The sequence below is a fragment of the Cydia amplana genome, chromosome 13 (assembly GCF_948474715.1).
Source record: "Cydia amplana chromosome 13, ilCydAmpl1.1, whole genome shotgun sequence".
Lineage (NCBI taxonomy): Eukaryota > Metazoa > Arthropoda > Insecta > Lepidoptera > Tortricidae > Cydia > Cydia amplana.
Window position 1 is genome coordinate 17,553,333 of NC_086081.1, and position 70,743 is coordinate 17,624,075.

Below are 70,743 nucleotides of genomic sequence, written 5' to 3' on the forward strand. Positions count from 1 at the left end.
AATAAGGGCGACAATCCGTGGCGTGGCGTCAACTATCCGGAGACGTTCGTGCAGTATCATTCAAGTGCTAACATTAAAAACTACAAGCGGATAAAACTGTTGGGCCTTTAACTCTTTGAACGCTTTACGTCATCAATTAAAAACGTTGGCGTTAAACTTCACGGTTACTCAACAGCGTACGCCATAACACTTAAATGTATTAATGGCGCCGGGCGCGACTAGTTACGACGCCTCTAGCGTGTTCTAGGCGGTCAAAAGGTTAAACATGTATAATAGCAGGTAACTGCAGCAGTAATGGGACAGGCGACGCCACGCACGGATGGAACATGAACAGAGCGCCTACCGCGAACGACGTTCGACGTGTTTCCTCTCTGTCGCACTTGTAAATTCGTACGTAAGTGTGACAGGGAGGTAACAGTCGAACGTGGTTCGCGGTAGGCCCTCAGGGCCACGGTGGTGGAGGCCGGGCCTGCGTGTGGGTGGTCTAGTCCGCCAGGTGGAGGCCGGGCCCGCGCGTGGGTGGTCTAGTCCGCCAGGTGGAGGCCGTGCCCGCGCGTGGGTGGTCTAGTCCGCCAGGTGGAGGCCGGGCCCGCGCGTGGGTGGTCTAGTCCGCCAGGTGGAGGCCGGGCCCGCGCGTGGGTGGTCTAGTCCGCCAGGTGGAGGCCGGGCCCGCGCGTGGGTGGTCTAGTCCGCCAGGTGGAGGCCGGGCCCGCGCGTGGGTGGTCTAGTCCGCCAGGTGGAGGCCGGGCCCGCGCGTGGGTGGTCTAGTCCGCCAGGTGGAGGCCGGGCCCGCGCGTGGGTGGTCTAGTCCTCCAGGTTGCGGAAGGCGGCGGCCATGTCCTCGAGCAGCTGGTCGAAGTCCGCCTTGATCTTAGCCTCGCCTTCTTTCACGGGGTCCTGCCACCGAAACGTTGCATTCATATTATTTATTCCATGAGACTTGGATGTTGCCTTACGATACAAATACTCTTTATTGCACACCTCAATAAAAGAAGACGATACAAATAAAACAGAAATACAAACAGAGGTAAACAACGGGCGGTCTTATCGCTAAAAAGCGATCTCTTCCAGACGACCTTTGGGTAGCGGAAATTAATAAATTTACATTATGCCTTAATAAGTATAGTGTGGCTATTTTGTACATATCTAGATATAAATAAAAGGGATGATCGTCGGCAACTCCACCGACAAGAGCTGGGGCCGTCTAGTTGCTGAACTTGAGCTTGGCCAGCATCAGCAACTATCCAAACTGTCAAAAGCTAATATTTTTTTTATTCTGGTCGTGAATAAAACTATTTATATGACAACAATTTTGCCTATCAGATTATTAGTGTGACTTGTTCGCTGTGATTAGTTCGTTTTGGCGGGTTCAATTTAGAAGACACCACAGAAAGGACTCTCTGCACTGAAACGTAGGCACATAATGGCAGGTTTAAGAAAACTCACTAATCCAAAAATCATTATCAGCCCTTGTTGGAGAAATCCTACATTTAGTAGGTCTTTAAACTCTTTATCATAATGACTAGCAAGGTTCGTGTCTAGAAGCATTTTTCTTTTAGACTACTGGTGGGTGTCGCGAAGCATATTATGGTAAGTAAAGTGACCTTGAACTTCATGGAGGAGAGCTGGTAGAGGATGGGCCCCATGGCGTCGCGGATGGTGTTCCACGTGACCTTGTTGTCGGACTGCGCGGTGGCCTCCACGGCGTGTCGCGACATGTCGTACACCGCGATCATGTTCTCATGTATGACTGACCTTGAACTTCATGGAGGAGAGCTGGTAGAGGATGGGCCCCATGGCGTCGCGGATGGTGTTCCACGTGACCTTGTTGTCGGACTGCGCGGTGGCCTCCACGGCGTGTCGCGACATGTCGTACACCGCGATCATGTTCTCATGTATGACTGACCTTGAACTTCATGGAGGAGAGCTGGTAGAGGATGGGCCCCATGGCGTCGCGGATGGTGTTCCACGTGACCTTGTTGTCGGACTGCGCGGTGGCCTCCACGGCGTGTCGCGACATGTCGTACACCGCGATCATGTTCTCATGTATGACTGACCTTGAACTTCATGGAGGAGAGCTGGTAGAGGATGGGCCCCATGGCGTCGCGGATGGTGTTCCACGTGACCTTGTTGTCGGACTGCGCGGTGGCCTCCACGGCGTGTCGCGACATGTCGTACACCGCGATCATGTTCTCATGTATGACTGACCTTGAACTTCATGGAGGAGAGCTGGTAGAGGATGGGCCCCATGGCGTCGCGGATGGTGTTCCACGTGACCTTGTTGTCGGACTGCGCGGTGGCCTCCACGGCGTGTCGCGACATGTCGTACACCGCGATCATGTTCTCATGTATGACTGACCTTGAACTTCATGGAGGAGAGCTGGTAGAGGATGGGCCCCATGGCGTCGCGGATGGTGTTCCACGTGACCTTGTTGTCGGACTGCGCGGTGGCCTCCACGGCGTGTCGCGACATGTCGTACACCGCGATCATGTTCTCATGTATGACTGACCTTGAACTTCATGGAGGAGAGCTGGTAGAGGATGGGCCCCATGGCGTCGCGGATGGTGTTCCACGTGACCTTGTTGTCGGACTGCGCGGTGGCCTCCACGGCGTGTCGCGACATGTCGTACACCGCGATCATGTTCTCATGTATGACTGACCTTGAACTTCATGGAGGAGAGCTGGTAGAGGATGGGCCCCATGGCGTCGCGGATGGTGTTCCACGTGACCTTGTTGTCGGACTGCGCGGTGGCCTCCACGGCGTGTCGCGACATGTCGTACACCGCGATCATGTTCTCATGTATGACTGACCTTGAACTTCATGGAGGAGAGCTGGTAGAGGATGGGCCCCATGGCGTCGCGGATGGTGTTCCACGTGACCTTGTTGTCGGACTGCGCGGTGGCCTCCACGGCGTGTCGCGACATGTCGTACACCGCGATCATGTTCTCATGTATGACTGACCTTGAACTTCATGGAGGAGAGCTGGTAGAGGATGGGCCCCATGGCGTCGCGGATGGTGTTCCACGTGACCTTGTTGTCGGACTGCGCGGTGGCCTCCACGGCGTGTCGCGACATGTCGTACACCGCGATCATGTTCTCATGTATGACTGACCTTGAACTTCATGGAGGAGAGCTGGTAGAGGATGGGCCCCATGGCGTCGCGGATGGTGTTCCACGTGACCTTGTTGTCGGACTGCGCGGTGGCCTCCACGGCGTGTCGCGACATGTCGTACACCGCGATCATGTTCTCATGTATGACTGACCTTGAACTTCATGGAGGAGAGCTGGTAGAGGATGGGCCCCATGGCGTCGCGGATGGTGTTCCACGTGACCTTGTTGTCGGACTGCGCGGTGGCCTCCACGGCGTGTCGCGACATGTCGTACACCGCGATCATGTTCTCATGTATGACTGACCTTGAACTTCATGGAGGAGAGCTGGTAGAGGATGGGCCCCATGGCGTCGCGGATGGTGTTCCACGTGACCTTGTTGTCGGACTGCGCGGTGGCCTCCACGGCGTGTCGCGACATGTCGTAGAACGCGATCATGTTCTTCAGCATGCCCACCGTCTTGTAGAACGGGCAGAAGCGATCGTAGGCCGAGTAACTGTCGAGTAGATTAAACGTACCCTCATTAATAATAATCAAGGACCTATATAAAAAAATATTTGATATGTAGACAAAGTTAACCTTAAATGGTAGTAAATTCTGTTTCATTTATGATATAAGTAAATGTGATCGTAAAATCGTATTACGCCAAATATGATGAAACAAAATCTGAGACGTACTCCGTCTCAGATTTTTCGACACAATTTTTCTTGTAATTTTATACTGCTTAAGAACGGTAAAAATAAATTATTTTCTCCGTGACCACTTTCACGTAAAATGTGGTGAGATTAGAGTGTACAGACAGACACACTTGGCGCACTAGGGCCTGTGTACCTGTTCTGCTGCAGGAAGTCGTCCTTGAGCAGCTTGGCGACCTCGAGCGTGATCTTGTCGGTCTCGGCCAGCGACGCCTTGCCCACCAGCTGCACGATCTCCGACAGATCTTCTTCCTCCTGGAGGATCTCCTTCACCTGTCATGTTTCAAATGGTCACTTATTAAGTTCAAAAATAAAATACGACATTGTCAGTGTCCGACAATCCGACCTCTAGACTGAGCTTAGGCCGATTCTTTCGTGAAACCGATGCTGCCAAAAATACGGGGGTGCGGGGGGACGAGGTGAGCGAATCCCGTGCCGTGATTGGTCCGTTCGGAGACACGGACCGATCGCGGCACGGGATCGACTCGAAGATGGAGTAACGCTACCGTATGTGTGGCAGAGGGGGTAGCGCGACTATGCTATGTCTAGAGGTTGGATTGTCTGTGGTGGTAGATTATCGACACAAAATGTTTTTCCAACCCTCGGTCAGTGTGGGAGGTGAATATGTACGTCATACTGGACGACTTGTATTTTATTTTTTAACAAGCAGAAACGTCTGCGAACGATGCTATTAAGCTTAGAATAAATTTAAAAGTGGAAAAATTACTGTCTTGGGTGAGACTTGAACTCACGGCCTCTGGATCGATACTCCAGCGCTCTGCCATCTGAGCCACCAAGACCTCATCCATAGCCAGCAAATCTTTCCACCATATTATGGGTCAAGGGGACCGTAGCGACATCTACTTGTATTTTGAATTAAATCGCGACAAAATGAAAGATTTCGGCAACTTTCAGAGGCAGAATATTATTTAAAGTTAATATTTGTAAAGTTTAAAAACGGCCTGGCTACTTTTTATATGAGTGGTCACCTTGGTCCTGAGCGGCACGAAGTCGGCGTAGTTCTTGTCGTAGAAGTCGTCGAGAGCGCGCATGTACTTGCTGCGAACAAAACGTCAATTGATATTGTTGACGATATTTTGTTTTATAAAACTTGCATGATTTTAATAAACTAGATAACATCTAGGAACCTTTTGAATAGTCGTTAGTGAGAATAACGTCGCAGTCATTAAAACGACATGTACAAATGTAGTGCATAATTATTTAATTATTTTCCATCGTATTTTCACGATAACGTACAAACGTGTCTTAATTGCTATTTCAGTCAGTCTCGGTACAAAAAGTACTGAGGTTGACTGAAGTAGGATGACCTTTCCGAGAAAACACGATGGAAAATAATTATGCACTACATCTGTATCACAATTTATTTGAGATAGACTGAGCGCAAGCATATAGGCTTCTATCTATGTACTGTATATTTCATTGGCAATGATCATTTCTAATAACCAGATGAGCGAAGCGATGTCTTAGCTTAGAGCATATTTCATAACTTTCATAAGGTAGCGAACTAATATAACCTGTAGTAAGAGATGAGCCAGTTGATGGAGGGGAAGTGCTTCCTCTGGGCGAGCTTCTTGTCGAGACCCCAGAACACCTGGACAATGCCCAGGGTGGCGGCGGTCACAGGGTCCGAGAAGTCAACTAATACGGTACCTGTAGGAGATGAGCCAGTTGATGGAGGGGAAGTGCTTCCTCTGGGCGAGCTTCTTGTCGAGACCCCAGAACACCTGGACAATGCCCAGGGTGGCGGCGGTCACAGGGTCCGAGAAGTCAACTAATACGGTACCTGTAGGAGATGAGCCAGTTGATGGAGGGGAAGTGCTTCCTCTGGGCGAGCTTCTTGTCGAGACCCCAGAACACCTGGACAATGCCCAGGGTGGCGGCGGTCACAGGGTCCGAGAAGTCAACTAATACGGTACCTGTAGGAGATGAGCCAGTTGATGGAGGGGAAGTGCTTCCTCTGGGCGAGCTTCTTGTCGAGACCCCAGAACACCTGGACAATGCCCAGGGTGGCGGCGGTCACGGGGTCCGAGAAGTCAACTAATACGGTACCTGTAGGAGATGAGCCAGTTGATGGAGGGGAAGTGCTTCCTCTGGGCGAGCTTCTTGTCGAGACCCCAGAACACCTGGACAATGCCCAGGGTGGCGGCGGTCACAGGGTCCGAGAAGTCAACTAATACGGTACCTGTAGGAGATGAGCCAGTTGATGGAGGGGAAGTGCTTCCTCTGGGCGAGCTTCTTGTCGAGACCCCAGAACACCTGGACAATGCCCAGGGTGGCGGCGGTCACAGGGTCCGAGAAGTCAACTAATACGGTACCTGTAGGAGATGAGCCAGTTGATGGAGGGGAAGTGCTTCCTCTGGGCGAGCTTCTTGTCGAGACCCCAGAACACCTGGACAATGCCCAGGGTGGCGGCGGTCACAGGGTCCGAGAAGTCAACTAATACGGTACCTGTAGGAGATGAGCCAGTTGATGGAGGGGAAGTGCTTCCTCTGGGCGAGCTTCTTGTCGAGACCCCAGAACACCTGGACAATGCCCAGGGTGGCGGCGGTCACAGGGTCCGAGAAGTCAACTAATACGGTACCTGTAGGAGATGAGCCAGTTGATGGAGGGGAAGTGCTTCCTCTGGGCGAGCTTCTTGTCGAGACCCCAGAACACCTGGACAATGCCCAGGGTGGCGGCGGTCACAGGGTCCGAGAAGTCAACTAATACGGTACCTGTAGGAGATGAGCCAGTTGATGGAGGGGAAGTGCTTCCTCTGGGCGAGCTTCTTGTCGAGACCCCAGAACACCTGGACAATGCCCAGGGTGGCGGCGGTCACAGGGTCCGAGAAGTCAACTAATACGGTACCTGTAGGAGATGAGCCAGTTGATGGAGGGGAAGTGCTTCCTCTGGGCGAGCTTCTTGTCGAGACCCCAGAACACCTGGACAATGCCCAGGGTGGCGGCGGTCACAGGGTCCGAGAAGTCAACTAATACGGTACCTGTAGGAGATGAGCCAGTTGATGGAGGGGAAGTGCTTCCTCTGGGCGAGCTTCTTGTCGAGACCCCAGAACACCTGGACAATGCCCAGGGTGGCGGCGGTCACAGGGTCCGAGAAGTCAACTAATACGGTACCTGTAGGAGATGAGCCAGTTGATGGAGGGGAAGTGCTTCCTCTGGGCGAGCTTCTTGTCGAGACCCCAGAACACCTGGACAATGCCCAGGGTGGCGGCGGTCACAGGGTCCGAGAAGTCAACTAATACGGTACCTGTAGGAGATGAGCCAGTTGATGGAGGGGAAGTGCTTCCTCTGGGCGAGCTTCTTGTCGAGACCCCAGAACACCTGGACAATGCCCAGGGTGGCGGCGGTCACAGGGTCCGAGAAGTCAACTAATACGGTACCTGTAGGAGATGAGCCAGTTGATGGAGGGGAAGTGCTTCCTCTGGGCGAGCTTCTTGTCGAGACCCCAGAACACCTGGACAATGCCCAGGGTGGCGGCGGTCACAGGGTCCGAGAAGTCAACTAATACGGTACCTGTAGGAGATGAGCCAGTTGATGGAGGGGAAGTGCTTCCTCTGGGCGAGCTTCTTGTCGAGACCCCAGAACACCTGGACAATGCCCAGGGTGGCGGCGGTCACAGGGTCCGAGAAGTCAACTAATACGGTACCTGTAGGAGATGAGCCAGTTGATGGAGGGGAAGTGCTTCCTCTGGGCGAGCTTCTTGTCGAGACCCCAGAACACCTGGACAATGCCCAGGGTGGCGGCGGTCACAGGGTCCGAGAAGTCAACTAATACGGTACCTGTAGGAGATGAGCCAGTTGATGGAGGGGAAGTGCTTCCTCTGGGCGAGCTTCTTGTCGAGACCCCAGAACACCTGGACAATGCCCAGGGTGGCGGCGGTCACAGGGTCCGAGAAGTCAACTAATACGGTACCTGTAGGAGATGAGCCAGTTGATGGAGGGGAAGTGCTTCCTCTGGGCGAGCTTCTTGTCGAGACCCCAGAACACCTGGACAATGCCCAGGGTGGCGGCGGTCACAGGGTCCGAGAAGTCAACTAATACGGTACCTGTAGGAGATGAGCCAGTTGATGGAGGGGAAGTGCTTCCTCTGGGCGAGCTTCTTGTCGAGACCCCAGAACACCTGGACAATGCCCAGGGTGGCGGCGGTCACAGGGTCCGAGAAGTCAACTAATACGGTACCTGTAGGAGATGAGCCAGTTGATGGAGGGGAAGTGCTTCCTCTGGGCGAGCTTCTTGTCGAGACCCCAGAACACCTGGACAATGCCCAGGGTGGCGGCGGTCACGGGGTCCGAGAAGTCACCGCCGGGCGGCGACACGGCGCCGACGATGGACACGGAACCTGGAAGGGGGTAAAGGTGATCGATCTGCATCTGCTAAGGAAACCGCTAACGTACTTCATTCGATTTGATATACTTTCTGATCAGACATTTTTACATGTTAGATAATAATTCAGTAGCATTAAAATATACAGAAAGTAGGAAGACTTATACAAAGTGCGATCGATTATCATACGCGCCACGCCATGAGGTATCACCGACATAGTGCAGCGTCCATCAAAGACTAGTCGTAGAACAGGACAACGTGCTTACGGATCGCCTATAGCATGGTGTGGAATATGACATATGACGCAACGGCTTACCCTCCCCATCGGGGTCGCCCGAGCACTTGACGCGACCGTCGCGTTCATAGAAGGCCAGACGGCCAGGTCGCCAGACTACCGAAGACCTGACGCGGAGCCTGGGTCCAACGGGACAAAGTGTCGAGCATCGAAGACAAGTCGTATAACAGGGCAAAGCGTTTCCGGATTAGGGTTTGCTCCCGGGAAATACCGGTACCGAAATGACCGGGAATTCCCGGGATTTAGAGCCAAGCAAAGAACCGGGATTTCAAAATTAAAATCCCGGTACTCCCGGGATTTTCGGGACTATAATTTCCGGTACAATATTTGACTGCTTTCTGTTACTTAGCATGAAATATCATGTTTTATAAAGAAAATAAATATATTTTATCAATCTAAGGCTGATGGTAATACTTTTACGGCTGACCACTACATTAAAATAAATTAAAAAAAAAGTCAATGGGTTTGACAATGCCGACAATATAAAATTGCATAATTTGATACTTTAAGGCAGCGGTCGGCAACCTTTTACCAGCCAAGGGCCACATAGTAGTTAACGAAGTTGACGCGGGCCGCACTTTGTTAATATTTATGACGTTATCTGACATTGTCGTTTGTCAATATTACATACAAAATAGCCAGGGAGGCTCGCGGGCCGCAAGTGGCAGGTTCACGGGACGCGGGTTGCCGACCGCTGCTTTAAGGGCATAAATGTTTGTACGATAAATAATTTTATACGAACAATTAGTTATTTCATATTTGTATAGGTACTAACTAGACGCAAAAATAGAGACAATTTTGTAATTAATAAAATACTACTTTTAATTCAATTTCAAACACTTATAAGAAACTCACTTATGATAATGATATTTTAAATGAATTAATAATTCTGGCTGAATAATTTCTTGATTTGTCGTATTGATAGTTCTGTTATTATATGTTCGAAGGTCCACAGCCCATTTTGAACGCATGCGAAAATTATAATTTTTTTTATCCTTTTTCACAAAACGTCTTACATATTTTAAAAAAGTAATGATATTACTGAGCCACAATTCAGTTTTTGCCAATCAACAAAGATAGTAAAAATATCATGTAGTTTAGGAAAAAAAAAACAAATTATATTAATGATTGTGTGACTTAAAGACACATATTATGGTACAAAAGAAGTGTGTACCTTCACTGTGCTACTTTTTTATTGTTTTAAGAAAGATTCGTGGTCGTTTTACGCTTTTTTTACTGAAAATTGATGTGAAAACTGATTTTTGAAGGCAGTCCCGAAAGTACCGAAAATACCGGGAAATCCCGGTTCCATTTTTGCCCGGTACCGAAAATCCCGGTTCTTTTAAACAGTACCGGTTCTGCAATCCCTATTCCGGATCACCCATACAATGGTGTGAAATAGAATATGACTCACCCTCTCTGTCGGGGTTGCCCAAGCACTTGACGCGACCGGCGCGTTCGTAGAAGGAGGCCAGCCGGGCGCCCAGGTAGGCGGGGTAGCCGGAGTCGGCCGGCATCTCGGCCAGGCGGCCCGAGATCTCGCGCAGCGCCTCCGCCCAGCGGGACGTGGAGTCCGCCATCATGGACACGTTGTAGCCCATGTCGCGGAAGTACTCGGACAGGGTGATACCTGGCCAAAACCAGATCATCAAATATAGGGATGCCGTTTAGCAAAAATGTGTTACCCCCACATTCATTCTGCAATAAAATGTCAACTCTGAACGTAATTTTTTTGAGTTGACATCTTATTGTTAAATTAGTGTAAGTTAACACATTATTGTTAATCAGCGTCACTACATAGTATAAAACAAAGTCGCTTCCCGCCGCCTGTCTGTATGTATGCTTAGATCTTTAACTACGCAACGGATTTTGATGCGATTTTTTTAATCGATAGTGATTCAAGAGGAAGGTTTATGTATAATTTGTTAACCCGGGGCAGGTCGCTAGTTCTTTATAATTTGACGCACAGAAAATAACCCGTTTTAGGAAAGTTCCCAATAACGGCAACATAAAGTTTAGATAATATCGACATTAAATGTAAAAGGACACTACAGAAACTTCAGTAACGCACTGTACAAATATGTTAACATCTTATACTCAGATTTACAGATTTACACATCAAAGTAACTTAAAAAAAAACATACGATCTAAAGTAACTAATGATACAAGAAACCTTAAAAACTACCTTATACTTAGATAAATAGATACATTCTTTTTCTACTCCCGTACTTTTATTTGTCATTTAAAGAGTCGTGCACACACACACACCTTTAAAACCCTACCTTATAGCTGTCAAGACAAGTCTTTAGTCTATTCCCAAAAAAAGCATTTGTGCATACACGCAGTATCTTTTTGGCACTTTTTCGATACTTCGTGTAATGACCACTTAAAATAGTATTTTATGCAACCGTTGTTTAAGATAGGTCAAAAAAGGCGAATGGCGTGAGTAACAATTTGAGGCGAAGCCGAAAATTGTTAATAAAGACGCCACAAGTATTTTTGGACTCAGTTAAAAAACGTTGCATACAATACTTTTTCTACGTTCAAGCACTTTGAAATAAAATTGTAAATTTAACAAATATTTTTAATTCAAGAAGTAGCATAAATGTAGAGTACGGGCGGGAAAAGAATGAATGAATGAATGCAATTTAAAAAAAAACATGTCTATGGTTCACTTATTTGTCAGATTATCATGGTTATTACACGAAGTATCGTAAAATCGCCAAAAAGATACTGCGTGTATGCACAAATTCTTTTTTGGGGAATAGACTAAAGACTTGTCTTGACAACTATAAGGTAGGGTTTTAAAGGTGTGTGCACGACCCTTTAAATGACAAATAAAAGTACGGGAGTAGAAAAAGTATTGAATGAAATACATTGTTGACAACCTTAAATTAAATGTCATCTCTGACAAATAAGTGAACCATAGACATGTTTTTTAATTTCATTCATTCTTTTTCCGCCCGTACCCTCCATTTTTGCTACTTCTTGAATGAAAAATATTTGTTAAATTTACAATTCTATTTCAAAGTAAGTGCTTGGTCGTAGAAAAAGTATTGTATGCAACGTTGTTTAACTGAGTCAAAAATACTCGTGGCGTCTTTTTTAACAATTTTCGGCTTCGCTTCAAATTGTTACTCACGCCACTCGCCTTTTTTGACCTCTCTTAAACAACGGTTGCATAAAATACTATTATTCATACCCACAGCATAAATGGCATAGACCTTAATTTCCTACTTATAGGAACATGAAGCGAAAGAGTAGAGTTCATGTTCAACATTGTTTGTTGCTTCTGTTAATTAAGAAGTTAAAACCGATATTTTATTTTGAAAATCGCTTTGCTCTTTAATTGACGAATCGGTGGTGGTATATTATTCCCACCTTTAGTTGCGCGGTACCGAAAACTCCCTTTAAGAGCGGCAGAGCGGTGCTGGGAAACCCGCAACACTATCGCTCGCGAGGCTCTCATTTGGTGATTGATGACTGATGAATTCTACTTTTTGAAAACCAAAGGAGTTTCTTATAGGGATAAGATGGCTGCTTGGATTGAACACTATTGAATAGTATCGAAGAGTAGGCTAGCGATAATGATCTCTTACCAGTGTAGATGGACGCCTCACGGGCAGCCACGGGCATGTTGGAGGTGTTGGCGACGAGCGCGGTACGCTTCATGATGGACTCGGTCACACCGTCGATCTCAACGGTCAGCTCGGGGAAGTCACGAAGCACCTCAGACATCTCGTTACCTGGGAACAACGGGAAATAGTGTAAGGTTCTACGAGTCGCGGTAGAAGAAACGGTGCGAGTATGAACTTGGTAACAATAAGAGTTTTATGAATCTAAATTAGAAGAACGAGACTAAGATTAAGGATTTACTAGACTAGTATTTTTGAGTCTAGCATTTTTCGAGCTTTTCTCGTGATATTTCTTATTTTCTAGTCCTATTTATTTATTTTTTAGACTCCATAATCATTTATAAACGTTTTATCTAATAGGTAATTGTAATTGTCGGTATTGAAATAATTTCCATCCGAAACATTGTGAAGACATCACAGCTTCACGGGAAATAATAACGTCGTAAAGCAGGCAGGGGAGATATATTATGGGGCTCCGGGAAGGTCAGCCGCCTGTACGTCGGCGGAGGGACTAAATCACCCAAGAACGTAGAACAAAAAGCACTTTCGGTTATTTTCTCCCGGCAAAGATATCGGTTAGCCGGCTCACAGTCCACTATTATTTATTAGTCCGGAGGATGTTTCAGAATACGCACCACGCTCCCCGCAGCCCACGTAGACGATGACGTCGGAGTTGGAGTACTTGGACAGCGCCTGCGAGATGACTGTCTTGCCGCAGCCGAAGGCCCCGGGGATGGCGGTGGTGCCGCCCTGCACGCACCTACGCACAGAACGGGTTTATGTCTGACTCGCGGTCGGTTGGGTGTCACTAATCAACCATATTTACAATAATTACAGTATATTCACACTTGAATTACAATTTATCAGATTTTTTTCTATAGATGCTAGCGACTTTAAGATGTACTAGAATACGAATTACATAATCCTAACCGGAATTAATGCTTACGCTTTAAATGTTGACTTACAGCTCGATACTTTCGGATAAAAACTTATTCGATTGGTATATGATACTCCGCCTATACTCTATGATAGACCGCCTGTTGTTACCTGGTTCTATTTTCCGTTAAAATTTCTTTGTAGTTTTACATGCAATACTTACTTACTTCAGCCTTTTACGTTATCGAACCCGACTGGGAATACCTACTTAAAATCGAAAGGGATATAAATACTGCGAAACTTGTTCTATCTAACGACGGACGCTAGGGTAACTGGTGTAGGCGCCGATTTACACCAGACTTGACGTATTCGTACGGGTGACCCGTTGCAACACACTGAACTTGTTCTATACGACGACGGACGCTAGTGACACTAGAGTAGGCCCTGTCCTGTCCCAGACTACGTACGGGAACAGAGAGTCGAGCACACGCTGTCCGGTGAGCAGCGGGTGGTTGGCGGGCTGTTTCTCTGCGCTGGGGCGGGGTTGGCGCACGGGCCACACTTGCAACATGCTGAACTTGTTCTTCTCGCCGTCGAATTCGGTCTCCAGCACGATGTCCTATAAACAAGGTTATGGGGTTGTAACGTAAGCCTTGTGTTTAATAGCTCAATATCTCAGATATCAGATATAGAAATAACAGTTCTATTGGCCTGATTTTGTACCAATTTTGTACTAAAATAACAGATTGGTTGGACAAATCGGAAAAATCGGACTGTCGTTTTAGTATCTAAGATCTAAAATAAAGTATACATATACGTAGTTACAACGTTTACAACTAGTTTTGCCCTTAAATACCAAAACCGATAATTTAATCCTTATTCAGGCTTATATGACAATCGAATGTCAGTTTTAAAATATAGAACACAAATTAATTGAATTATAGTAACGCCTTGGTAAATGTTAAATTCCGAGTTAAGTGCAAAAATGTATCCTTTCATATAAATCTATTTTTAAAAACAGCAACAAATGAATACAAGTCAGTAGTAAGTTAACAGCACGGACAATGGTAGGTACTTACAGTGACTTTGTAGTTGCCCGAGGGCGCGATGTAGGTGACGGTTCCCTTGGCCTTGGGCGGCACGATCATGCGGTGCTTCACCAGCGTGTTCTCGTGCACCACGCCGTACAGGTCTCCGCCGGTGATGTGCGAGCCAACCTGAGAATACATTACTGTATATGCGGTGGGAATAAGAGCTATGATCGAGTGAACAATGAAAGATGAGAGTTTGTGTGGAGTATATTACGAGCTATAATCGAGTCCTATATTACAAGAGTCCACTTAAAGAACCTAACTAAGGACTCGAGAACTATAATTGGGAGTACAAGTCGATGTCGGGGCCGACCTCTATGGACAGTTGATGACCTTCTCCTTAAGAGTTAGTTAGCGGTGCTAACCTCGAAGGTTGTCTCCGTTTGTTAGAAAATTTCTTGAAATATGACAGTGACAGGGCACGTTGACACCGCGGGGGATGTAGATGGATTGCGCCATCTCGTTGATGTCCTTGAGCGGGGAGCCGAGTATGACTGACCTTGACATTGAGGGGGTTGAACTCCCAGCTTATGTCGCGCGACAGACAGGGCACGTTGACACCGCGGGGGATGTAGATGGACCGCGTTGATGTCCTTGAGCGGGCGCTGGACGCCGTCGAAGACGGAGCCGAGTATGACTGACCTTGACATTGAGGGGGTTGAACTCCCAGCTTATGTCGCGCGACAGACAGGGCACGTTGACACCGCGGGGGATGTAGATGGACTGCGTCATCTCGTTGATGTCCTTGAGCGGGCGCTGGATGCCGTCGAAGATGGAGCCGAGGATGCCGGGGCCGAGCTCCACGGACAGAGGCTTGCCGGTGCGGAGCACGGGGTCGCCGACGGTGACACCCGAGGTTTCCTCGTACACCTGGGGAAATAGAAATTATTAATTAGGTTGTTATTTTAATTTCATTCGCTTGGACACTGCAGATTCATACCTTCAGCCTTTTGTTTGTTATATGTTCTTTTTTCTAAAATATATTTTTTTGGTCATAACTCATTGCGCTTATAAATTCTTCGATCTTCTGTAAAATTTTGAGTGAAAGTACACCAAGTTTTCCGGGTAAGATTTCGGTTTTCATGAATCAAGCTCATTATGTTGAACTAAGTACATTCAACGTCAAATAGGTACAAGATAGTGCCGGCAGAAGTAGGCAAATATCTCGGAACTGATCCATATTTCTATGGTAACAAAAGTGTGTTGGGTACGATATAATTGGCCACTAAAACACTACAAGGCAACCAGATAAACACTAAGATGAGTAAGGAGGTGTTTGCAGGTATATACCTGAATGGTGGCCATGTCTCCCTCCAGTCGGATGATCTCTCCCACCAGCTCGTTGTAGCCGACACGCACCAACTCGTACATAGCCGCTCCGGACATCTTCTCCGCCGTTACGACTGATCAACCACGAACATTATACAGATATTCATTATATTCATATACCTACATTCTACATTATATAGTCGGGTAAAAACTTCCTTAATATCCTACAATTTGGATTACTCGTCGTTTCATCTCATGTTCGTAAAATAAACGCTGATGTGGCCTTGAGCGACATCAGCGTTTGGCATCTTTTTCTGCAAGCAATTCTCTTGAAAGTATCTCAACAGCTGATATCAAGCAAATACAAAGCTACAACTGTTCAAGAAAATCACCCTGAGGGCCGAAAGAGATGGATGTTCCTTGGATATGCTTTACTTGTTCAAACGTTTAGCTTGAAGGCACTAGTTTTCGAGACTTAAATCTTATAAGTAAAACAGTGTTACTGAAAGATATTAATATTAATCAATAGTTGGAACTTGGATCATCGTTTACTACTTTCCTTACTTTTAAAGGCTTAGGAAAATTTGTATTAATTCTTTAATCACGTGAATACCTGCACACAAGACTCGTAATCTTTTCTTTAGAAATACAACAAAAACTAAATGTTATGTTATGAATATTTTTATTATTATCAAAACTCAAAACAGGTCTGCTAAACTAATTAAGTAGCATTCGTCGCAATATTACGTAACATGCGAGACGTGGACGACGTGGTGCACTGTTAACTGCCCATTGGTAACCTTTAATATCAAAGACACAAGTTCCAGGTCTACCCATAGCGTGTTGCTGGTAGTACAGTCTCGTCTGTCCAAACATAATTAGGGCATTGCGTCTGTTGTGATGACGTCATCCAATGTCGGTAAAGGATCCACAGAGTTTACAGCCTGAACTTATTAACTACTGAACAACGCTCTTCAACAAATAGTGTACCTTATTGCAATAAGATAAGGGTTAATATTACTGGACTTGTGTCAAGGACAACAAAAACGGGTCGCTTTATAGTAAAATTTCTATACAAAGTGACCCGGGGTGGGAGGAGGCCACCCAAACTGCCCAGGACCGGAGTAAGTGGAAGGAAAAGATTCGAGCCCTACACCCCAGCAGTGGGTAACAGGATGGAAAGAAGACAAATAGGTATTTTTAAAAGTAAAAAGCCATTTAGAAAATTAACAACAGAACAGAATATACGATCGATTAGGAATAATAAATGAATAACAAATAAATATTTTATATTACACAGACTATGTAGGTATTTAGCACTACAGCAAATACCTAGCAAAATTGTTTTCACAATTTTTATTTACAGATGATGTTAAAATTTTGTGACGAGTTGTGTGAAGAGGCCTTGGGGGTTCCTCTTATCTCTTATCACATGAGGTTTTTCAACCCCCTCCCTACCCTGAACATGTGACGTAATGAATGGCTGAACCGTAAGAGTAAGACAAGGCTACCCACCAGGCCCGGAGACGGCGAACACGTAACCGAACTGGTCCTCATTCTCTTCATTGGCAATCATCCTCAGATTGGCCCGCGCCGCCATTTTGAATTTATATTCTTATCTGCGAAAATAAAAAAATTACGTCAAGTTTGCTCCCAGAAAAACTTGCGTACAGTCTCCAGCAGTCTGGAGTGGCTGACTATCTTGATAGTTGAGGTTTTGTTGAGATTGTTAACCCCTTGATTGCTCAAATATGTATATCTAATGGCAACTGTACAGAATAGATGGTAATTTGCTGAAGTTTTTTCTCTCAATGATATTTAATATTAGTAATATAATGGTGGTTAAAACAGCGTTATTAAATGTCAATAGTCGTAACAATCCTGTTCATATTATACTAAGCCATTTCCAAGACTACCATTGTCCGTTAAGTACCCTGTCACTTTGTGTGGCAAACTCCCGAAGCGCAGATATTAATGAATTTACATAATACTACAATTCTGACAACTCTAACACTGTGACTGCAACCTGAAGGGCTGGTAGCTAGGAATACCTCAAAATATGTTCAATCAAAGTGGAGGCAGGCAACTGTCACAGATCAGATGATTCTTATCAGCTGATTACTTCACTATCCATCATTGTCAATTCTGAATATCTTTACTTGAGTCAAATTTTAACCCTTTAAACTTTAAAGGACCAGATTTTAAGATACCTATCCTTGATTCAAGCCTCATTGCTACTTCAAAATTATGCAAGAATAAATACAAAGAGTTAATTTAAAAATAATAAATTTTGCCTTACAATATTGAATGTCCCTACAAAAAGTTAAATTAATTTATGAAAAAATAATGTTTATTTATTTGTTTGTAGGAAACCAGTCATCATAGTTATTTTGCAACATTTTTGGAAAAAGTTCCTGTACATGGGCAAACAAAACCTTTCCATTACCAAAACCAGATATTTAACAAGTTTTAAATTGACGGTCAAGATCAGCGCTTGATAGATTACAGATTGGAGAGAAACAGGAATTACTCATACTGCCGATGTTAACATAAAAAAATCTTTAATTTTAAATAAATACAAAATATATACTATAAAAAGATATACTACAAAAAATTATATTTTAATATTCATAGTACTTAGTTTAGTCTCCTTCAATAGCTGAAATAAAGAGAGCCATCATGTGATCTCAATATGATAAAATACCAGAAAAATTCATTACAAGAACCACATCATTATGTAGATCTATGTGATCACATTTATGTACAGAATATTAAAGGTAGGTATATTTAACACCTACTTTGAAAGTTAAAAGGTAGTTCATTATTGCCCGCAAAATCTAAAATAGTTCAAACTACATATATTTGAACTTGATACAGGGGTAACTTAACTCTGAATTTTAGTAGGTATACAAATAATAAAGCAAATGTATTTTTTTCATTTTATTTCATTCTACAAGAATCTAATAAGACAATCAAGTGCTTTCTTATTTGAATTTATAAGACTGTATAACAATTTTGTGAATAAAAGAACGTTGCACAATTAATTGCTTGGATTAATTTGTTATCTCAAAAATTGGGGGATCAAATTATAAGAAAACTTGTCACCGCAATGTTAGTGTAGTGTAGGGTGTGCTAGGGTTGGTAATGGTGTACCACAAATTGATCACATGATGGGCGTTAATTATTAAATTGCACTTCATCCACGTACCTCAGCTCTAACCAATAAATGTGATGATCAAGGAAATTATTGATTACATTAAGAGACGAAGTAAAATTATGACGACGTACCAAAATTCAGCAATCAGTCACTTTACACAGGCCTAGCAAAATTCTGTCAATGGCAGAGTTGTAAATAGGCTTACCGATTTTCAGGACGTTACCTAAATATCCACAATGAATAACACAAGCACGACTAAAAACAAACCTTGCAAGACCACAAATTCGATGTTAAATAATTAAATGAGACTCACAAGACGATAAAGATGGAAAAGTCGGGCCGAGAATGGAGGAGAACTACAACTTATCACAAGACCAATGATAAAAGTAAAGTCAGCTGACCTATCTTCTCTATGGTTGGAAGTCTATGGTCCAGGTCGTCATTTCATTGATTTTTTTTGCGTTTAGTTCAGCTATCTACTGAAATGTTGAACTTGCAACGCATTTTAGTAAAATTTTACAATAATATTTAATGACTAAAGTACAATACATCTATTCAGATTACAAAAATCAAATTTAAATTATGTAAGATTTTTTACTATGGTAATATAACAAAGCAACGACCATGAAACACAACTTTGATTGCCAGTATGTTAAAAAATAGAATTCCCCCTAAACAGGGAATTCTAGGTTAATTAGGAAAGCCGACCAGACGACCGAAAAATGTTGTAAAAACTAAAAACCACTATATCTATCGACAATAATAGTATTTTATGCAACCGTTGTTTAAGAGAGGCCAAAAAAGGCGAGTGGCGTGAGTATCAATTTGAGACGAAGCCGAAAATTGTTAACAAAGACGCCACGAGTATTTTTTGACTCAGTTAAACAACGTTGCATACAATACTTTTTCTACGATCAAGCACTTACTTTGAAATAAATTTGTTAACAAATATTTTTCATGTCATCTAGGTGGACTTGAGCACAGAATAAATAATAGTACTAAACTAAGTACAAAAGACTCACTCTCTAACAAAACGCGTCTGTTACGATCAGCACAGAGGGCCTACCGCGAACCACGTTCGACGTATTGCCTCCTTGTCACACTTACGTACGAATTCACAAGTGCGACAGAGAGGCAACACGTCGAACGTGGTTCGCGGTAGGCCCTCAGATATGGCCGCTAGGTGGCGACAGCGCCACGCGCGGCTTATGGCTTTCCCCAAAATTGGGGCCGAACGGATGTACTTTTAGCTACCTGTAGCAAAGCGACGAAATCGCGGAGTGAGACACGCCTGACTTGAGTGAATCATGAGTGAATGAATGAATTAATGAAATTAAAAAACATGTCTATGGTTCATTTATTTGTCAGTGATGGCATTTTAAATAAGGTTGGCAACAATTTATTTCATACAATATTTTTTAAGTGGTCATTACACGAAGTATCGAAAAAGTGCCAAAAAGATACTGCGTGTATGCAGTGCACAAATGATTTTTTGGGGAATAGACTAAAGCAGTGGTTCCTAACCTGGGGGTAATTACCCCCGTGGGGGTAAAACTGGTATTTTACGGGGGTAATAAGCTAACCTAATATAACAATACAACAAACGTACACGTTTTATTTTTTATTAGTTTTATTACCATTGGGAGGAGGGATAAAATCAGGTTCCCTAGTTAGTCATAGCATAGGGGCAGGGCCGGATTAAGCATGTCGGGGCCCCTAGGCAGTGCAATGCTCGGGGCCCCCTTAGGCCCTTACAGTCAATTCTGCATACATAATGTTCATTTTTCAGTTCATGGAAGTAAGTTTGTGGTTTTAATTTCAACCTTCAGGTGTCGGTTGAGCCGATCCGAACATGCCAAGCGATGTCTTTTTCGCTCTTATTGCGTGGACATAAAGCTTTTTTCTATCAGTTTTTGCCGATTCCTTTTTGCGTCAAGTGTGGGGAGAGCCCTTTTTTTCTCAATAGGTAGTTAAATATTGTGCGAGGCTGAACAGCGATTGCCCGACCATAATACCATACGCCGAGCCACATGATTAAAATTAACGTATAGGTAAACCAGAACTTTGGTAGTATTGTCATGAGGGCGCTCGTTTTGAATTTTATATAGCAACAATTTGTATAGTGGGGACAATGGAAATTGGCAGATGATTTTTGTTTTAGTCCGACAACTTTAATAAGTGCGAAGTTTGATGTTTGGATATTTCTTCGGTTTTTACGCTTAAATGGCTGACTCGATTTAGATAAAATGAATAGCGTAAAGTCAATAAGTAACGCAAGAGTTTAAGTAAGAATTTATATAGATAATTTTACAAATAACATTATTACAAGACATCAACCAAATCGTGACGACCTGACTATAGTGACATTTGTCCATAAGTTTGAAACTTACCCGTCAATTCAGATGCTACCTTTCGTTATGTTTTTTAATGGAAGAAATTTCTCTCCCGCACGTTTTTTTTCCAATAAATAACTATATACACTATTTACAACTTTTTTCTCTGTAAAATCTAAAACTTTCGGCATGATTATTACAGTCTAATAATAATTCACACGAAACTAGACAAAGCAATGTTTACATTGTCAATATTGACAACTATCATAGAGGGTAGATGTTGTCTATTATTAAAATTGTTGCCATTGCTAGAAATTAGTACCAACAAATTTCCGTAACATGGCGCACCCTCAATAGATCCTGGTTCACCTATAATAATAAAGATATTCCATAGGTTTAAATTACTATTCATTCACCACTTTCACCAGTCAAGTTAGCATGTAGGTACAGGGTCAACCAGAAAAGCTAAATTATATTTAATTTAATAAATTTAATAAAAAAAAACTAAATTATATTTAATTTAATTTGTATAGCTGTAGTATTATATTTAATTTAAATTGTATAGCTTATAGTTGCGCTCTCTCGAAAGGGTTTCCACGGAAGACCAGCGTCGGGGACTTCAAAGGTTCCTTGACATGAAGCTGAGTGGAGACCATTTCAGGAACGCTTTATAACCAATCTATGTCAGTGTTTTTATTAGTTAAGTTTAAATGAAGCGTTTTTGAATAAAGCTTTTTCTATTCTACTACTTTACTATTCTATTCTATAAAAGCAACAAAAAACGCGAGCGCAGCGAGCGCGAAATTTTTTGATAAAAAATTGTGAAAGCGTGTTAAAAAGGCCGGGCCGGGCCTAAAAATCCGAAGTTCCACAGTCAAAGCCGTGCTTCAGGATAAGCTCAACTAGAGCACAGACGCCAACCAATGTCCATTGTATTAAAAAGCGAGACCGCAGGCCGAGCTTGGCGCAGCGAGGCCAAAGGCGCAAAGGCTAAGCTGAAGAAGAGGAGATTTGGAAGACAAACCAAAAATGGAGGTAAAAAGTGAGGCTGAAGGTCGAGCTCAGCAATCTCCACATTACTTAAGAAGCCCGAAGCGTACTTATAACCAGCGAGGTGAGCTTTCATGCAAGGCAAAAGGCCAAGCTTCTTAAATCAATGTTTATATTTGTTAAAAAACGACGCCGAAGGTCGAACTGTAAGAAAGCAGCGCTCTGACACGAACCAATCGTCAAATGTTACTCGACAATAATATGTGCAAGAGTTACTCGGAGATGAGGTATTAGGCCCTCGGGAGCCTGAAAATCGAGCTCGATATTACAGACTTTAAATCTATAAAATAACTAATAATAATAACTAACTAGTAATAATTTACATAATCCTCTAATGATTGTGTATCTGAGAAACTGATATTGGACATTAAGTAGGTATTAGGTATAAATATTTAGGTACAATAAAAACAATATTTATGAATTTTGGCCATATGAAACAAATATTGTTTTTGGCGCGCGCGGGGCCGCCGGGGCCCCCTAGCCGAGGCGGGGCCCATAGGCAGTTGCCTACTCTGACTTAGGGTTAATCCGGCCCTGCATAGGGGTGATCGGACTGAAAAGGTTAGGAACCACTGGACTAAAGACTTGTCTTGACAACTATAAGGTAGGGTTTTAAAGATGTGTGTACGACCCTTTAAATTACAAATGAAAGTACGGAAGTAGAAAAAAAACTATTATAATTATTATGTAGTACTAGTACATCCTACGTACATTCTAAAACTAGTGGCTCTGTGAGCTGTAGACCTTGCGAGTTGCGAGCATAGCTTAAAGCTGAATAAATGTATGGCTCCGCCGATTAGAATAAATTAGAAAATCTGGGGGCACGGCAGTGCCCCCTCCAAGTCGAGCAAAACAAAGAGACACGGCCGTACCATCCTTTTCTCGAAGCGATTCAGGCCATTTTCGACGTCCTGTAATTTTGTGCTGGCTTAAAATGACAAAAAGAAACATATTTTTAAGGCTAGTTAAATAAAAGCTTGTAAAAATTAAACGAACACGCTTAACCCGCGCTTGATCTATCAACAATACGAAATGTTTATTATAGCTGGTCAAGCAAGTGTCAGTAAAAAAAGGTGCGAAATTCAAATTTTCTATGGGACGATATCCCTTCGCGCCTACATTTTTTAAATTTGCCGCCTTTTTCTACTGACAAGATCTGCTTGACCAGCTATATATAGCGTGTCAAACTACTGTCTCATTTCAAATATAGACAGAGAGAATCATACTATCTTTGTCTTACACTAGTACTAGCACCCAAAAGAAAAGGATAAGTATAGTTTTTTTGTTCCTATTTACTGACAAATTGGTTTGACCAACTATAGTCTTTCAAACAACTTTGTCAGTAGAAAAATTTTCTATGGGACGATAACCCTTCGCGCCTAATTTTTTTTTATACTTGGTCAACCAGATCTTGACAGTTGAAAAAGGCGGCAAATTTGAAAAATGTAGGCGCGAAGGGATATCGTCCATGGAAAATTTGAATTTCGCGCCTTTTTTTTACTGACAAGATTTGGTTGACCAGCTATATTTACCGGTATTTTCTACTGGCGGAAATGGCTTAACCATAGATATAATAAAGCTGGTCAAGCAAATCTTGTCAGTAAAAAAAGCGCGAAATTCAAATTTTCTATGGGACGATATCCCTTCGCCCTACATTTTTCAAATTTGCCGCCTTTTTCTACTGACAAGATCTGTTTGACCAAGTATAGTAGGAAACAGGTATTCAATAAAAGATAGAGGAACTTGTAAAATTAATCTGGCAATCCTCTCCTTCACCCCTCAATCCCCTCATATTGAATCGTCCGGACAGGCCTGCAACTTTAGTATTTATTTCCATTATTTTCTAATTAATACCTAAACTTGCATGTTAATTAGTAAGTTCGAAATTAGTCAAGTTAATTACAAAGTGCTTTCACGTCTCTCGCGCAAATACTCACTGAATAAATTGCATTGCTAAATGTAAGTGCAGTGCAACTGTTCTCTTTTGTTGAAATTCTGTTGACGAAGCAGTTTCACTTGTTGTTCCCTGCCTTTAAATTGCAGCTGATTCAGTGGTGTGGTGATTTTTGTAGGAATAGTAAGGATATACAGCTGAGTAAATCCTTGTCGTGGCTTTTGCGACACGGAGCGGTAAAGCAAGGACTCGACTTGAGGTTCGTTATTTGTTGACATGATATGTGTATTATTATCATAACGGCGCTTTGAACAAGTTTCGGTTGACTTGCTCCATCCATGCTCTTGCAAACCTGACATTATTGTCAACAACCAAATAGATTTTTATTTAGTTTCGGGGGTTTATTTGTACAAAATCGCGTATGTATGCGGTCTTTGTACTTTTTGTTCCGTTTCACTTAGAAGAGCAATTGTTATTAAACTGGTTATAACCAATCATTATCCCTCTAAAATGTGAATGTTTGAAGTTGAGCAAACAGTTGTCACATTAAGCAGGGCAGTACCACAAGTTCCTGAAAAGCTTTAAACTACCAGCAACACAATTAATTGCATTATAGTAGGTAACAAAACTTCAGTTCACTGTGTTAATAATGAGTGATGACCAGACATTTGATTCTACGGGGCAGTATTTATTGGCAGGTAGGGAGTTCCTATATTGATAAACTCAATTATCAATGCTTCTCTTATGTACTATTGATCGCTCGCAAGTTTTGTCGTCTGCCCAGAATGGATGGATACCTATCTCCAGCCCTTGTCTCCCGCTCCCCAGCCGCTTGGGCCACCCCACCACAGTTTTGTTACAACCTTTTTTTTTACACATGAGAAAAACCGCAGGTGGAAAGTAGCTTTATTTTGATTTTAATAAAACTGCTTTTTGACTGGGATTAAAATGGCCAGAATCAATGGGGCACAAAATAGTGGTTGAGGTAGATAGAGGAGTGGGTTTTATTGACAGCTAGGTAGGCTAAATAGGTAGACGTCAGGTCAATAAATGGACATTGCTCATCATAATACTTTCTGTTTTAGCCCAGAAGGATACATTGATGTTGAAAAAATATTAAACCACAAATCATTCAAGCAGTACAGCAGCAGCGACATAAAGCGGGTCGTCCGAAATAATGAGAAACAGAGATTCCAACTGAGAGTGAACCCGGACACTGGGGCCACAGAGATCAAGGCTAACCAGGGACACAGCATTGATAAAGTTACTGATGTGGAGTTGACTCCTATTCTGACAGTGAGTAGACAATAATTGCCTCTTAACTCTGTAAATCACATGAGAGCATTTAACACAATTTACCTTAATTTAATTTTAGAACATATTTACAAGAATTGTTCAGAAAATCCAGAAGGGTCACCCTTTCAAATGGTGGTTAAGAAAATTATGAAACAGATCATGAAAGTAAGGCTAAACATTAAAGAGTTTAGTCCAAAGTATGAAACTCAAACTCAACTCAACTCAAAATATACTTTATTCGAATCGTTAACAAATATTATCTTAAGCTAATTATCAGAGCAATTTATTGATGTTATTATTCCATAATAATAATATTGGATTATTAAACAAATCAAATTTAACACAAATTTAAGAATTTCACAAAAGGATTGTCAAACATGATAGAGCAAGGAAATGGACAACTGAGGAGTGTCTTTTCAAAAGGGCTTATTTTTTTTATTCATACAGAAATAAGCCCTTTTGTATGAATACTCTACATATATATTTAAATATTATAATAATAACTAACTTCCTGTGCTAAATAGTTGGTTGATAATTTAAATTTATTTAGGTAGGTATACTATACAGAACATTTAGAACAATGTTTTATTGTTTCTCATTATGATAAGCTCAGTTTGTATCATGTTCAAACAGCCACATAATTGCTTCTTGTGACTACTTATCTATCATTAAGCACTAAGTAGAAATACAGATTACACCTTGCCTACAAACTTTGACTTTGAGTAAGTATTCACTGAAGGAGGGTTTATTTTGCCATTTGGACAAGTATTGCTTTACTTTAATTATTATTATTTCATAATTCTTTGGTTAATGTAGATATCTGTGAAGTTTAGATATTTCAGCTACATACCTACATGCAATATTTTTTTCCAGAAATCTGAAAGCATTAGAAATTGTCATAAGTTCTAAATCGTTTCTCAGACAGCAATACCTTAACAAAAACTTCCGTGAGACAAAGACATAGTAAATATATTAAAAACGGGTCACTCATGTATTTTAAGTCGAAAAACGCTCAAGAAATTTTTCATTCGTCACCCTAAATAACTAACTCATAACTCATGAATGAACGGAGTGATACCGAATTTTGCTCGTATAAAACCAGTGAAGTGCATTCGGGACTATGAGTCATTCTTTAGGGTGACTGAATGAAAAATTTCTTGAGCGTTTTTCGACTTAAAATACGTGAGTGACCCGTTTTTAATATATTTACTAAGCAATACCTTAGTTAAATGTTAAAAAAATAACATATATTTCTACTTACAGGCCAAATACCCTACAGTTGTCCATGGCACTTTCACCAATTGCTGGGCACAGATAAAACAGATTGGGCTCAGCCGAATGCGAAGACGCCACATCCATCTTGCCAAAGGTTTAAACACAGACCGGACCGTAATCAGTGGGCTCAGGAACAACGCACAGATACATATTTATGTTAACTTGGGCAAGGCACTGGAGGATGGAATAAAGTTCTACGAGTCGGATAATGGAGTTATATTGACTCCGGGCAATGACAACGGATTGTTAGAACCCAAGTACTTTGATAGAGTGGTTGAAGTTGCTACAGGTTGGTGTGCTAGATTTTTACTCTTTTTGAGTTTGAATGTTGTGAGCCTTACTTGTACTTATAATTTATAATAAGAAGCAACTTCAGAACAGTAAAAAAGTCACCATTTTAATGTAATTTATCAGCAGTTACATTTTGCTACACGACATTTACAAAATGTAAATGCATGGGTTACTATAAAAGTTACTGAAATAACTATAGGTACTTATAATATAATGTTTTCTTTTTTTAATTTTAAGTTCTTGTTCATTAGAATATTGCCTTTATGGATGCTCAACCTAAAAGCTCGGCCGACAAGGGCTTATTTCTTAGGAGCTCTTAATTTTTCATACATTTTGTACGATATGACGTGTGCGTTATCGCGTCCGGAAAGGCTCCAGTTTCATCGATCGCTAGGGCCCGCATTCGGGGTGCGGGACATTTCCATGACGCATGCCATTATGAGTTTCACTAAGGAGTCGATTTATTGCCTCGCCGCCTGACCGGTTTAGACTTATTTTTATTACTTAATAAAAGATAAGAAATGTAAAATAAGAAATGATAATGAAGATAACACGATACTGATTCAATACGAGAAAAAAAATTGTCAAACGAGTGCTTATAACCGCACACCACAGTGTGCAGTATGCACTATGCACCGCACCTGCCTTTGAATATCTCACTAATACACTTGTTTCTCGTCCTCGACTCCAACTCCGGCAAGGTCCCGTCTGGGTCCGGGACGTGAACGAGCTCCCGGCTGCAACTTCCAACTTCTCAGGGTTTTTTAATTATTATTATTTGTCTCTCTTATAAACTTACAGGTATATACATCCCGGTCATTTGATAGGCGTGCGTGGGGATACAGATCCAACACGTAGAGCCCCTTTGGAGAAGTTTGCTGTTATGTAATACACCTGCTAGAACCCATTCACGGGTACAAATAGATACCCGTAAATCTGTCCCAACAGGCGGGCTATTGTAAATATAGTGGGGAAAGTGCCGGTTATGGTGTTGAAGTTTGGCCGGTGAAAAGATTATTATTATTTTATTTAAGTATATTTTCAATTTTGTATTTTTGCCAATGTCGAATTTAAAAATACTCGTTTAGGAATCGTATTTTAGCATTCGTACTAGTCGTCCACGGTGAAAACTGTTACAATCAGTCTCGACCCTTCACTTTTTGTCTCGCGAGCATCGGTCTTTTTAAACGAAACGTTTCAATATTCACCAACCGCCGAGGTTACCGGCGGTACTTCCGCGGCGCGAGGCCGCACCGGCGGTACTTCCGCGGCGCGAGGCCGCACCGGCGGGGTCGTCATGCGAGGGGGGGCCGAGAGGGGAACTCGTTCGGGCCGAATATAGGTCTACTCCGTCTCAAATAACAAGGACACGCCATCATATACCGAGCTGCGCACTCGCGGGGGTGAGGCGGAGGACCCACTCTTCGGCGCGTCGTATATATGACACCGTAAGATTGTGAACCCGGTAGTTTATAATCTAACGTAGGTCAGGTTAGATTATAATCTCCCTACCGTCAGTTTATAACGTAACTAGCGAGATTATAATGTGACGAGTGTTTACAATTTTACGGTGACATATATATCGATCAACGTGTCTAGTTTGGAACATTCCAGGACGCACTCCTCAATGATGGAGACGACCGGGGCGCGCGTGCCGGCGCGGCCGACGTTCTCGCGGCCGCCCTTCGGCCTCCCGCTCCCCGTCCCGCGGCCGCCGCCCCTCCCCCTGCCCCTGCCCCTGCCCCTGCCCCTGCCCCTGCCCCGGGCGCAGCTGTCGGCGCCGGCGCGGGGCGCGGGGGGCGCCGGGGCGGGGGCGGGGCGGGGGGCGCGCTCGGCGGGGGCGGGGCCGCGCCGCCGGGGGGCGGGGGCGGGGGCGGACGAGCCGCTGCCCAACGCCGTGCTCGTTACCGGTCAGTACCTAATGTACCTATGCTGCGGTCCGTTGCTGCGGAAACGTGACCGTCGCTTTATATTTTTCACCATCCCGGCTCGGAAAGGCTCACTTTGTCCTTCAAAACCGATAGCAGAGTTGCATTCTATTCACACGCGAGGCAAAGTATGCGAATGCTTATATTGAGTTGTTTTCTTATGTTTACCGGTGGAATTGACTTTTTAATGATGATTTTGGATGATAAATATTTAATAACATTCGTTTGAATTTGATTTTGTTTGATTTTTTACATTTAATGTTTGCTTCGGGTTGGTGTGATGAAAAAATTTGTTTCACTCGGGGGCATATTTTGTTTAACCCTCGCGCTTTGAAACCCTCGCGACGCTCAAGATTCCGTTTTTCGAACCACTCGCTACGCTCGTGGTTCAATTCTTTCGCTTGCTCGGGTATCAATATTAGCACGAGCGGTTAAACAACAACTTTGCCCCCTTTCATATTCATTCATATTCATATTCATATTTTTATTGATAAACAGTAATTACACGTCAAGATTTGTTACATACAATTGGATTACATTTAAAACAAATAACTATTTCACCATCCCGTCTCGGAAAGGCTCACTTTACACTTCAAAAACGGATAAGTGGCAAAGTTGAACTTTGCTATCCGTAATTCACATGTGAGGTGAAGTGATCGATTGCAAATTGTTTTCTTATGTTTGCCGGTAGGATTATCTTTTAAATGATGATCGGGTGATAAATATTTAATAACGTTCGTTTGAATTTGATTCGGTTTGATTTTGTTTGCTATTTTACATTTAATATTTGCCTCGGGTCGGTGTGGTGAACAATTTTGTGTTTCACTCGGGGGCAATTTTTATTTAACCCTCGCGCTTTGAAACCCTCGCGACGCTCAAGATTCCATTTTTGTAATTTTGGAATCATTAATTAGCTCGCTCGGGGTATCAATATTAGCTCGAGCGGTTAAACGACAACTTTGCCCCCTTGTTAAACAAATAACTATTTAGAACGATGAGACCGATCCCCGTATCAAAAAAACGACTCCATATCCACGATAACTGACTATGGAATCTGTTTAGACGACAACGGTTTCGCTTGCTTGAATTTTTAGTCGCTATTGGCGACACGTTTCGGGCCCTTCGGGGGTCCTTCCTCAGGCTCGAGTGCTCGCGGCGGCTGCACTCGAGTGCTCGCGGCGGCTGCACTCGAGTGAGTGAAACCGTTGTCGTCTAAACGGTTTAAAATATGTCTCATAGCCGGTTTAAACTCTCGCGCGAGCCACGAGACGAGCCGCGAGCCGCGCCACGAGACGCGAGTGTAAGCGGTGGGCTCGCGGCTCGTCTCGTGGCTCGCAAGCTCGTCGAGCTAATATAATTTAAACACTAACGGCACGGCATAAGGTTTATAACCGAATGACAAGCCGAACGCGAGTGTGAACGGTGGACTCGCGTCTCGTCTCGTGGCTCGCGCGAGAGTTTAAACCGGGGGTCACGAAAGTTGAATATCGACTATGGAATCGGTTTGAATGCAGGCTACCCGCCCTACACCAAGCCCCAGGACCTCGCCCACGCCTTCTGCAAGTTCGGGTCCGTGCGCCTCAACCACGACTGGATCACCGACACGGCCGCCTGCCTGGAGTTCGCGGAGCCCGAGCACGCCCGGGCGGCCATACGGTACGTGTAACGAGTGTGACGAGTGTAACGAGTGTGACGAGTGTGACGAGTGTAACGAGTGTAACGAGTGTAACGACGCGACGGAGCGGCAGATGACGTTCACAAATATCCATTATTCGCCTCGAAAACTACGACCCGACCGCCTCCTCCACGGGTGAAAACTACAAAGATGACGGCGGTTAGTTTATTTATACTTATTTATTATTTTATTTATATTTCTAGGGAGAGTCGAGCCGTGAACGTATACGGCGCCTTCCTGACGGTCACGGCCTGCACCGTCAACACCAGACCTCAGAGGCAGCCCCGAAAGAGAGAGCCCAGGGTCGGCAAGGGACAGAACTTCAAGGGTGAGCTGTTTATTATACCGGGGTACCATCCTGACGGTGACGGCCTGCACCGTCAACACCAGACAGAGAGAGCCCAGGGTCGGCAAGGGACAGAACTTCAAGGGTGAGCTGTTTATTATACCGGGGTACCATCCTGACGGTGACGGCCTGCACCGTCAACACCAGACAGAGAGAGCCCAGGGTCGGCAAGGGACAGAACTTCAAGGGTGAGCTGTTTATTATACCGGGGTACCATCCTGACGGTGACGGCCTGCACCGTCAACACCAGACAGAGAGAGCCCAGGGTCGGCAAGGGACAGAACTTCAAGGGTGAGCTGTTTATTATACCGGGGTACCATCCTGACGGTGACGGCCTGCACCGTCAACACCAGACAGAGAGAGCCCAGGGTCGGCAAGGGACAGAACTTCAAGGGTGAGCTGTTTATTATACCGGGGTACCATCCTGACGGTGACGGCCTGCACCGTCAACACCAGACAGAGAGAGCCCAGGGTCGGCAAGGGACAGAACTTCAAGGGTGAGCTGTTTATTATACCGGGGTACCATCCTGACGGTGACGGCCTGCACCGTCAACACCAGACAGAGAGAGCCCAGGGTCGGCAAGGGACAGAACTTCAAGGGTGAGCTGTTTATTATACCGGGGTACCATCCTGACGGTGACGGCCTGCACCGTCAACACCAGACAGAGAGAGCCCAGGGTCGGCAAGGGACAGAACTTCAAGGGTGAGCTGTTTATTATACCGGGGTACCATCCTGACGGTGACGGCCTGCACCGTCAACACCAGACAGAGAGAGCCCAGGGTCGGCAAGGGACAGAACTTCAAGGGTGAGCTGTTTATTATACCGGGGTACCATCCTGACGGTGACGGCCTGCACCGTCAACACCAGACAGAGAGAGCCCAGGGTCGGCAAGGGACAGAACTTCAAGGGCGAGCTGTTTAACGCTTTGAACGACAAAGATGTCGACGTAGTCGACAAGGTTCAGGATGACGCGCCGCACGGGATAGGCGTGCCGTTCAGAGGGTGGACCACAATATTATTGTTCTCCTGGCAGTCACTATTAGGCCACAGACAGCCCTGAAAGGGACAGGACATCAAGGATGAGCCGATTAATTGACTGTACAGCGCAGCGCCATTTTTCGTCTGTCTATCTGGCTCTAAAGAAATAGTAAAAAAACCTTAGCAATCTTTCAGGTTAATGACAAAATTATTGACAATGACATTACCAGGGGCCTATTTCTCGAACGGTATTAGTCTAATATTATTAGTGTGTCTCCATGGTAACCCATACGATTTGACAGTTCGCGGACTAATATTATTAGTCTAATACCGTTCGAGAAATGGGCCCCTGTTCATCTGATGTTCCACGACATGATTAAAGCTATTGATACTGTGTAACTTAATTAAAATAACAAGGAATCTAGTCTCCCGCATCCACGCCTAATAATTGCAGTTCTCATAATCAAACAAAATAGAAAAGTAAATGTTATAAATTCATTAAATATTATACCTAAAACTTGAACTATTATGGATGGAGTACCGCTAGGTACCATTTGAGGGCTGCTACTGTTTTTCACTTATATTACTAGTGGCTCTGTGAGCTGTAGACCTTAGAAGCACAATTTAAAACTGATGTTTTAACAAACTCTACAATTTAAGTAGGTTCTTCCTTCTAGTTTCTTACTTATAATGTATTTCCAGTACCTACCAAATATATAAATATAACTAACCATTCTATGTTGCTGTTGACACCGGGAGCCCTTAAGACTAACGGTATTAGTTTGGCTCTGAATGAACATTATTCATACTAATTAGTGGTAAGCGCAGTGGGCCACGCATATTGTAGATATTATGGTAATTAGTGTAATAAGTATTACATGTAGTGGCTGTTTATTTACCTAAATAAATGGAAAAAAAAACTTTAAAAATGTATGGTTCCGCCTTTTAGAAAAGAGCTTCAAACTAAATCAATAAAAAAATCTATTCAGGTAAACATCTAACCTGCTCACAACAGTTCACGAGAATTGCGACGTGTAGATAGAGAAGAACATTCGGATATACCTACGAAAACATTTTTGCTCAAGCTGAAACGGAGACCTTCGCAGACGCTCGATCAATTAAATAGTTGCTTGTCCGAACAACTGCCTTCGCAGTTCTTTAAAAAGTAGCATATTTTTACCGATTTTGATTGTCCCTCCGTGCTCCGTTTGGATTTCCTAAAGTAAGGTTTATTCTCTGCAGGCGCAATAGTGGAGCCGACGAAGATCCCGCTCCGGGGCGCTTTCCATCAACAGCTAGACGCCTTGCTGTGCGCCGTGCGCCTCACGCGGCCCGAGGTCGAGCGCCTCGGCCAGCTCTACCGTGACGTCGAGTGCGTGCTCGGCGAGTTGTGGCCCGGTGGGTATTGTTATGTTATAGTCGAGTTTCCCTGTACATAGTGGAGCCGACGAAGATCCCGCTCCGGGGCGCTTTCCATCAACAGCTAGACGCCTTGCTGTGCGCCGTGCGCCTCACGCGGCCCGAGGTCGAGCGCCTCGGCCAGCTCTACCGTGACGTCGAGTGCGTGCTCGGCGAGTTGTGGCCCGGTGGGTATTGTTATGTTATAGTCGAGTTTCCCTGTACATAGTGGAGCCGACGAAGATCCCGCTCCGGGGCGCTTTCCATCAACAGCTAGACGCCTTGCTGTGCGCCGTGCGCCTCACGCGGCCCGAGGTCGAGCGCCTCGGCCAGCTCTACCGTGACGTCGAGTGCGTGCTCGGCGAGTTGTGGCCCGGTGGGTATTGTTATGTTATAGTCGAGTTTCCCTGTACATAGTGGAGCCGACGAAGATCCCGCTCCGGGGCGCTTTCCATCAACAGCTAGACGCCTTGCTGTGCGCCGTGCGCCTCACGCGGCCCGAGGTCGAGCGCCTCGGCCAGCTCTACCGTGACGTCGAGTGCGTGCTCGGCGAGTTGTGGCCCGGTGGGTATTGTTATGTTATAGTCGAGTTTCCCTGTACATAGTGGAGCCGACGAAGATCCCGCTCCGGGGCGCTTTCCATCAACAGCTAGACGCCTTGCTGTGCGCCGTGCGCCTCACGCGGCCCGAGGTCGAGCGCCTCGGCCAGCTCTACCGTGACGTCGAGTGCGTGCTCGGCGAGTTGTGGCCCGGTGGGTATTGTTATGTTATAGTCGAGTTTCCCTGTACATAGTGGAGCCGACGAAGATCCCGCTCCGGGGCGCTTTCCATCAACAGCTAGACGCCTTGCTGTGCGCCGTGCGCCTCACGCGGCCCGAGGTCGAGCGCCTCGGCCAGCTCTACCGTGACGTCGAGTGCGTGCTCGGCGAGTTGTGGCCCGGTGGGTATTGTTATGTTATAGTCGAGTTTCCCTGTACATAGTGGAGCCGACGAAGATCCCGCTCCGGGGCGCTTTCCATCAACAGCTAGACGCCTTGCTGTGCGCCGTGCGCCTCACGCGGCCCGAGGTCGAGCGCCTCGGCCAGCTCTACCGTGACGTCGAGTGCGTGCTCGGCGAGTTGTGGCCCGGTGGGTATTGTTATGTTATAGTCGAGTTTCCCTGTACATAGTGGAGCCGACGAAGATCCCGCTCCGGGGCGCTTTCCATCAACAGCTAGACGCCTTGCTGTGCGCCGTGCGCCTCACGCGGCCCGAGGTCGAGCGCCTCGGCCAGCTCTACCGTGACGTCGAGTGCGTGCTCGGCGAGTTGTGGCCCGGTGGGTATTGTTATGTTATAGTCGAGTTTCCCTGTACATAGTGGAGCCGACGAAGATCCCGCTCCGGGGCGCTTTCCATCAACAGCTAGACGCCTTGCTGTGCGCCGTGCGCCTCACGCGGCCCGAGGTCGAGCGCCTCGGCCAGCTCTACCGTGACGTCGAGTGCGTGCTCGGCGAGTTGTGGCCCGGTGGGTATTGTTATGTTATAGTCGAGTTTCCCTGTACATAGTGGAGCCGACGAAGATCCCGCTCCGGGGCGCTTTCCATCAACAGCTAGACGCCTTGCTGTGCGCCGTGCGCCTCACGCGGCCCGAGGTCGAGCGCCTCGGCCAGCTCTACCGTGACGTCGAGTGCGTGCTCGGCGAGTTGTGGCCCGGTGGGTATTGTTATGTTATAGTCGAGTTTCCCTGTACATAGTGGAGCCGACGAAGATCCCGCTCCGGGGCGCTTTCCATCAACAGCTAGACGCCTTGCTGTGCGCCGTGCGCCTCACGCGGCCCGAGGTCGAGCGCCTCGGCCAGCTCTACCGTGACGTCGAGTGCGTGCTCGGCGAGTTGTGGCCCGGTGGGTATTGTTATGTTATAGTCGAGTTTCCCTGTACATAGTGGAGCCGACGAAGATCCCGCTCCGGGGCGCTTTCCATCAACAGCTAGACGCCTTGCTGTGCGCCGTGCGCCTCACGCGGCCCGAGGTCGAGCGCCTCGGCCAGCTCTACCGTGACGTCGAGTGCGTGCTCGGCGAGTTGTGGCCCGGTGGGTATTGTTATGTTATAGTCGAGTTTCCCTGTACATAGTGGAGCCGACGAAGATCCCGCTCCGGGGCGCTTTCCATCAACAGCTAGACGCCTTGCTGTGCGCCGTGCGCCTCACGCGGCCCGAGGTCGAGCGCCTCGGCCAGCTCTACCGTGACGTCGAGTGCGTGCTCGGCGAGTTGTGGCCCGGTGGGTATTGTTATGTTATAGTCGAGTTTCCCTGTACATAGTGGAGCCGACGAAGATCCCGCTCCGGGGCGCTTTCCATCAACAGCTAGACGCCTTGCTGTGCGCCGTGCGCCTCACGCGGCCCGAGGTCGAGCGCCTCGGCCAGCTCTACCGTGACGTCGAGTGCGTGCTCGGCGAGTTGTGGCCCGGTGGGTATTGTTATGTTATAGTCGAGTTTCCCTGTACATAGTGGAGCCGACGAAGATCCCGCTCCGGGGCGCTTTCCATCAACAGCTAGACGCCTTGCTGTGCGCCGTGCGCCTCACGCGGCCCGAGGTCGAGCGCCTCGGCCAGCTCTACCGTGACGTCGAGTGCGTGCTCGGCGAGTTGTGGCCCGGTGGGTATTGTTATGTTATAGTCGAGTTTCCCTGTACATAGTGGAGCCGACGAAGATCCCGCTCCGGGGCGCTTTCCATCAACAGCTAGACGCCTTGCTGTGCGCCGTGCGCCTCACGCGGCCCGAGGTCGAGCGCCTCGGCCAGCTCTACCGTGACGTCGAGTGCGTGCTCGGCGAGTTGTGGCCCGGTGGGTATTGTTATGTTATAGTCGAGTTTCCCTGTACATAGTGGAGCCGACGAAGATCCCGCTCCGGGGCGCTTTCCATCAACAGCTAGACGCCTTGCTGTGCGCCGTGCGCCTCACGCGGCCCGAGGTCGAGCGCCTCGGCCAGCTCTACCGTGACGTCGAGTGCGTGCTCGGCGAGTTGTGGCCCGGTGGGTATTGTTATGTTATAGTCGAGTTTCCCTGTACATAGTGGAGCCGACGAAGATCCCGCTCCGGGGCGCTTTCCATCAACAGCTAGACGCCTTGCTGTGCGCCGTGCGCCTCACGCGGCCCGAGGTCGAGCGCCTCGGCCAGCTCTACCGTGACGTCGAGTGCGTGCTCGGCGAGTTGTGGCCCGGTGGGTATTGTTATGTTATAGTCGAGTTTCCCTGTACATAGTGGAGCCGACGAAGATCCCGCTCCGGGGCGCTTTCCATCAACAGCTAGACGCCTTGCTGTGCGCCGTGCGCCTCACGCGGCCCGAGGTCGAGCGCCTCGGCCAGCTCTACCGTGACGTCGAGTGCGTGCTCGGCGAGTTGTGGCCCGGTGGGTATTGTTATGTTATAGTCGAGTTTCCCTGTACATAGTGGAGCCGACGAAGATCCCGCTCCGGGGCGCTTTCCATCAACAGCTAGACGCCTTGCTGTGCGCCGTGCGCCTCACGCGGCCCGAGGTCGAGCGCCTCGGCCAGCTCTACCGTGACGTCGAGTGCGTGCTCGGCGAGTTGTGGCCCGGTGGGTATTGTTATGTTATAGTCGAGTTTCCCTGTACATAGTGGAGCCGACGAAGATCCCGCTCCGGGGCGCTTTCCATCAACAGCTAGACGCCTTGCTGTGCGCCGTGCGCCTCACGCGGCCCGAGGTCGAGCGCCTCGGCCAGCTCTACCGTGACGTCGAGTGCGTGCTCGGCGAGTTGTGGCCCGGTGGGTATTGTTATGTTATAGTCGAGTTTCCCTGTACATAGTGGAGCCGACGAAGATCCCGCTCCGGGGCGCTTTCCATCAACAGCTAGACGCCTTGCTGTGCGCCGTGCGCCTCACGCGGCCCGAGGTCGAGCGCCTCGGCCAGCTCTACCGTGACGTCGAGTGCGTGCTCGGCGAGTTGTGGCCCGGTGGGTATTGTTATGTTATAGTCGAGTTTCCCTGTACATAGTGGAGCCGACGAAGATCCCGCTCCGGGGCGCTTTCCATCAACAGCTAGACGCCTTGCTGTGCGCCGTGCGCCTCACGCGGCCCGAGGTCGAGCGCCTCGGCCAGCTCTACCGTGACGTCGAGTGCGTGCTCGGCGAGTTGTGGCCCGGTGGGTATTGTTATGTTATAGTCGAGTTTCCCTGTACATAGTGGAGCCGACGAAGATCCCGCTCCGGGGCGCTTTCCATCAACAGCTAGACGCCTTGCTGTGCGCCGTGCGCCTCACGCGGCCCGAGGTCGAGCGCCTCGGCCAGCTCTACCGTGACGTCGAGTGCGTGCTCGGCGAGTTGTGGCCCGGTGGGTATTGTTATGTTATAGTCGAGTTTCCCTGTACATAGTGGAGCCGACGAAGATCCCGCTCCGGGGCGCTTTCCATCAACAGCTAGACGCCTTGCTGTGCGCCGTGCGCCTCACGCGGCCCGAGGTCGAGCGCCTCGGCCAGCTCTACCGTGACGTCGAGTGCGTGCTCGGCGAGTTGTGGCCCGGTGGGTATTGTTATGTTATAGTCGAGTTTCCCTGTACATAGTGGAGCCGACGAAGATCCCGCTCCGGGGCGCTTTCCATCAACAGCTAGACGCCTTGCTGTGCGCCGTGCGCCTCACGCGGCCCGAGGTCGAGCGCCTCGGCCAGCTCTACCGTGACGTCGAGTGCGTGCTCGGCGAGTTGTGGCCCGGTGGGTATTGTTATGTTATAGTCGAGTTTCCCTGTACATAGTGGAGCCGACGAAGATCCCGCTCCGGGGCGCTTTCCATCAACAGCTAGACGCCTTGCTGTGCGCCGTGCGCCTCACGCGGCCCGAGGTCGAGCGCCTCGGCCAGCTCTACCGTGACGTCGAGTGCGTGCTCGGCGAGTTGTGGCCCGGTGGGTATTGTTATGTTATAGTCGAGTTTCCCTGTACATAGTGGAGCCGACGAAGATCCCGCTCCGGGGCGCTTTCCATCAACAGCTAGACGCCTTGCTGTGCGCCGTGCGCCTCACGCGGCCCGAGGTCGAGCGCCTCGGCCAGCTCTACCGTGACGTCGAGTGCGTGCTCGGCGAGTTGTGGCCCGGTGGGTATTGTTATGTTATAGTCGAGTTTCCCTGTACATAGTGGAGCCGACGAAGATCCCGCTCCGGGGCGCTTTCCATCAACAGCTAGACGCCTTGCTGTGCGCCGTGCGCCTCACGCGGCCCGAGGTCGAGCGCCTCGGCCAGCTCTACCGTGACGTCGAGTGCGTGCTCGGCGAGTTGTGGCCCGGTGGGTATTGTTATGTTATAGTCGAGTTTCCCTGTACATAGTGGAGCCGACGAAGATCCCGCTCCGGGGCGCTTTCCATCAACAGCTAGACGCCTTGCTGTGCGCCGTGCGCCTCACGCGGCCCGAGGTCGAGCGCCTCGGCCAGCTCTACCGTGACGTCGAGTGCGTGCTCGGCGAGTTGTGGCCCGGTGGGTATTGTTATGTTATAGTCGAGTTTCCCTGTACATAGTGGAGCCGACGAAGATCCCGCTCCGGGGCGCTTTCCATCAACAGCTAGACGCCTTGCTGTGCGCCGTGCGCCTCACGCGGCCCGAGGTCGAGCGCCTCGGCCAGCTCTACCGTGACGTCGAGTGCGTGCTCGGCGAGTTGTGGCCCGGTGGGTATTGTTATGTTATAGTCGAGTTTCCCTGTACATAGTGGAGCCGACGAAGATCCCGCTCCGGGGCGCTTTCCATCAACAGCTAGACGCCTTGCTGTGCGCCGTGCGCCTCACGCGGCCCGAGGTCGAGCGCCTCGGCCAGCTCTACCGTGACGTCGAGTGCGTGCTCGGCGAGTTGTGGCCCGGTGGGTATTGTTATGTTATAGTCGAGTTTCCCTGTACATAGTGGAGCCGACGAAGATCCCGCTCCGGGGCGCTTTCCATCAACAGCTAGACGCCTTGCTGTGCGCCGTGCGCCTCACGCGGCCCGAGGTCGAGCGCCTCGGCCAGCTCTACCGTGACGTCGAGTGCGTGCTCGGCGAGTTGTGGCCCGGTGGGTATTGTTATGTTATAGTCGAGTTTCCCTGTACATAGTGGAGCCGACGAAGATCCCGCTCCGGGGCGCTTTCCATCAACAGCTAGACGCCTTGCTGTGCGCCGTGCGCCTCACGCGGCCCGAGGTCGAGCGCCTCGGCCAGCTCTACCGTGACGTCGAGTGCGTGCTCGGCGAGTTGTGGCCCGGTGGGTATTGTTATGTTATAGTCGAGTTTCCCTGTACATAGTGGAGCCGACGAAGATCCCGCTCCGGGGCGCTTTCCATCAACAGCTAGACGCCTTGCTGTGCGCCGTGCGCCTCACGCGGCCCGAGGTCGAGCGCCTCGGCCAGCTCTACCGTGACGTCGAGTGCGTGCTCGGCGAGTTGTGGCCCGGTGGGTATTGTTATGTTATAGTCGAGTTTCCCTGTACATAGTGGAGCCGACGAAGATCCCGCTCCGGGGCGCTTTCCATCAACAGCTAGACGCCTTGCTGTGCGCCGTGCGCCTCACGCGGCCCGAGGTCGAGCGCCTCGGCCAGCTCTACCGTGACGTCGAGTGCGTGCTCGGCGAGTTGTGGCCCGGTGGGTATTGTTATGTTATAGTCGAGTTTCCCTGTACATAGTGGAGCCGACGAAGATCCCGCTCCGGGGCGCTTTCCATCAACAGCTAGACGCCTTGCTGTGCGCCGTGCGCCTCACGCGGCCCGAGGTCGAGCGCCTCGGCCAGCTCTACCGTGACGTCGAGTGCGTGCTCGGCGAGTTGTGGCCCGGTGGGTATTGTTATGTTATAGTCGAGTTTCCCTGTACATAGTGGAGCCGACGAAGATCCCGCTCCGGGGCGCTTTCCATCAACAGCTAGACGCCTTGCTGTGCGCCGTGCGCCTCACGCGGCCCGAGGTCGAGCGCCTCGGCCAGCTCTACCGTGACGTCGAGTGCGTGCTCGGCGAGTTGTGGCCCGGTGGGTATTGTTATGTTATAGTCGAGTTTCCCTGTACATAGTGGAGCCGACGAAGATCCCGCTCCGGGGCGCTTTCCATCAACAGCTAGACGCCTTGCTGTGCGCCGTGCGCCTCACGCGGCCCGAGGTCGAGCGCCTCGGCCAGCTCTACCGTGACGTCGAGTGCGTGCTCGGCGAGTTGTGGCCCGGTGGGTATTGTTATGTTATAGTCGAGTTTCCCTGTACATAGTGGAGCCGACGAAGATCCCGCTCCGGGGCGCTTTCCATCAACAGCTAGACGCCTTGCTGTGCGCCGTGCGCCTCACGCGGCCCGAGGTCGAGCGCCTCGGCCAGCTCTACCGTGACGTCGAGTGCGTGCTCGGCGAGTTGTGGCCCGGTGGGTATTGTTATGTTATAGTCGAGTTTCCCTGTACATAGTGGAGCCGACGAAGATCCCGCTCCGGGGCGCTTTCCATCAACAGCTAGACGCCTTGCTGTGCGCCGTGCGCCTCACGCGGCCCGAGGTCGAGCGCCTCGGCCAGCTCTACCGTGACGTCGAGTGCGTGCTCGGCGAGTTGTGGCCCGGTGGGTATTGTTATGTTATAGTCGAGTTTCCCTGTACATAGTGGAGCCGACGAAGATCCCGCTCCGGGGCGCTTTCCATCAACAGCTAGACGCCTTGCTGTGCGCCGTGCGCCTCACGCGGCCCGAGGTCGAGCGCCTCGGCCAGCTCTACCGTGACGTCGAGTGCGTGCTCGGCGAGTTGTGGCCCGGTGGGTATTGTTATGTTATAGTCGAGTTTCCCTGTACATAGTGGAGCCGACGAAGATCCCGCTCCGGGGCGCTTTCCATCAACAGCTAGACGCCTTGCTGTGCGCCGTGCGCCTCACGCGGCCCGAGGTCGAGCGCCTCGGCCAGCTCTACCGTGACGTCGAGTGCGTGCTCGGCGAGTTGTGGCCCGGTGGGTATTGTTATGTTATAGTCGAGTTTCCCTGTACATAGTGGAGCCGACGAAGATCCCGCTCCGGGGCGCTTTCCATCAACAGCTAGACGCCTTGCTGTGCGCCGTGCGCCTCACGCGGCCCGAGGTCGAGCGCCTCGGCCAGCTCTACCGTGACGTCGAGTGCGTGCTCGGCGAGTTGTGGCCCGGTGGGTATTGTTATGTTATAGTCGAGTTTCCCTGTACATAGTGGAGCCGACGAAGATCCCGCTCCGGGGCGCTTTCCATCAACAGCTAGACGCCTTGCTGTGCGCCGTGCGCCTCACGCGGCCCGAGGTCGAGCGCCTCGGCCAGCTCTACCGTGACGTCGAGTGCGTGCTCGGCGAGTTGTGGCCCGGTGGGTATTGTTATGTTATAGTCGAGTTTCCCTGTACATAGTGGAGCCGACGAAGATCCCGCTCCGGGGCGCTTTCCATCAACAGCTAGACGCCTTGCTGTGCGCCGTGCGCCTCACGCGGCCCGAGGTCGAGCGCCTCGGCCAGCTCTACCGTGACGTCGAGTGCGTGCTCGGCGAGTTGTGGCCCGGTGGGTATTGTTATGTTATAGTCGAGTTTCCCTCTGTACCAGGGATGTTGCAAACATCCGCATCCACAACCGCAGAACTTCCGCATTATTTTCAACATCCGCATTTGCATCCGCATCCACATAAAATTGATGCGGAGCTTATGCGGATGCGGATGTCGAATCAGTCAGTACAGGAACGTCTTAGCGGCGGCGTAAGTGCTAGGTAATTTCGTCATTACCTATAACGAAATCTTCTAGATCCAGAAAAGTCGGCCAAGTTACTGTTTATTAAATATAACGCACCTATATTCTTGCTCAAATACTAAACGTTTCGTTTTTTTAAATAAAAAAATACCAAAAAATTTAATATTTGACGTTTTCTAAGTACCTTATCTTGACATTCGCATCCGCGTCCGCGGATGTGAGCCTTTAAATATCCGTATCCGCATCCGCGGATGTCAAAAAATCTGCATCCGCAACATCCCTGCTCTGTACATAGTGGAGTCGGCGAACATCTCATAGGGCATCTTCCACTAACAATTAGATGCGTCGTTATACAAATATTAATCGAAGCCGTTTTTGGCCAATCGACTTCCCAATTTTTGTATACGCACTCAGTGAAGCGGTATCTCTGCGCAGGCTGCCGCGCGATCCCGTTCGGGTCGGTGACGACGGGCCTGGGCGTGAAGTCGTCGGACGCGGACTGCTTCGTGTCGCTGCCGCGCGCCGCCTCGGGCGCCGCCTCGGGCGCCGCCTCGGGCGCCGTCGGCCGCGCCAGGCGAGCCCTGCAGGCCCACCCCCGAGTCTTCGGCGAGCTGCTCGCCATCCCCCGCGCCAACACCCCCATCGTCAAGTTCCTCCATATCCCGACGGGCGTCTACTGCGATTTGAGCTTCAAGACTCCGCTCGGCTCCCGCAACAGCGAGCTGGTATCGTTCCTTCTCTCGTGCGACCCTCGCCTCGTCCCCGTCGCGGTCGCCGTCAAGTACTGGGCGCGAGTCCACGGGCTCACGGGCACGGGGAAGTTGACCAACTACGCGTTGACCGTGATGATCATATTCTACTTCCAGCGGCCGCCGGCCTCGATCTTGCCCGCGGTCGAGCGGCTTCAGCGGGACCGCGGCTCGGACTACTTCGTGGACTATTGGAACACGGGCTTCGTGAGCGACCCGCGCCGCGTCCCCAAATCTACCGACGCGTCGTCCGTGGCGGAGCTGCTCGGGGGGTTTTTCGAGTATTACGCTAAATTTGACTTCGAGAACCTCGTCGTCTGCCCGTTCCTCGGTCGAGCTGTCAAAAAGGACGACTTCCGAGACCCGAGGCTCCTACCCGAGGCTTTCGGTCTGTATAAGAAAAACGTCTGCGGCGGCGTGTCGCTGCCCATCCGCTTCGCGACGTCCATGTGCGTCCAGGACCCTTTCGAGCAGTGTCACAACGTCGCATCCTCGGTGTCCTCGCGGTTGGCCGCAGATATCCGCGCCTATTTCAAGTTCGCCGCCGGCGCGTACGAGAGAGAAAAACTGAAAGATTTTTCGGGGCTGCTGCCGACGATCCTCCTCGAGAGGCCGGAGCTGCCGCGGAGCGAGAGGGGCGGCTGCGAGTTCCGCGCGCGCCTCCCGCCGCGGCTGCTCGGGCACCTCGCCGCCGACTGGAAGGCCGCCGTGCGGGACGTCGTCTTCCAGGTCTTCCGGACCATTCTCAGGGTCCAACTTGACAAAATCGACGCCTCCCCCTCGGAGACCGGTAAACCGAGCGACCGAGCGAAACCTGGACGGACCGGTAAAGGAGGACGACGTTCCGAGCCGGAGGGGAGACCCGGAGCCTCCGGATCGGGCGAGACGACCGAACCGGAGGAGACGCCTAAATTAGGAAAAAAATCGGAAGTTGACACCGAACAAAGGAAAAACTCTCGATCTGAAGAAACCGTAAAATCTGAAAAGGAGGCCCCTAAACCGGAGGAGACTGTTAAATCTCGAAATGAAACCGCTAAATCGGGAGACTCCAGAGGAGAGGAAAAGCTGACTGACGAAAAACCTAATGTGGAGATAATTAAAAACGGTAAAATAGTCGGGGCCACGTCGAGGAGGGAGAGGGAGCGGTACTCGGGCGCGATCACGCGCGCCATCTGGAAGCGGAAGACGCTCTCCAAGCTGTACGGCGCGATGGGGCTCCGGCTCCTCGACCGCGAGACGATGATCACGGACGAGATCATGAGGGTGGACGGGAACGCGATCGACGTGCGGGTGACGGTGCTGCTGACGTACGCGGAGGCGCCGCGCCAGGCCGCGGTGGCCGTGCGCCGCGCCGCCGGCGACATCAACGCCTTCAAGGAGTTCGGCAAGTTCTTCAACGACACCTTCCGGCGCTGGTTCGTCGTCCTCTACCAGCCCTACTGCAGGAGATCCCTCCGAAATACGAACGCCGAGAACGGAGCGCCGGCCGCCACGGACGAGGAGGCCGCCGCGAAAGAGCTCGAGGAGCTCATGAAACAAGACAAGGATTTAGACGAGAGCGACTCCGACGGCGACTCGGCTCTCAGCTACGAGGACGAGAGGGTAGATCCGAACGCGACCAATTCGGAAGTGGGAGAAAGCGAAGCGAGTGCGAAACCGAGTGATGCGGACGAGAACATTAAAAATCAATCAAATAGTGCTGTTAAAAAACAGACTGTGAATGATAAAATATGTGATACGAAAGAAAATTATGACAAAGTCCGAGCGGATAAAATACCTGACGAGGAAGGGTTGAACGCATCCGATAAGTCGCCGCGTAGGCGCAAACATAAAAAGCGACACTCTGACAGAGATCTACCGATAAACCGCTTAAACGACGGGGTTGAAGCTTTAAACTTAACTGTCGAATCAACGCATCAGCGACATACAGTAGACGATCAAAATGAGGGGAGAGAGTCTCGGAACGCATCAACAAGGAACAAAAACGGAACGCGGCACGGTGACCATAATGACGCCGGCCAAGAAATTGTCAAGAGCGAATATACGAGACGCGGGCACAGGAAGGGCAAAGACAACACGCAGAGCGCTCCCGCGGGCCAGAGCGGCCGCACCGGGCGCGCCGGGGGAAACGCACAGATGCCTTCATGTTAGCGTGTACTCGACTACTCACTCAAATACATAGATTATAAATGTTTATTATTGCCCTTAGTGATATTGAATTGAATGTAGCTAACTTCTATGGACTAAGAGCTATAGGTAATTATGGAATAGAGCGTCTAAACTTATCAGAATCGTTTTTTAAGGAGAATTTGACATTCAAATTAATGTTAATGCTATTTTTTGTATGTATAATTACTTCATTTTCAATCAATTATTAAATTTTATTTCTCATAAGGCGTTTGTTTTAATTTTATATTATCATACGTTTTATTCTGAAACGAACTTGTTCGGTTGTCCTCTATACTAGCATTCCGGACATAGTAGGAGATTCCGTATATATGGTCGACCTTCACCGATACGTCTGACGGTTGAAACTTGGATTTTATGAAAGAAAATATGTTCCAGAACATAAATAAATAGGGTTGCCGAATGAAATATGGTCAAGGCTATTATTAAATAATTTTTGAAAAAATATTTTTTTCTCAAATTTCACCGACTTGTCTGACGAACGAAATAAGTTCCATTGGAAAGAATACAACTTGTAAAACATTAATCAACTAGGTTGCCTATCTTTTTCCGGTCACTATTATATGGTTGCCGTGTTTAAACAAGTGAGATTATAACGATAATTGCACTCATCTGTCTGATGCTTGAATTATATATCAAAATGACGGTAATTTTATTGCGAATACAGTGGTATAGGGTTGCCTGCGAAAATCCAGTCACAAATAAGGGTTGTCAGGCTTTTTAATAAAATAAGAAGAAAAGACTTAGCGATAACTCAAAAACGGCTTAACTGATCACAATTGTTTTAACTTTATTGAATGTGTTTACTAAGCATTATTTTTGGGATTTATATCATATTTTTTGGACTGATGGTTCAAAAGTTAGGAGGGTAAATACACTTTTTTACTTTCGAAGCATTTTTTTCCGAAATAATTCACTTTATCACAAAATGTTTATTGAAGATTCCTATTCATTTTAAACGACCTATCCAACGACGTTCCACACCATAGGGTTGAAACTACAAAAAAATCGTCACACACATTTTCTTTTTTTTTTCAAAGCGATTTTTCCCGAAAATATTCACTTTATTCAAAAATCTTTTTTGCAAACCCGTATTTATTTGAAAAAACCTATCCAACGACATGTCACACCATAGGGTTGAAGCGAAGAAAAATAGTCACACACATTTTTTTCTTTATTTTTTCATTTCATACCCAAGTTGTGGGATGTCGTTTAGTGATGGGTAGGACATCAATTTAAAATGAGTTTGTATGAATACCTCATTTTCTAAAATGAGGTGTTACAATGTCTTACTTCAAATGAGGTGAGGTACTAGCATATTTTCAGCGTCGACTATTCCATTAATTCCAACGGCGACAAAAATATTTAATGTATATACATATTTATGTATTCATCACTTCCTTTATAAATAAATAAATAGTAACATTTAATTGGAGTGCAATTCTGGAGGTTAAGAATAGAACTTTTAGGAGAAAGATAATTTTAGAATCAAGTAAAATGAATAGAGGAGTGAAGTAAGACATTTTTTCGGTACGAAGTACTGCGACAAATTAACAAAATGAATGGTACAAATGAGGTGCCTCACGAGTGAGCGACTCAACACTAATGTCGTTTGATAGGTCTTTTAAAATTAATAGGGGTCTCTAAAAATCAATTTTTGATAAAGTGAATATTATCGGAAATAATCGCTTCGAATGAAACAAAATGTATGTGAGGATTTTTTTCTTTTCAAACCTATAGTGCTGGACATTGTTGGATATGTCTATTAAAATGAATAGGGGTTTTCAAAAATCAATTGTTGATAAAGTGAATATTTTCGTTTCAACCCTATGGTGTGAGGTGTCCTAACTAATCTTTAAAAATGAATAGAGGTATTTAAAAAAGATTTTTGAATAAAGTGAACATATTCGGAAAAAATCGCTTTGAAAGAAAGAAAATGTGTGTAACGATTTTTTTGTAGTTTCAACCATATGATGTGGGATGTCGTTGGATAGGTCTTTTAAAATGAATAGAAGTCTTCAATAAACATTTTGTGCTAATGTGAATTATTTCGGAAATAAACGCTTCGAAAGTAAAAAAAAAAATATTTTCCCTCCTAAAAGTCCTAACTTCTGAACCATCAGTCCAAAAAATATGAAAAAAATCACAAAAATAGTGCTTAGTAAACACATTCAATAACAGTTAAAACAATTGTGATCAGTTAAGCCGTTTTTGAGTTATCGCTAAAAGTCTTTTCTTCTTATTTTATTAAAAAGCCTGGCAACCCTTATTTGTGACCGGATTTTCGCAGGCAACCCTATACCACTGTATTCACAATAAAATTACCGTCATTTTGATATATAATTCAATCGTCAGACAGATAAGTGCAATTATCGATATAAACTCACCCGGCAACCACATAATAGTGACCGGAAAAAGATAGGAAACCTAGTTGATTAATGTTGTACAAGTTGTATACTTTCCATTCGAACTCATTTCGTTCGTCAGACAAGTCGGTGCAATTTGAAGAAAAAAAATTTTTTTTTCAAAAATTAATTTAAAATAGCTTTGACCATATTTCTTTAGGCAACCCTATTTATTTATGTTCTGGAACATATTTTCTTTCATAAAATATAAGTTTTATCCGTCAGACGTATCGGTGAAGGTCGACCATATATGCGGGATCTTAGACTATTAGCTCGACGGGCTTAAGCCCCCCATTCACACTCCTACCTTGTAGTCCGCCTCGTAGTTCGCCTCGTTGGGTAGGATTGTGTATGGGGGTTGCGGACTACGAGCCGTCCTACAAACGGCTAAACGGTAGGACGGCTCGTAGTCCGCAACCCCCATACACAATCCTACCCAACGAGGCGGACTACAAGGTAGGGGTGTGAATCGAATCGCTCGAGGCGAGACACGGGACGCGCCGCGAGCCGAGCCGCGAGTCTAAACGGCCTTAACACATTATCGCACCGCACCGCGACCTTGGTGCGTGGCACCCATAAGTGAGAGCGAGAAACAGATATCTCGCTCTCACTTAAGGGTAGCCGCTTTACAGGGTGCCCTCGTCCAAGCGACACGTAGTGATTTGCAAGCGACTTAAAACCCCCTGCATACTCGTGCGCGAATTCGCTGTCTGCGAATACCGACTCCACACTCGCGTACGCAGCTTCGCGCCGCGATTCACGCGCATAGTCTGTAGAGGCCTAAGGCAGGTTCAAAGTGTACAATTCGGACCATGTTTGCTACATTTTTGACAATTTGATTTGATTTGACTTTGACAAGTTTGACATTCTATTTCCAACCGAAACGTGCCGAAACGTTAACCAATGTTGAGCTAAAGATATCATTTACTACAATAATTTACATAATTTGTTACATTGTTTAGCTGCTAGTACGAATAATAGTACTACCAAATCACAACTTTATAATGTTATGCTGATATTCACGATTTAAGGGAATCATGGACACTCAAACTCAAGGTAAACACGTTATTTCTCTATCTATAGCGTATACCATAACATCAACTTTTGTATTAAGAAGCAGATTGCTCGTTTGCTCTGTGATGATGCCCGTAATGCATATCACATAAAATAACCGTCAAAAATCATTAAACACCCCTGAACTAAAAGTTTAATATTAAATTCAATTCAATTCAAAAATAATTTATTCAAGTAGGCTTAATAATGAATTAATAAGCACTTTTGACAAGTCATACAAAGTATACGTAAATATTACAAAAATTAATTAAAACAGAAAATAATAATATTAAAAAAACAATACAATTGGTAACAATTAACAATAAATAAAAAGACCATGTCAAACACAAAAAAGGAATAAAAGTCAACAGAAACAATATAAATAATAGAAGTGCGTAAGTCAGCTCAGTCCCAGGCATTTTTGTCATTTACATAATCCTTGATATTATAATAGGCTTTACAAATTAATCTACTCTTAATATGTTTCTTGAATTTATTAAATGGAAGTTCAGTTACACTACTTGGCAGTTTATTGTAGAACCGCACACAGTTACCCTTAAAAGAGTTTTTGATCTTTTGCAGACGTGTTGCAGGCACTGCTAGTTTGTCCTTGTTTCTGGTATTAATGTTATGTATATCACAATTTCTTTTGAAGTTATCTATATGTTTATGGACATATACAATATTTTCATAAATGTATTGGGAGTATACGGTCAATATATTAATCTCCTTGAACTTATTTCTAAGCGAATCCCTAGCCCTCATTTTATAGATCGAACGTATGGCGCGCTTTTGCAGAACAAAAATGGCATTGACATTGGCAGCACTACCCCAAAGCAAGATGCCGTATGACATGATGCTATGAAAGTAGGCAAAGTATACCAATCTAGCTGTCTTTTCATCTGTTAGGTGGCGTATTTTACATACTGCAAACGCTGCAGAACTGAGCTTGTTTGCAAGAATATTATGTGGGAACCCCATTGCAGCTTGGCATCTAATGTTAAACCTAGGAATACTGTATTGCTGGTTGGTTCTAGTTCCTCATCTTTGATGGTGACAGTTGTTTGTGTAGTTTTGACATTGGTAGTTACGAACCTTATACATTTAGTTTTCGTCCCATTCAACAATAGGTTGTTGACGCTGAACCATTGTACTACATTTGATATAGCACTGTTTACATGGACGTTGGCATCTTCGTGTCGTTTGACCTTAAAGATGAGAGAAGTATCGTCAGCAAACAGTACTATATCATGGTGATCCTTCACTAAATACGGTAAATCATTTATATAAATGAGAAACAGGAAGGGACCCAATATGGAGCCCTGGGGTACGCCCATCGAAACCAGTGACCCAGGGGACCGTTTTCCATTCACGTCAACTCTTTGGATTCTCCCATCCAAATAGGATTTTAACAAATTCAGCGCTTTTCCTCTAACTCCATAGAAATATAGTTTCCTAACGAGTGTTTCGTGACTAACACAGTCGAACGCCTTAGATAAGTCATAAAAGCAATGATTGCAGGTGGCGACATCCTAGACCCAACATGGATGCGGCTAGAGGGTGATTTCGATGAGCAGGTGGCCTGCCTGTTCCGGTACGTGCGCCTGTCCCGGGAGGAGGTGGAGAGCTTCCGCTGCCTGTTCCGAGACGTGGAGAATACACTGAGGACACAGTGGCCAGGTATGAACACCTACTATGACAGTGAAAATTAATATGAAAGTACATTACTCTGCAAGATATGCACTCAATTTGATACATTTGAATGTTTACCATTTGAAGAATTAAATAAAATTTATAATCAAAGGAGACTAGAAAAAGGTTGCTACCCCTGCTTCAGTTTTTGTGTGTGTGTTGCTTGGTATTGTATTGGGTCGTCCCATTCGTTTTTCGTCAAGTTTTGAAATTCGCACAGACCAGAAATTCGACTCATTCTGCTTTCGTCACCCATTATGTACCTATTCGTAACTTTCCTTGGTCTTTAACAGTTTTGAATGATTCACTAGACTTATATTGACCGGGATATGAACTGTGATTACCTTTTGTATATTGTTTTCGAGCTCCCGATATAATCACCATTCATATCACAGTTCATATCATCTTTGCTTTGGTTATATTTGTTGTTTGTCTTTATCACTTTTTCACTGTGTGACTGTGAATATCTTATTTGAATTGGCGCTTGATTAAAACGTAAAAATGTAATATATAATTATCTAATCTACAATTTTGGATTAGCCCTTTCTTAATAGCTTACCGATCCTGGGTACTATCTATTAAATTAAAAAATTTAAACAACCCCTACACTATATGCCTACAAAATCTATTTTATGCCAAAAATGCCTTATATCATTTAGTAAAAGAGCTGATTCTGCTGATACTCTTCAAACTGCTGGATCTATGAAACATAGCTAAGAACCACCTCAAGAAAACTCGCCTACACGTAAAAAAAAGCGGCCAAGTGCGAGTCGGACTCGCCCATGAAGGTTTCCGTATTTAGGCGATTTATGACGTATTAAAAAACAACTACTTACTAGATCTCGTTCAAACCAATTTTCGGTGGAAGTTTACATGGTAATGTACATCTTTTTTTAGTTTTATCATTCTCTTATTTTAGAAGTTACAGGGGGGGGGGACACACATTTTACCACTTTGGAAGTGTCTCTCGCGCAAACTATTCAGTTTAGAAAAAAATGATATTAGAAACCTCAATATCATTTTTGAAGACCTCTCCATAGATACCCCACACGTATGGGTTTGATGAAAAAAAATTTTTTGAGTTTCAGTTCGTAGTATGGGGAACCCCAAAAATTTATTGTTATTTTTCTATTTTTGTGTGAAAATCTTAATGCGGTTCACAGAATACATCTACTTACCAAGTTTCAACAGTATAGTTCTTATAGTTTCGGAGAAAAGTGGCTGTGACATACGGACGGACAGACAGACGGACAGACGGACAGACAGACAGACAGACATGATGAATCTATAAGGGTTCCGTTTTTTGCCATTTGGCTACGGAACCCTAAAAACCGCATCGTAATCGGCCCAACCGTTGGAGAGCTACAATGCCACAGACAGACATTGGCGTCAAACATATAACACCCCTCTTTTTGCGTGAGGGGTTAAAAAGTACGCCACTCACGCTACAACTGTCTTATTTCTTTACTCCTGAGCCATAAATTGTCTTCTTCCTCGCGTTATCCCGGCATATTGTCACGGCTTAGTCTGCCTCAGCCCGAGGTCCGCTTGACAACTAACCCCAAGAATTGACGTAGGCACTAGATTTTTTCCGAAAGCGACCGCCATCTGATTATAATTTAACATTATTTTAATATTATATGCTTCAGGCTGTGAAGTGATTCCATTTGGGTCCGTGGTGACGGGCATGGGCATCAAGACGAGCGACGTGGACTGCTACGTGCACATCCCCGTGTGGTACCGCATGGCCGGCGACAACCTCGTCATCACCGCCCGCAACATCCTCCGCCGCCGAGCCAACATCTTCGCACAACTCTTAGCCATCGCCCAAGCTAAAGTCCCCATCGTCAAGTTCCTACATACCCCCACTCGGACCAACTGCGATCTAAGCTTCAAAAGCCCGTCGGGCGTCAGAAACAGCAAGCTGATATGCTATCTACTCCACTCGGACAGAAGAGCGCTCGATCTCGCTATACTAGTTAAATACTGGTCCAAAGCTCACAATTTAACCGGCACGAATTTAATGCCAAATTACGCTTTGACGTTATTAGTAATCTTCTATCTCCAACACATAGAAATATTACCCCCCGTGTGCGATCTACAGAAGCTCGTCCCCTGTGATTATGTTGACAATTGGAATACTGCGTTTGAAGAACGCGAGCACAGGAGCAACAACGAGTGGTCGCTGCTGCAGATTTTAGGCGGTTTCTTCTCCTACTATAGCGGCTACGACTTCGAGAACAGTATAGTGTCTCCGTTCCTCGGGTACCCTATAGTCCGGGAGTGTTTTAAGAAGTTAAGCGATGTGCCGGAGGAGTTCGACCTGTACAAAGATCTGTACAGAAACGGGATGTGTCAGCCTCTCAAGTCGGACACGCCGATGTGTGTGCAGGATCCGTTCGATCACAGTCGGAACTGTACCGTCGGGGTGTTCTTCAAGTTGAGCCGGAGAGTATGTTCGTACGTCAAGTTGGCGGCGACTCTGTACGAGAGTAAGTCCGGCGAGGAGTTCCTGCGGGCGCTGCTGCTGACGCGGGCGGCGGGCGCGCCCGGCGTGGCGGCGGCCGGAGCCCGAGCCGACAAGGGACGCAACAAGGTGAGCAAGCCGCAGCGGAACCAGACCTTCAAGAGTTTGAAGAAGGCCGTGAGGAACAACGTACACGCCTTGTACATGCAAATTAATAAGAAAAGGGGGAAACGATAGCTCGCTCATAATTCGTTTAACAGCTTGGAGCGGTTTGATTGGGTGATTAAAGTGTTAATTGACTTGGAAAAATGTTATATAATTTTTATACTTACTGTACTTTTTGTTGAAAGTACATGTTGTATGTATGTTTTCATTTTGTCTCAATGGAATTGGAATAAAGCCTCTCGTTTTATAATATTCTATTAACCACTTGGATAATTTGGATAGAATTGTTTACTTGAGTACCTACCCTACCTGTAGTTTTACTACTAAATTAACTCACTCTGAGGTTAAGAATGAGTTATTACTGATTATGTAGGTACCTATACCTACGTATTTGAATAAATGCTGACTTGAACAGTGGTGAGTACTACTGAAGTACTGAATTACTGATATGTTTTATTACAATTGTACTCTTGTCAATGAGGCAAATGTCTATTAACTTAGTCTGCTGTGATGATTGAAATTATTTCTAAAATTTTATATAGGTAGATTAAGCTAAATTACACCTTCTTTAAAATGTGGCTTCTAGGATAGTCAATTGATGGAGAATGTACGAGAATAATAAAGCCTTTTCTATAAAAACATAATTATTTATTTACTTGTTTGTACTGAAAATAATACTTCCTAAGAAAAAATGCACGAGATTTAAGCTCTTCATATAGATATTGGCCACTCCATATTAGTAAGGCAAAGTTCAAAGTTTTTCATTTGCGAGAATCATGGTGGTACTGTATAGTGATGGACTTAAAATAACATGGCACAGCACTATTCACCATTTTAGTGGCATGCAAATTAAAATATACAATTCGAAATAAATAAATAAACTGAAATAAATACAATTATACAGCTAAACTAAAATAAAATCAGTCATTAAGAATATACAGCAAAATTTTACAATGCAGAAAGAAACAAGCCAATATAAGTGTTTGTTACCAATAACTATAGCAGTCACTAGGGTGACGTGACACAATGAATATACTTAATACTTGTATTGGGGGTATTAATGTATTAATACTTGAGAATAAGTGAAATAATTGAGATTTTTTATTTATTTGAGAGTTTTACTAGGTAGCCCTAGTAACAAAAAACTCCCAAGTATTATAGTTGCATCGCAGCTTGGGTTAAAAATGCAAAAAATAAATTGAAAAGGTATTTTTCTCAAAAATGGACGGCAAAGTCGACGTTGCCGGTTAAAAAATAGGTCGCGAAGTGCGTAGTTTATGGTCATTCAAAAAATTAAAAAATTAAAAACATTGCAGTCTCGATTTCGGGACTGCAATGTCGCATACAAATTCCATTATTTAACGAGTTCCAAACTTTTTAAAACTTCAAATGGCCATTTATATCCTCCAAGGGCCATATCAAATGAAGGCATAGGTCCCTTAAACAGCCAAACAGATGATCAGCACTTATTATTATAAAGCCTATAACAGACTATCGCACCGCACCGCGACCTTGGAGCGTCGCACCCATAAGTGAGAGCGAGAAACAGATATCTCTTTCTCCCTCTCACTGCGTGCGAGCTCCAAGGTCGCGGTGCGGTGCCATAGTCTGTTACAGGCTTAATGTTGGTACCGCGACTATTTAGGTGTCTCAAATAGGTTGTCGTATTTTCAGCAGAAAAATACATTTCTTTTTTTTTTAAAGGCGGCAAGCTAATTTTTTTAATGGTTGTATTTTTTTCTGTGAAAATTAATGGAAAATTAGAACGTTGCTTCTGTAAGTTCTGTAAAATATTTCTATTTCTTGCACCATTTTTGAGAAAAGCACTATATATGACTCGGCTGGAAGGCTACTTGCTGGCTTCGGATTCAATTAAACGGACTCCCAAGGTCGTCCGTTTAAAACGAATCCTCAGCCTGCAAGTAGCTACTTCCGAACCTCGACAATAATGTACTATTTCTTTAAGTACCTAAACGTGGTAAGAAAAGTTTTTACAAATGATCCCTTACTGACTAGCCAAGAATGTTCAAACTTCATGACAGTTATTATGTAAGTATGTTCATAGAATTGAAGGCATGTTGAAGGAGAGCTTGGTCTTGACGAGCCAGAAGGAGTCGATCACCTGGCCTTTGAGATCCGCGGACACCTGGAACAGAAGATTCTGTAATTATGTACCAATGCAATAACATAATTCATTTAACCCTTGGAACGCCACAGATATATTTTCATAACACTCCATGAAACCATATTGGCATTTCGATGATTCTTTTCTGAAGGTAATTATTTAAATTGCAACCGTGCGCCTCTATAGACGTCTTTGGCGGCCAAAGGGTATCTAAAACACAACGAGGTTCCGGGCGGGAAATATTTGCCCGTCTTTTTGTCTTACGCCGAAAAAACCGTAAAGCCGGCTTCCCACGGCCCGTTTTTTCACAGTTCTGACCGCGCCTCTACAGGCCTAAGATCGTGGGAACGGTCGCATCCGACGAGGCCTGTCGTCACCCGTCCGATCCGTCGGGAGTCGGTAACTTCAAAGGCGCGTCGCGGCGCGGCGCGACGGTGCCTGTAGGGGCGCGTCTGCGTCGGTTCATTTCACCTGGGACAGCGCACAGGCCTCGTCGGATGCGACCGTTCCCACGATCTGTCGGCCTGTAGAGGCGCGGTCAGATCTGTGAAAAAACGGGCCGTGGGAAGCCGGCTTAATCAACCGCACAGGCATCCACAGGCGTGGCGCGGTCCGGCCTGGCCTGTAATAAACACGGGCCGTGGGAAGCCGGCTTTAAGAAGATGGAAATATCGTTATCTACTTCTCTATCGCTCTTGCATATTCGAACGACAGAGAGGCAGAAATAACGGTAGGTATACTTCTGTTCGCCACCCTATTAGGCCTCCGCTTTGGCTTCAAAGCTCACCTGCTCCATGTAGAGGTGCGTCCGGTTGTGCGCCGCGAAGCGCGTGTAGCCGTAGTCCTGCGACTGGAACGCCGACCACGAGTACGGGTTATCTGCAATTTGGTTATTTTAGGCTAGGTACTTATTTCCGGCGGAGACATCACTGGTGATGGGCACATTGCCGCCACTACAATACACTCTGGTTTTAGAACGGTTTATTCTCATATGCCCCCGCCATATACGAGTCGGGGACAAATGGGAATGATGTGTATGAAAACAGGCAGCTATTCCCATCAGTGCCCGCGCTCGGTATCAACGTAGCTATCTCATGCCACTCATCAACATTTTGCTGTAGTAACTGAGCCGAGCCTCACACCAAAATGTTTCATACAAACATGGCCATTTTGTCCGTATCAGGGTCGGCCGTTGGCGGTCGGGTGTATATTGTATATTAGCCATACTCACGATGGAAGCGGTCGCGGCCCTCCTGGCAGCCCGCGGAGCCCGACACCAGGTGCACGGGCGCCCTGCAACACGTCATTCATTCACAGATCACTATACCTACGGCCTGACAGCCACTTAAACCTTTAACGATTCCTTGACGTTATTAAAATTAAGTAGGTACCTATTTAAAGTTGCAAATTGTTGCTACCACAGACTACTTAAAGTATTAGGTAAGTTAAAGTTTCAATTAGCTACGGAAAACCACATTTTGGTAGTCTATTTTTTTATTCGGTAGACTAATATGACATTTCATAGTATGAAATGACACATGATGTTCATACCAAAGAGTAAAGTAAGTATATAGGTTCATACTATGAAATATCATTTTAGTCTACCGATTAAAAAAACAGACTTTAGTCTGTTTTTTAACTTTGAAGTAAGGTTCATAGGAAATTAGGTAGATTATTTTGCATAGAAAATGTATGGTAGTATGTAACGTAGTCATATATATTTTGAAAACAGACTACAGGTTCAGTAATGAATGATTGTAACGAACCATGACGCATTATACATACATATATACTGTGGTTTCAATATCACCGTAGACAAATTCAAATCGTCATAATTTTCAAAGCCTTTATGAGCCATGTTGGCTGTATTAAATAAATACAACGAAATAAGTGTAAGTACTTCTTTTGTAGTTTTACGTATCAAGGAGAGTAAAATGAAAGCGATGTTATTAATTTGTATAATTTATTAGCAAATACCTACAATTACATGATTGGCACTACATTTAGTACAGCGAATAACGCTAAACTTATATCTAATATGTAGGTATACGCATAGGTACCTATACAATGTCGAGATGCCGTTACGTTATTTATTAAAGCTGTTTCAAAGAAGAAAAAAAACTTAAAAACATGCACTGATCATAAGAATAAATCATTTATAAGTATAATTTCAAAACGTAGGTATTTGAGCTCTTCCTAACTATTTAATATCTATTGATACGGAGTCTCCCGGTGAAGTGAAAGAGATGACCTTTGATGCTTTCGATGTAGGTACAATATGGCCATACAATGGCCATGAGATTATATGTGGCTTTCCAGAACAGAAGGATCCATATGCTTTACCTGTATTAAGGACCTTTTTATCAGAATTTCCATTGCAATTTCAGATGGAAACATCCTTATTGTACTTGAAGCATATTGGGACCCTTCTGTGATGGAAATCAACAAAATGTCGAAACGAAGCAAGGCGCTTGAATTAAACACAATTATTTTTCAAGGCGTTGGAGTGCATATTTAGGTCTTTTCCATGGTAACATGGCGGAGGTATCTGGTCAAGTCAATCTTGAGATACTTTTGAGAACCTTATTGTATAGTACCTACAAACAGCAACACTGCCCATCGGTGAACCTTAGGCCTTTTGTAATAAGGGTTATACGAACTGTCATTCAACAGTGTGGGCGATGTTACAGATATCTAATAATTTGTATGAGTTCGATGGTTTAAATGTAGACAAGTTTTTGGTTGGTCCAGTCGCAGCAGTATGAGGCCCAGTGTAAGGTAGCGGTATATGGCCAGAGGCACAGTTTAGAGCGGTACGGTAGCGGTAGAGCCTATATGGTGTAGTCTTAGAGGGCCTCCGGGTTGTTTAGGCCCAGGAGGTACTGTAGCTTGGTTTAGTGGTAGGTATTGCATGGTTTGTTGCTAGTATATCGGGGCCCACGGTTTGTTTAGTGGTAGTGGTAGGCCCCGTGGCGGTCCTTGACGAGTCGGAAGCGGTCCACAACCTTGCCGCCCTGCTCCACGTCCACCTGACGATTGAACGACTAATTTATCACCAAAATTCATAAATATTGTAGGTATTCTATTGTTGATAAAAACGGAGAAGCCAATTCGAATATACATTCCGACATCAAAATGATGTCATTTTGTTATCATTCGCCCGTGCGTCTGGCTCGAGGCAATACTAAAATCTATTTTTTTATTCGGTAGACTGAAATGACAGTTAATAGTATGAAATGACATTTCATGTTCATACTATTAACTGTCATTTCAGTTTACCGAATAAAAAAATAGACTTTAGTACTAATACTAGACTCGGAAATAAAACTATTAAAACGGATTATATCGCGTATATTGAATTTATTCTACATCCCGACGTTTCCAACCCTTTATAGCGTTCGTGGTCAACGGGTGACTGAGGAAAAACTACACTGTGCAAATCTACCCACTTACAAAATAATGAACCATCATAAACTATAAATTTTAAGGCCAGTTATACACGCAAAATTGTGTGTTGGATGATGCTGAACTTTCTTCAAATGTTCCCACTGCTAAGGAAGGTTAAGGAAGGCTTAACTCAGGCAGAAGCTTTTCGAGAGCTGGTTTTCTAGTATAAAGGTAAGTAAGTAGATAGGTACCTGCTCGAAGTAGAGCTGTGCGCGCTCGGCCCGCAGCCGCGTGTAGCCGTAGGCCTCCGTGCGGAACGCGGACCACTCCGGTCGCGTCGCTGCGACATAAATACGATCAATATATTTACAAGGTTTAGAGAGAGGAAGCCAATTTAGTTTTTCTTAAACTGTATTAATTGGATCATTGACAGCGAAATACATTTTAAAGTAATTCATTTGCTTTGCTAGTCCAATACTAATACTACATGATATTACAAGAATAAGTAAAATATTCACCGTTAAATTCGCTGTGGTTCTCCTGGCAGCCGGCCGACCCCGTCACGACGTGCACGGGAGCGCTGCAACCAACGTGCGTGACGTTACCTGCTACCGTCGCCCACTCCTAACTGTACACCGGTGGACCTTGTGCCTTTTGTAATAAGGTCCACCGATGTACAGTTAGGAGTGTTCCTGTTTGTACATGAACGCGAGCGCAACTAAGCGTTACACAACAACAAATAAACAGAATACTTACAATGCTAAACGGACGGGGTGTTGAAAATAATTTGCACTCGCTTTTATTTCCTAAACGATATGCGTGTTTATAACATCATTTAGAACATCTTGCCCGTTTAGCTACTTCTGCTGGCTTGTGAAGTGATGGAGCGTGACATTAGACAAACATAATATACAGCAAGCATTAACAGTGATAGTGACATTAAGTCAATAAGTTAACGAAATTATAACATTCATAACAACAATAATCACTACAGCAAGAAGAAAAGGCGCAAATGAATCAAAAATATTTCCAAAAAGTGACTTGCCTCTAAATATGTTTATCATTACGCATCCAAATACACCGCGGTAATACCGAAAATAGATTGTAATAACAATAATTGTTTTGGCGTCGCAAAGTTTTCAACATTATGAAACTTATTGTTGACTTGCAAAGGTGGGAAGTTTGAAGAAAAATTTTTGTAAGTAGGTATATTTTTTGAAATACGTAAAAACTACATAATGATTAATGATTTTAATTGTTGACTGATCAAAAAAAGTTAATCATTCCCAGATAGACAATAGACTCCAATCTAACTCCACTGGTGGATTTTTACCAATTATCAAGATTGGCGACCGTATACCATCGTCCACACTGTTACAATAGGTACTTATTTGCAATATATATACCTACCTAATTTAAAACATTTAGGTACGTTTTTACATGTATTTGTTATGGGTTAATTCTTCAAGGAATTCTGCTGTATATAAAGGCGACATTGTTATGTTTGACCATCCTCTGACAAGTCTGACACGTGAATACCTAGGGCATGGGTATACTGAAAAACTTTTACTATAGGGCAGTCCCCGAAAAAGCAAAAAAGAAATCTGCTGTTTCATATTTCGGAGAATTCAAAATGTAGATGGTTTTTCGGAACCCGTTCGACGAATGATTATATATTATGACCAACACATTTACATATGCCTCGGTAAACGTTTTTAGTGTCTCTAAAATTCAAGCCTTTTCAGCTCTCCCGTTTTGTATGGTCTTTGACCCTCCCGCTTTCTTTCCACGGGCTAAAAGTTCAAGTTCGCGGGCCGTGACTTGAAGACCCCTGCTTCAAACTCACCCAGGATTGGTGTAGGGGTGCTCGAGTGACCCGTTGTAGACCTTGCCGTCGTAGAGCGGCCACGAGCGCTCGTACGAGTGTTCGTGCGCCCAGACCGCCACGTCCACGCCGTACTGCTTCAGCAGCGGTTCCAGGCCTGAACATGTTCCTTTATCTATAGTCTTGCTTACAATTTCATTTACTTTAAAATAGAAGAATAGAATAGAATAGAAACATATTTATTCAGGCAACACACATCATTACTTTACAAAATATATCAACTGAAACGAGTGATGTGAACAACTGAAAAATGTAAAACAAGAAGTATACAAAACAAAACACAGATAAAAAGATGTGAGGCTGAAGTGGTCTCCACTCAGCAATACAGTTGGAACCCTTGGCACGACTTAGCGTTGCCAACGGCGCTGGTTTTCTGCGGAACCAGCGAGGTGTGCGGCGCAGGACAGCATACTGCGCGACTTGTACGTCAGTCAGTAGTAATAGTATAGTTTGTGAGTCAGATAATTAGATAAAGTAATAAGTTTTAAATAGGAAATACCAATACTTATATATTACAAAAAATATTATACATATAATTTTTATTATAAGGCGGTTAAGTAGAAATCGACTTTGGGGTTAAGGAACCATAGCTAATACCGATTACCATTTAAAGAATGATTCCCTTGGGCAGCAATACCCTGTTGCAATACATTTAAGCGCAAATTGAGAAACCTTTTGTTAACCCTCTGTATTCTGTAAATGAGTAGGTACATGGAATTGAATTTGTAACGACATATGTAATTTTATTTATTATTCAATTGTTGATTTGTATTTTAAACATGACATTTTGTTATTTTGTTCATTTGTGATATTTTTATCTTTATTTGACATTTTAATGACAGTTACAAATTATTTACGTTGACACCGACTTTAATGTTAACTTGGTTTATATTCAATTGTTTGACATGTTTTTCTTTGTACATGACGATCCTTATTGGGGACACAATTAATCTTAATCTTATTATTTTTATTTTAAATTTATAATGTAATTTTTGACGACCATGATGAGAAGATAAACATAATTTTGACGAATGTAGCAAATTTATAGTGTAATTTTTCATCTTGAAATAAAGAAATCTAAATCTAAATCTTGAGCCAATAGGTGTTTTTTCAGTTTGGACTTGAACCCACTAACAGTCATGCTCTCCCAAATAGGTGGCGGAAGGTTATTCCAGCACTTCGTGGCAGCATCACGAAAACTGCCACGAAATGCTGCGGTATTGTGCCTTGGGCTAATCAGTCGGGGATTACGCCTGATACGCCGCTGATAGAAGGCCAACTTATCATGCAAATATGTGGGTTTTTTACTATGGAAGATACCGAATAAAAGCGTGGTAAAATGTAGGGTACGTCGACCATTCAAATTTAAAAGTTTATTAATGTTTAGATGCGGAGTAATATGGGATCTTGGAGGTATTGGGAAACAGAAGCGTATGCAGGCATTTTGTAGCCGTTGTACGACTTTCTTGGTACGAGAGAGTAGGCAATCACCATATACCGTCGTATCTGCGTATACTCTGCGTATACTGCGGGGCGGGGACGCCCTTGACCTTGCCGCACTGTATGTCCATTGGCTATAAGGTTTATAATATGTCAGTTGGCTCACCCAGGCCGGTGAAGGGGATCCCTCGGCGGGTGTACTCGAAGCTGCAGTCATCGGAGTACAGGACAGTGCACCTTATGTCTATACGGTAAGGTTCATGTTGGACTCACTCAGGCCGATGAAGGGGATCCCTCGGCGGGTGTACTCGTAGCTGCAGTCATCAGAGTACAGGACAGTGCACCTTATGTCTATACGGTAATGTTCATGTTGGACTCACTCAGGCCGATGAAGGGGATCCCTCGGCGGGTGTACTCGAAGCTGCAGTCGATGTCGTCGGAGTTGCTGCAGTACATCGGCCGGTGGCCCATCAGCACGATCCACGGACGCTCGGCTCTGCAACAGACAGCCTATCTAGTCCGGCCGGTTTGTGAAAAAGGTGTTTTCGACGGCGAATGTATGACAAATGAGAGTTTTACTCGGGAAATTCAAAAGCTGGTAGGGGTAACGGCACCCCTTTCCAGCCGGGCAACACTAATACAAGGATCAGAAGTCACAACTGCGGTCTAATAAAATAATTACCATACTACTACGGGATACGGGAGTGGCTGGTCTAACAGCAATAGTTGCTAAGCGGGAAAGCGGGCGAGATGTTCCAAATTACCTTGACGCGCTCTTACTCTCTTTACAATACAGTCGCGTCAAGATCATTTTGAACACCTCGCCCGCTTAGCAACTATTGCTGCTGACTGTCCAAGAGATTTGAGCAGCGTGCTTATTAGGCCGCTCACATACGTTTACACTTGTTTAATGTTGACGCCGCGCCGCACGTCTTTTCGATACCTCGCGGGCGCATGCATGAGGTAACTCTATATGAGTACCTACACTTGCTTTTAAGGGTGGTAATGTTGAATCAGTCCATACCTGTTGTTAGGTTCATTAGCCTTGGCCAAGTCTTGCTGGAGCCAGGTGAACTGCTCGAACAGCATGCGTGCGCCCCACTGCAGGAAGTAGTAGTACTCGGTGGAGATGGACACGAAGTGCACGGGAGTGAGTGAGACAGACATATGTACCTGTTGTTAGGTTCATTAGCCTTGGCCAAGTCTTGCTGGAGCCAGGTGAACTGCTCGAACAGCATGCGTGCGCCCCACTGCAGGAAGTAGTAGTACTCGGTGGAGATGGACACGAAGTGCACGGGAGTGAGTGAGACAGACATATGTACCTGTTGTTAGGTTCATTAGCCTTGGCCAAGTCTTGCTGGAGCCAGGTGAACTGCTCGAACAGCATGCGTGCGCCCCACTGCAGGAAGTAGTAGTACTCGGTGGAGATGGACACGAAGTGCACGGGAGTGAGTGAGACAGACATATGTACCTGTTGTTAGGTTCATTAGCCTTGGCCAAGTCTTGCTGGAGCCAGGTGAACTGCTCGAACAGCATGCGTGCGCCCCACTGCAGGAAGTAGTAGTACTCGGTGGAGATGGACACGAAGTGCACGGGAGTGAGTGAGACAGACATATGTACCTGTTGTTAGGTTCATTAGCCTTGGCCAAGTCTTGCTGGAGCCAGGTGAACTGCTCGAACAGCATGCGTGCGCCCCACTGCAGGAAGTAGTAGTACTCGGTGGAGATGGACACGAAGTGCACGGGAGTGAGTGAGACAGACATATGTACCTGTTGTTAGGTTCATTAGCCTTGGCCAAGTCTTGCTGGAGCCAGGTGAACTGCTCGAACAGCATGCGTGCGCCCCACTGCAGGAAGTAGTAGTACTCGGTGGAGATGGACACGAAGTGCACGGGAGTGAGTGAGACAGACATATGTACCTGTTGTTAGGTTCATTAGCCTTGGCCAAGTCTTGCTGGAGCCAGGTGAACTGCTCGAACAGCATGCGTGCGCCCCACTGCAGGAAGTAGTAGTACTCGGTGGAGATGGACACGAAGTGCACGGGAGTGAGTGAGACAGACATATGTACCTGTTGTTAGGTTCATTAGCCTTGGCCAAGTCTTGCTGGAGCCAGGTGAACTGCTCGAACAGCATGCGTGCGCCCCACTGCAGGAAGTAGTAGTACTCGGTGGAGATGGACACGAAGTGCACGGGAGTGAGTGAGACAGACATATGTACCTGTTGTTAGGTTCATTAGCCTTGGCCAAGTCTTGCTGGAGCCAGGTGAACTGCTCGAACAGCATGCGTGCGCCCCACTGCAGGAAGTAGTAGTACTCGGTGGAGATGGACACGAAGTGCACGGGAGTGAGTGAGACAGACATATGTACCTGTTGTTAGGTTCATTAGCCTTGGCCAAGTCTTGCTGGAGCCAGGTGAACTGCTCGAACAGCATGCGTGCGCCCCACTGCAGGAAGTAGTAGTACTCGGTGGAGATGGACACGAAGTGCACGGGAGTGAGTGAGACAGACATATGTACCTGTTGTTAGGTTCATTAGCCTTGGCCAAGTCTTGCTGGAGCCAGGTGAACTGCTCGAACAGCATGCGTGCGCCCCACTGCAGGAAGTAGTAGTACTCGGTGGAGATGGACACGAAGTGCACGGGAGTGAGTGAGACAGACATATGTACCTGTTGTTAGGTTCATTAGCCTCGGCCAAGTCTTGCTGGAGCCAGGTGAACTGCTCGAACAGCATGCGTGCGCCCCACTGCAGGAAGTAGTAGTACTCGGTGGAGATGGACACGAAGTGCACGGGAGTGAGTGAGACAGACATATGTACCTGTTGTTAGGTTCATTAGCCTTGGCCAAGTCTTGCTGGAGCCAGGTGAACTGCTCGAACAGCATGCGTGCGCCCCACTGCAGGAAGTAGTAGTACTCGGTGGAGATGGACACGAAGTGCACGGGAGTGAGTGAGACAGACATATGTACCTGTTGTTAGGTTCATTAGCCTTGGCCAAGTCTTGCTGGAGCCAGGTGAACTGCTCGAACAGCATGCGTGCGCCCCACTGCAGGAAGTAGTAGTACTCGGTGGAGATGGACACGAAGTGCACGGGAGTGAGTGAGACAGACATATGTACCTGTTGTTAGGTTCATTAGCCTTGGCCAAGTCTTGCTGGAGCCAGGTGAACTGCTCGAACAGCATGCGTGCGCCCCACTGCAGGAAGTAGTAGTACTCGGTGGAGATGGACACGAAGTGCACGGGAGTGAGTGAGACAGACATATGTACCTGTTGTTAGGTTCATTAGCCTTGGCCAAGTCTTGCTGGAGCCAGGTGAACTGCTCGAACAGCATGCGTGCGCCCCACTGCAGGAAGTAGTAGTACTCGGTGGAGATGGACACGAAGTGCACGGGAGTGAGTGAGACAGACATATGTACCTGTTGTTAGGTTCATTAGCCTTGGCCAAGTCTTGCTGGAGCCAGGTGAACTGCTCGAACAGCATGCGTGCGCCCCACTGCAGGAAGTAGTAGTACTCGGTGGAGATGGACACGAAGTGCACGGGAGTGAGTGAGACAGACATATGTACCTGTTGTTAGGTTCATTAGCCTTGGCCAAGTCTTGCTGGAGCCAGGTGAACTGCTCGAACAGCATGCGTGCGCCCCACTGCAGGAAGTAGTAGTACTCGGTGGAGATGGACACGAAGTGCACGGGAGTGAGTGAGACAGACATATGTACCTGTTGTTAGGTTCATTAGCCTTGGCCAAGTCTTGCTGGAGCCAGGTGAACTGCTCGAACAGCATGCGTGCGCCCCACTGCAGGAAGTAGTAGTACTCGGTGGAGATGGACACGAAGTGCACGGGAGTGAGTGAGACAGACATATGTACCTGTTGTTAGGTTCATTAGCCTTGGCCAAGTCTTGCTGGAGCCAGGTGAACTGCTCGAACAGCATGCGTGCGCCCCACTGCAGGAAGTAGTAGTACTCGGTGGAGATGGACACGAAGTGCACGGGAGTGAGTGAGACAGACATATGTACCTGTTGTTAGGTTCATTAGCCTTGGCCAAGTCTTGCTGGAGCCAGGTGAACTGCTCGAACAGCATGCGTGCGCCCCACTGCAGGAAGTAGTAGTACTCGGTGGAGATGGACACGAAGTGCACGGGAGTGAGTGAGACAGACATATGTACCTGTTGTTAGGTTCATTAGCCTTGGCCAAGTCTTGCTGGAGCCAGGTGAACTGCTCGAACAGCATGCGTGCGCCCCACTGCAGGAAGTAGTAGTACTCGGTGGAGATGGACACGAAGTGCACGGGAGTGAGTGAGACAGACATATGTACCTGTTGTTAGGTTCATTAGCCTTGGCCAAGTCTTGCTGGAGCCAGGTGAACTGCTCGAACAGCATGCGTGCGCCCCACTGCAGGAAGTAGTAGTACTCGGTGGAGATGGACACGAAGTGCACGGGAGTGAGTGAGACAGACATATGTACCTGTTGTTAGGTTCATTAGCCTTGGCCAAGTCTTGCTGGAGCCAGGTGAACTGCTCGAACAGCATGCGTGCGCCCCACTGCAGGAAGTAGTAGTACTCGGTGGAGATGGACACGAAGTGCACGGGAGTGAGTGAGACAGACATATGTACCTGTTGTTAGGTTCATTAGCCTTGGCCAAGTCTTGCTGGAGCCAGGTGAACTGCTCGAACAGCATGCGTGCGCCCCACTGCAGGAAGTAGTAGTACTCGGTGGAGATGGACACGAAGTGCACGGGAGTGAGTGAGACAGACATATGTACCTGTTGTTAGGTTCATTAGCCTTGGCCAAGTCTTGCTGGAGCCAGGTGAACTGCTCGAACAGCATGCGTGCGCCCCACTGCAGGAAGTAGTAGTACTCGGTGGAGATGGACACGAAGTGCACGGGAGTGAGTGAGACAGACATATGTACCTGTTGTTAGGTTCATTAGCCTTGGCCAAGTCTTGCTGGAGCCAGGTGAACTGCTCGAACAGCATGCGTGCGCCCCACTGCAGGAAGTAGTAGTACTCGGTGGAGATGGACACGAAGTGCACGGGAGTGAGTGAGACAGACATATGTACCTGTTGTTAGGTTCATTAGCCTTGGCCAAGTCTTGCTGGAGCCAGGTGAACTGCTCGAACAGCATGCGTGCGCCCCACTGCAGGAAGTAGTAGTACTCGGTGGAGATGGACACGAAGTGCACGGGAGTGAGTGAGACAGACATATGTACCTGTTGTTAGGTTCATTAGCCTTGGCCAAGTCTTGCTGGAGCCAGGTGAACTGCTCGAACAGCATGCGTGCGCCCCACTGCAGGAAGTAGTAGTACTCGGTGGAGATGGACACGAAGTGCACGGGAGTGAGTGAGACAGACATATGTACCTGTTGTTAGGTTCATTAGCCTTGGCCAAGTCTTGCTGGAGCCAGGTGAACTGCTCGAACAGCATGCGTGCGCCCCACTGCAGGAAGTAGTAGTACTCGGTGGAGATGGACACGAAGTGCACGGGAGTGAGTGAGACAGACATATGTACCTGTTGTTAGGTTCATTAGCCTTGGCCAAGTCTTGCTGGAGCCAGGTGAACTGCTCGAACAGCATGCGTGCGCCCCACTGCAGGAAGTAGTAGTACTCGGTGGAGATGGACACGAAGTGCACGGGAGTGAGTGAGACAGACATATGTACCTGTTGTTAGGTTCATTAGCCTTGGCCAAGTCTTGCTGGAGCCAGGTGAACTGCTCGAACAGCATGCGTGCGCCCCACTGCAGGAAGTAGTAGTACTCGGTGGAGATGGACACGAAGTGCACGGGAGTGAGTGAGACAGACATATGTACCTGTTGTTAGGTTCATTAGCCTTGGCCAAGTCTTGCTGGAGCCAGGTGAACTGCTCGAACAGCATGCGTGCGCCCCACTGCAGGAAGTAGTAGTACTCGGTGGAGATGGACACGAAGTGCACGGGAGTGAGTGAGACAGACATATGTACCTGTTGTTAGGTTCATTAGCCTTGGCCAAGTCTTGCTGGAGCCAGGTGAACTGCTCGAACAGCATGCGTGCGCCCCACTGCAGGAAGTAGTAGTACTCGGTGGAGATGGACACGAAGTGCACGGGAGTGAGTGAGACAGACATATGTACCTGTTGTTAGGTTCATTAGCCTTGGCCAAGTCTTGCTGGAGCCAGGTGAACTGCTCGAACAGCATGCGTGCGCCCCACTGCAGGAAGTAGTAGTACTCGGTGGAGATGGACACGAAGTGCACGGGAGTGAGTGAGACAGACATATGTACCTGTTGTTAGGTTCATTAGCCTTGGCCAAGTCTTGCTGGAGCCAGGTGAACTGCTCGAACAGCATGCGTGCGCCCCACTGCAGGAAGTAGTAGTACTCGGTGGAGATGGACACGAAGTGCACGGGAGTGAGTGAGACAGACATATGTACCTGTTGTTAGGTTCATTAGCCTTGGCCAAGTCTTGCTGGAGCCAGGTGAACTGCTCGAACAGCATGCGTGCGCCCCACTGCAGGAAGTAGTAGTACTCGGTGGAGATGGACACGAAGTGCACGGGAGTGAGTGAGACAGACATATGTACCTGTTGTTAGGTTCATTAGCCTTGGCCAAGTCTTGCTGGAGCCAGGTGAACTGCTCGAACAGCATGCGTGCGCCCCACTGCAGGAAGTAGTAGTACTCGGTGGAGATGGACACGAAGTGCACGGGAGTGAGTGAGACAGACATATGTACCTGTTGTTAGGTTCATTAGCCTTGGCCAAGTCTTGCTGGAGCCAGGTGAACTGCTCGAACAGCATGCGTGCGCCCCACTGCAGGAAGTAGTAGTACTCGGTGGAGATGGACACGAAGTGCACGGGAGTGAGTGAGACAGACATATGTACCTGTTGTTAGGTTCATTAGCCTTGGCCAAGTCTTGCTGGAGCCAGGTGAACTGCTCGAACAGCATGCGTGCGCCCCACTGCAGGAAGTAGTAGTACTCGGTGGAGATGGACACGAAGTGCACGGGCCCGAGGTCGAAGCTGTAGAACATGCTCTCCGTGCCGCCCGGCATGGAGAAACGGGCGCGGTAGTTGCTGAAGTTACTGCGGAAATATTCAACTAATTACTATACCTTACACCATTCTTTACTCGATTTAACTCCAAGCGTATTTTGGGCCCGCGTCACACTCGCGAATTTTAATTTTTTTTTCGCAAGCCATTTTGGCGCCCCCCTTGCCATCCGGCGCCTAGAGCGGCCGCTCCACTCGCTCTACCCTAGATCCGGCCCCGAGTATACCTAACCTAAGAAGACCAAATAACAAAAAAAATCTAAAGTGACGTACTAATTCTGTAATGTTTAGCGAACCGTTCGAAGTCCAAGTTGGTGTTCATCAGGGGTCCACTTTAAGCCCTTTACTGTTTAATTTACTAACACACACACACACACACACACACACACACACACACACACACACGTCAGCCGTTTTTGTTTTTGTTTAGAACATATATTCATCTAGACTCTTTACATTTCCCCTTTCTATCTTAGTAGTATGTTCCTTTAGTACTTAAGTTTATAAAATAACTTGTACCACTTTCCTCGGAGGAATCGCTGAATCCTGAGTCACAGGCTTTGTCCTAGTTCAGGAAACAGAGGCTCAATCCAAAATGAAACTGATACAAACCTAATACTTATAAGTTTTTTTTTTGTTTTGTTTCCTTTTTTTTGTAATTGTATAAGGCTGTAATACTTACTGTATTAGGTTTCAAGTAAATAAATAAAGATTAAAGATTAATTTAGTAATGGATTATTTAACCAAAGATATACAACTGCCGGTGCCATGGTGTATGCTATACGCGGACGACGTAGTACTCTTAACCAAGTCAGCTGAAGACATGCAGACCCAACTTACATCCTGGACTAAAGCATTGGAACAAAATGGCCTCAAGATTAGCAGGAGCAAAACCGAGTACATGCAATGCAAATTTTCTACCGAAGTCCAAGACGACAGAGACGTGTGCATCGGAGAACATCCTGTACCTGAGGTAACTAGGTTTAAATACCTAGGATCTGTCATTTCATCCGATGCCAATATAGATGCAGACGTCTCCCACAGAACACAAGCGGCATGGCTCAAATGGCGAAGCTTATCAGGGGTTCTATGTGACAGCCGTATGCCCATTAAAGCGAAAGGAAGGGTGTATAAAACTGCTGTGAGACCTGCCATGCTATACGGCTCTGAGTGCTGGGCCATAAAGAAATGTCACGAGCAAACCCTTCACGTAAATGAAATGAAGATGCTACGCTGGGCTGGTGGTGTCACAAGACTAGACCGGATAAGAAACGAGTACGTCCGCGGAAGTTTCAAAGTGGCTCCAATCCAAGACAAACTCCTTGAATCTCGTCTACGATGGTACGGCCACACTCGAAGAAGAGGAAATGACCATATTGTAAACATTGCGCTAAACCTTCCCGAACGCCCTAGAGGAAGAGGCAGGCCAAAATCCACGTGGTGGTCCAATATTAGAAACGACCTGGAGAACCTGAACATCGAAGAACAGACAACCCAGAACCGACCACTCTGGCGCAAATTGACAAGGAGACCCGACCCCACATAGGTGGGATAAGGGAAGGAAGAAGAAGAAGACGTACTAATTCTGTCCCTTGTAATTAAATTAACTATTATATCTTTAGGTACTAAGCAGGAATGTTGCGGATGCCGATTTTTTGACATCCGCGGACGCGGATGCGGATTTTTAAAGGCTCACATCCGCGGATGCGGATGTCAAGATAAATACATAAAAAACGTCAAATATTACATTTTAGTATATTTTTTTTTCAATAAACCGGCCAAGTGCGAGTCGGACTCGCGTTCCAAGGGTTCCGTACATTAAGTCCTACTCACGCTTGACTGCTCATTTCTAATAGGTTTTTTTGGCTAATGACTAAATTACCTAGCAGTCTAGCACTTACGCGATGCTAAGACGTTCCTGTACCGACCTGTTCGTAACATCCCTGGTACTAAGATACGATTACAGTCTATGGTTTATGTTTTTAGGGTTCCGTACCCAAAGGGTAAAAAACGGGACCCTATTACTAAGACTTCGCTGTGCGTCCGACCGTCCGTCTGTCACCAGGCTGTATCTCATGAACCGCGATAGCTAGACAGTTGAAATTTTCACAAATGATGTAGGTATCTCTGTTGCCGCTATAACAACAAATACTAAAAATAAAATAAAATAAATATTTAAGGGGGGCTCCCATACAACAAACACGATTTTTTTGCTCTATTTTTTGTTGATGGTGCGGAACCCTCCGTGCGCGAGTCCGACTCGCACTCGGCCGGTTTGATTTTTTCACTTGGCATAGGTATCTAAAACATTTTTTGTTTTTAAACTCGTCCAGCGTCCTCTATGTTAAGTTTAAGCGCTTATCCTTATCGGAACTGATGTACTAGGCGGCCTCGTGGTTGCCGACGCACGTCATGTAGGGCAGCAGACTGGCGACGGGCTGGAGCTGGCGCATGAACTGGTCGCCGACCCGGGCGTCGTCGTCGTGCATGTCGTAGGCGAAGTCGCCCACGTGCAGGATCAGGTCGAAGCTCCCGCGCTCCGCCTCTTCTTGCAGGTACGAGAGGGACTGCAAGCACGAGCCGACTTGTAGGTGAGGCCGCGCCAAG

General features: G+C 46.4%; 5 protein-coding genes across 5 annotated transcripts in view; 3 read left to right on the forward strand and 2 right to left on the reverse strand.

Annotated features, from left to right (window-relative positions):
- Window positions 1-781: 781 nt before the first annotated feature.
- LOC134653605 (V-type proton ATPase catalytic subunit A) lies at window positions 782-18,884 on the reverse strand. The gene is made up of 14 exons (XM_063509003.1): window positions 18,784-18,884; window positions 16,829-16,932; window positions 15,335-15,447; window positions 14,687-14,914; window positions 14,033-14,170; window positions 13,421-13,572; window positions 12,713-12,837; window positions 12,042-12,188; window positions 9,857-10,072; window positions 8,004-8,163; window positions 4,795-4,864; window positions 3,942-4,078; window positions 3,417-3,606; window positions 782-897 (listed from the first exon to the last, which is right to left on the reverse strand). The coding sequence occupies exons 2-14, from the start codon at window positions 16,911-16,913 to the stop codon at window positions 805-807; spliced, it is 1,854 nt and encodes a 617-aa protein (XP_063365073.1). The 5' UTR covers window positions 16,914-16,932; window positions 18,784-18,884; the 3' UTR covers window positions 782-804.
- Window positions 18,885-23,664: 4,780 nt separating this feature from the next.
- LOC134653743 (tRNA 2'-phosphotransferase 1) lies at window positions 23,665-27,334 on the forward strand. The gene is made up of 5 exons (XM_063509138.1): window positions 23,665-23,812; window positions 23,926-24,006; window positions 24,833-25,043; window positions 26,307-26,611; window positions 27,232-27,334. Coding segments are annotated over exons 1-5 (702 nt in total). The 5' UTR covers window positions 23,665-23,810.
- A 905-nt stretch (window positions 27,335-28,239) lies between these two features.
- LOC134653744 (speckle targeted PIP5K1A-regulated poly(A) polymerase-like) lies at window positions 28,240-44,721 on the forward strand. The gene is made up of 6 exons (XM_063509139.1): window positions 28,240-28,519; window positions 30,052-30,193; window positions 30,416-30,540; window positions 32,780-32,935; window positions 42,014-43,117; window positions 43,442-44,721. The coding sequence occupies exons 1-6, from the start codon at window positions 28,240-28,242 to the stop codon at window positions 44,476-44,478; spliced, it is 2,844 nt and encodes a 947-aa protein (XP_063365209.1). The 3' UTR covers window positions 44,479-44,721.
- Window positions 44,722-49,480: 4,759 nt separating this feature from the next.
- Window positions 49,481-52,368, forward strand: LOC134653745 (speckle targeted PIP5K1A-regulated poly(A) polymerase-like). Its single transcript, XM_063509140.1, has 2 exons — window positions 49,481-49,652; window positions 51,314-52,368. The coding sequence occupies exons 1-2, from the start codon at window positions 49,484-49,486 to the stop codon at window positions 52,366-52,368; spliced, it is 1,224 nt and encodes a 407-aa protein (XP_063365210.1). The 5' UTR covers window positions 49,481-49,483.
- Window positions 52,369-54,355: 1,987 nt separating this feature from the next.
- Window positions 54,356-70,743, reverse strand: part of LOC134653746 (acid phosphatase type 7-like) — a 20,601-nt gene continuing 4,213 nt past the window's right edge. The window contains 7 exon segments of the mRNA XM_063509141.1: window positions 54,356-54,442; window positions 55,209-55,300; window positions 55,653-55,714; window positions 59,655-59,790; window positions 61,514-61,629; window positions 67,969-68,169; window positions 70,519-70,703. Coding sequence (XP_063365211.1) covers window positions 54,356-54,442; window positions 55,209-55,300; window positions 55,653-55,714; window positions 59,655-59,790; window positions 61,514-61,629; window positions 67,969-68,169; window positions 70,519-70,703 — 879 coding nt within the window.

What these genes read in the sequence shown, in the direction of transcription:
- LOC134653745 (XM_063509140.1), top strand. Translation starts at nt 49,484, where the DNA reads ATGATTGCAGGTGGCGACATCCTAGACCCAACATGGATGCGGCTAGAG. An exon ending in ACTGAGGACACAGTGGCCAG is followed by an intron (nt 49,653 to 51,313) that starts GTATGAACACCT and finishes TATATGCTTCAG; the next exon opens with GCTGTGAAGTGATTCCATTT.
- LOC134653744 (XM_063509139.1), top strand. Translation starts at nt 28,240, where the DNA reads ATGGAGACGACCGGGGCGCGCGTGCCGGCGCGGCCGACGTTCTCGCGG. An exon ending in CACGCCCGGGCGGCCATACG is followed by an intron (nt 30,194 to 30,415) that starts GTACGTGTAACG and finishes TTATATTTCTAG; the next exon opens with GGAGAGTCGAGCCGTGAACG. An exon ending in GCTCGGCGAGTTGTGGCCCG is followed by an intron (nt 32,936 to 42,013) that starts GTGGGTATTGTT and finishes ATCTCTGCGCAG; the next exon opens with GCTGCCGCGCGATCCCGTTC.
- LOC134653743 (XM_063509138.1), top strand. An exon ending in AGTTGACTCCTATTCTGACA is followed by an intron (nt 25,044 to 26,306) that starts GTGAGTAGACAA and finishes TTCTACTTACAG; the next exon opens with GCCAAATACCCTACAGTTGT. An exon ending in GTTGAAGTTGCTACAGGTTG is followed by an intron (nt 26,612 to 27,231) that starts GTGTGCTAGATT and finishes CACAGTGTGCAG; the next exon opens with TATGCACTATGCACCGCACC.
- LOC134653605 (XM_063509003.1), bottom strand. Translation starts at nt 16,913, where the DNA reads ATGGCGGCGCGGGCCAATCTGAGGATGATTGCCAATGAAGAGAATGAG. An exon ending in TGAGGCGTCCATCTACACTG is followed by an intron (nt 10,073 to 12,041) that starts GTAAGAGATCAT and finishes GGTTTTGGCCAG; the next exon opens with GTATCACCCTGTCCGAGTAC. An exon ending in TCGTGCCGCTCAGGACCAAG is followed by an intron (nt 4,079 to 4,794) that starts GTGACCACTCAT and finishes GAAACATGACAG; the next exon opens with GTGAAGGAGATCCTCCAGGA.